At 42.0% G+C, this 70,809-nt stretch overlaps 1 protein-coding gene, 9 long non-coding RNA genes and 1 other non-coding gene across 15 annotated transcripts in view; 3 read left to right on the plus strand and 8 right to left on the minus strand.

Annotated features, from left to right (window-relative positions):
- Positions 1-5,443: 5,443 nt before the first annotated feature.
- LOC131911911 (uncharacterized) lies at positions 5,444-7,994 on the minus strand. The gene is made up of 3 exons (XR_009379461.1): positions 7,530-7,994; positions 7,405-7,441; positions 5,444-5,559 (listed from the first exon to the last, which is right to left on the minus strand). It is a non-coding gene; the product is annotated as an uncharacterized LOC131911911 (long non-coding RNA).
- A 2,188-nt stretch (positions 7,995-10,182) lies between these two features.
- On the plus strand, positions 10,183-11,474 carry LOC131911920 (uncharacterized). Of its 2 annotated transcripts, XR_009379473.1 has the most exons (3): positions 10,183-10,498; positions 10,661-10,723; positions 10,964-11,474. It is a non-coding gene; the product is annotated as an uncharacterized LOC131911920 (long non-coding RNA). The 2 variants fall into 2 exon arrangements; XR_009379472.1 differs by having other exon boundaries at positions 10,183-10,723.
- On the minus strand, positions 10,453-12,246 carry LOC131911914 (transmembrane protein 184C-like). 2 transcript variants are annotated; one of them, XR_009379463.1, is made up of 2 exons: positions 11,921-12,246; positions 10,453-11,166 (listed from the first exon to the last, which is right to left on the minus strand). XR_009379463.1 is itself a non-coding variant. In XM_059264340.1 (2 exons), the coding sequence occupies exons 1-2, from the start codon at positions 12,076-12,078 to the stop codon at positions 10,796-10,798; spliced, it is 516 nt and encodes a 171-aa protein (XP_059120323.1). In that variant the 5' UTR covers positions 12,079-12,125; the 3' UTR covers positions 10,453-10,795. The 2 variants fall into 2 exon arrangements, 1 of the variants encoding a protein (XP_059120323.1); XM_059264340.1 differs by having other exon boundaries at positions 11,934-12,125.
- A 5,024-nt stretch (positions 12,247-17,270) lies between these two features.
- Positions 17,271-26,328, minus strand: LOC131911918 (uncharacterized). 2 transcript variants are annotated; one of them, XR_009379469.1, is made up of 3 exons: positions 26,137-26,328; positions 24,637-25,369; positions 17,271-17,641 (listed from the first exon to the last, which is right to left on the minus strand). It is a non-coding gene; the product is annotated as an uncharacterized LOC131911918 (long non-coding RNA). The 2 variants fall into 2 exon arrangements; XR_009379468.1 differs by having other exon boundaries at positions 26,124-26,328.
- On the minus strand, positions 19,638-23,057 carry LOC131911922 (uncharacterized). Its single transcript, XR_009379475.1, has 3 exons — positions 21,730-23,057; positions 21,605-21,641; positions 19,638-19,753 (listed from the first exon to the last, which is right to left on the minus strand). It is a non-coding gene; the product is annotated as an uncharacterized LOC131911922 (long non-coding RNA).
- Positions 24,384-25,677, plus strand: LOC131911917 (uncharacterized). The gene is made up of 2 exons (XR_009379466.1): positions 24,384-24,925; positions 25,167-25,677. It is a non-coding gene; the product is annotated as an uncharacterized LOC131911917 (long non-coding RNA).
- Positions 26,329-31,484: 5,156 nt separating the features above from the next.
- On the minus strand, positions 31,485-40,544 carry LOC131911919 (uncharacterized). 2 transcript variants are annotated; one of them, XR_009379471.1, is made up of 3 exons: positions 40,339-40,544; positions 38,851-39,584; positions 31,485-31,855 (listed from the first exon to the last, which is right to left on the minus strand). It is a non-coding gene; the product is annotated as an uncharacterized LOC131911919 (long non-coding RNA). The 2 variants fall into 2 exon arrangements; XR_009379470.1 differs by having other exon boundaries at positions 40,352-40,543.
- Positions 33,852-37,263, minus strand: LOC131911921 (uncharacterized). The gene is made up of 3 exons (XR_009379474.1): positions 35,944-37,263; positions 35,819-35,855; positions 33,852-33,967 (listed from the first exon to the last, which is right to left on the minus strand). It is a non-coding gene; the product is annotated as an uncharacterized LOC131911921 (long non-coding RNA).
- Positions 38,600-39,892, plus strand: LOC131911916 (uncharacterized). Its single transcript, XR_009379465.1, has 2 exons — positions 38,600-39,139; positions 39,382-39,892. It is a non-coding gene; the product is annotated as an uncharacterized LOC131911916 (long non-coding RNA).
- Positions 40,545-48,094: 7,550 nt separating the features above from the next.
- LOC131911915 (uncharacterized) overlaps positions 48,095-70,809 on the minus strand; it is a 23,886-nt gene continuing 1,171 nt past the window's right edge. The window contains exons 2-5 of the long non-coding RNA XR_009379464.1: positions 68,170-68,215; positions 50,166-50,296; positions 50,041-50,077; positions 48,095-48,182 (exon numbers count right to left, since the gene is read on the minus strand). This is a non-coding gene — a long non-coding RNA (uncharacterized LOC131911915). The remainder of the gene's footprint in view (positions 48,183-50,040; positions 50,078-50,165; positions 50,297-68,169; positions 68,216-70,809) is intronic.
- On the minus strand, positions 59,555-59,661 carry LOC131912190 (U6 spliceosomal RNA). The gene has a single exon (XR_009379586.1). It is a non-coding gene; the product is annotated as a U6 spliceosomal RNA (small nuclear RNA).

The raw sequence follows: 70,809 nt of genomic DNA on the forward strand, positions 1-70,809 counted from the left end.
GATATTGTTTTATTTATGACAGATTTTAGGTAATTTATTCATTTTGAGACAGGGTCTCACTATGTAGCTGACTGGCCTCAAACTTGCTATGTAGACCCTGCTAGCCTTGAACTCATAGAGAGTCACCTGCTTCTGCCTCCCCGGGGAGTGCTGGGATTAAAGGTACACACCACCACACCCAGCATCAAGATATTTAGGCTATCTCAAATTATCTTCATCTTTTAAATGTCACAGTGGCCATCTGACTACTTCTTTGATTGTTCAGATACAAGATAACACAATGTGGCACAATAGGCTGGTCTACAACTTGCTTTATAGAACAGGCTGTCCTCAAACTCAAAATGTGAGATTCTCTTGCCTCGCCCTGAATACTGGGATTACAGGTATGTACCACCACACATGACTAAGATTATTTGTTTTTTTATCTTTTTAAAACTATTTAATATTTATTTTAATGTGCATGCATTTTGCCTGCATGTATGTATATGATGCATGTGCAGTATCTGCAGATACTAGAAGAGGGCATTAGAACCACCTGGATCTGAAGTTACAGAAGGTTGTGAGCCACTAATCTTGTTAGTGTTGGGTCCTGAGCAAGAGCAGCAAAGCGCTCTTGTCTGCTGAGCCATCTCACCATCCCTGTTTTTGTAAATCTTACAATACCTGAAGGGATGGCTTTTTTAAAAAGACGTTCTTGTGTGTGTCTGACTGCAGGTATGTGCATATGCTCACAGAGGCCAGAAGAGGACTTCAGACCACTTGGAGCTAGAGTTACATGAGGTTGTGAGCCGCCAGACATGGGTGCTGGGGACCAAACTGCAGTCCTCTGGATATGCAGCACACTCTCTTAACTGCTGAGCCTCTCTCCAGCCCCAAAGGCATCTTCCTAGTTCAGGTTGGCCTTGAATGGTAGTCCTGCCTCAGTCTTCCAAGAGCTGGGATTACAGACAGGCACCACTGAGCCTGGCATTGTATTCACATTATTTAAAAAACTCCCTTAACCAACAGTTTTACTGGCATTTATAAAATGAGAATATTTAAGAGCAAGCAGTACTTACCAAAACAAGACAAAGGCTACCAGTTTGACACAAAGAAATTTGCCAACGGGTTTTATAGGGCTGAGCTCTTCCTTCAGCATGTTGTAAAACAGCAGGAGGCAGCACATGGCAATCTAGAAACAAAAGCAACATTCAACATTCTGCATACATGCATTTTGCCTGCATGTATGTATATGATACATGTGCAGTATCTGCAGATACTAGAAGAGGCCATTAGAACCACTTGGATGTGAAGTTACAGAAGGTTGTGAGGAAGACAGTGACAGAACCTTTCCTTAAGGCCGAAATCAGAGTCTACTGACGTTTTAGTGCTTTTTTTTTTTTTTTTTTGGTTTTTCGAGACAGGCTTTCTCTGTGTAGCTTTGCGCCTTTCCTGGAACTCACTTGGTAGGCCAGCCTCGAACTCACAAAGATCTGCCTGGCTCTGCCTCCTGAGTGCTGGGATTAAAGGCGTGCACCACCACCACCACCACCACCACCACCACCACCACCACCACCACCACCACCGCCCGGCTAGTGCTTTTAATATGTTGCTGAAGATGCATATATGTGAGATTTCTCAAGAGAGGTATGTAACATTTTTCCTGAATATGTTTCTAAGTGTTCACATACTGGAACTCAAAGCAATAAACAAATAATATGAATGAAAGGTTTCCTTCAGTCAAAAAAAAAAAAGGCAACACAAATTACCACCACTTTTATAAAAACTTGATTATTATTATTAGCTAGTCTCTCGTGTAACATTTACACAACACACACAGTTTATAAGGCAACACGTTAAATAAGTAGAGTTTCAGCAAAACTGTGATCATGAAATCTGCATCACACAAACCAATTTCCTTGAGAGCAGTGTGTAAGTCCAACTGGCCTTACTTCTTAAAATAAGTGCCCACGTCTTTAGAGTCAGTTATAATAACCAACCAGCATTTCAACAGCAAGAAGCATTTCTGGAAGCTTACTTTCCCCATTAAGACCAGGAGATACTTTATGCTCATTTAAAATACTTCAGGATATGAGAGCAGTAAAGCAAGAACCAAGTTCAGACCCTTGCACTGGAGCAGGACCACCCAGGGTGCATGTCACACACTCCCGGGCCCTGGGTTCTAGCTCTAGTACCACTAAAAACAAACAGACTCTTAGCACTGAGCCGTTTCTCTGTACATAGGAACTGTGACCCTCATGCTGGGATCTGACCCAGGGCTGTGTGATAGGCAAACACTCCAGGCACATTCCACAGTCATAACCCAATTTTCTAATATCTGTCATGAACTAAAATGAAATTTTGTTCCCCAATATCTTTTTCAACTGAAAGTAGCTAACTTTTGTGTATGTTTCATAAGGTTTACTTTTAGTATCTGTCTAAATGCCAATGGGAAGACCAAACTATGTCCACCGGGTTTAGAGTGTTTCCAGTCCTTTCTTATAATGGGCATTACATCCCAGAAGGCAAAAACACTTCTACCATTTCTTTAGAGTACATTCCCAGAAAAAAGACTGCTGGTCATGGAGATGAACATGAGAGAAAGCTCTGGAGACAGACCTCATTTATTTCCGTTATAAACTTCCTTCCTTCCTTCCTTCCTTCCTTCCTTCCTTCCTTCCTTCCTTCCTTCCTTCCCTCTTTCCCTCTTTCTCTTTTTTCTTTCTCCTCTCTCTCTCTCTCTCTCTCTCTCTGTCTCTCCCTCCTTCCTCCCTTCCTTCCTCCCTTCCTTCCTCCCTCCCTCCCTGCCTCTCTCTCTCTCTCTCTCTCTCTCTCTCTCTCTCTCTCTCTCTCTCTCTCTTCTTTCTTTCTTTCTTTCTTTCTTTCTTTCTTGTTTTGAGACAAGGTTTCTCTGTATAGCCCTGGCTGTCCTGGACCTCACTTTGTAGACCAGGCTGGCCTCAAACTCAGAGATCTACCTGCCTCTGCCTCCCAAGTGCTGCGATTAAAGGTGTGCACCACCACTGCCTGGTGAACTCTTGTGTTTTTATTTAAACTCTATTCTCTCATGCCAATTAGACTTTTTCCTCTCACTGAATCGGCCGATTGCATTATGTTTTGTTTGTTTAGAAGGCACACCATGCTTATCCCCACAAGGCTGTGTGGTCACAAGAGCAAACAGCTCTGCATGTAAGTCACCAAATCATTCATGAACATATTACTGTACTTCTATATTGTATAAAGGTATACATTAAAGCTGTTTCAAGTTCCATGTACAAAGTAAAAGGTAATTTTTTTCTCAAGAAATAGTATCTGATAATATTTAGCAACAGAAACAAATTTAGTACAATTAAGAAGAATGAAGATTTACTTACTAGTTGTGACAAATAATTTCTTATAACCAAGTAAGTCCTTGCACTGGAGAAACCAAATTTCCCTTCATCGTAGACACCAACCGTCTCACATACCCTTCAAAATGGCAAAAATCAACTTTATGACTGACCAAGTAAACCCGTATCTTAATACGTACCCTTTAGAGACTTATTTTATGCATATGAATGTTTTACCTGCATGTATACTGTGCACAATGTGCATGCAATGCCCTTGGTGACCAGAAAAGGGCACTGGATACTCTGGAACTAGATTTCACTAAACCTCTGCTAGAGTACCAAGTGCTGTTAACACTGAGTGCTCCACTGAGTGTTCTCCAGCCCTGAACACATTCTTAAGGTGTAGTGGTAGCAACACTTAAAATTTAGAGTCTGCTTACTTTAGTAAAGTCTGTTTACTTCAGTAAGTCTGTTTACTTTAGTAAGCCTAATCTTGGTTTTCTGATGTGTTGTACAGTCTGCTCTCAAAGAATGTGAAAATCGTGGCAATCCTTTGCATTGTTCATTGTAATGGAATCCAGCTTTTATATACGTATTTACACTATTAATCAACATTGTTTTTCTATTTGTTTTTTCCATTTAAGAATAGAGATTAGTTTTTAAGATAGGGCCTAGTCTGGCATTAAACTCTCAATTCTTCTGCCTCTACCTTCAAGTGCTAGGATTATTTGCCATGAATCACTACACTTGTTTTCTGTCTTGTTGAGAATTAAACCCAGGGTTTTGTGCATACAAGGCAAACACTCTTATCAACTGAGCTATATTCCCAGTCATGTATCATGAAGATAAAAGAAAAAAAGCTAAGGTAAGGCCATACTTACAATGCTGTAAGAGTGGTAATTGGTCTGATCACAGTGTACTGCAGGACTCCCAGTTTGCATCAAAAGAGCAGCGTTCTGCAGAAGAAAGAGAACGTAACATCTCAACTATTCAGTGGCATCAGAACATGGCAAAGCCTCCAAATTAAAATCACGCTGACAGCTGACACTAATTATATTGAATCCTGCCAATTTCGTCCTCCTAAATGATAGTAGGGTAAGAATGTGGTGGCAACATGGAAATCTGAAGACCATTTTGAAAATATTTAATAACTTTATCTCCTAAAGCCTCCCTTCAGCTCCACTATAGCGTAACCCAGAACAGAAGGAACAGAAGAAGGTGCTGGGACCTTGGTCTTTTCCTGTTTCCCACTCTTGCCATGATACACTGCAAACCAACAGGACCAAATGAACTGAGTCTGTGAGTCAAATAAAACTGATTATCTCAGGAACTTTGCTGATAGAATTGATAGTGATGGCTCTAACTAACACAGGAGAAAAACAGAGGCACAAATGAACTGTGAGCTTGTGCACATGCATGTGTATAAAGCATTGACATTTAGGATGCAGCTTCCTGGTGAATATGTTCACAGAAAGATTTCCTGGGACAAGGCAAACCACCCTGAGGGTGGGTGGCCATCCACAGGCTGGGGCCCTGGACTGAACACGAGGCAGTGAGCTGAGTTCCGGCTTTCCTCTCTGCTTCCTGACAGCAGATGCAGTATGACGTCATGCACCTGCCACGTGCCTTTCCCACCATAAGGGACTGCACCCTCAACTGTGTTCCTAAGTTGCTTTTGTCAGTGACTTTGTCTCAGCAGGGAGACAAGTACAAGACAATTAGCTGCGTGATCACGTGCACCATCATTTAGACTCCAATTCCCAACTGTAAAAAAGATGCTGATTAAACATTTTCTAAGGTTTTCTCCCTCATTACATTGATGAACTTTTCTATTGGGGTAAGCAATGTAAAAATAAAAACAAAAACAAACAAAAAACAAAAAAAAACCTCTCAACATGTACATTGTAAAAATGTATTTTATTATCTTTCAAACTGTATTACGTGCTACATAGTGTAAGGGCTCTGCCTACTGTCCCCACCCCTTGCAGAGAGCTGACTGATATTTAAGACCCACACAGAGGCCCATCAAAACCAAACACACTTACTCTCCCATCGCCAATGGTGGACACCAGCAGAGTGGAATGGGAGGCTGTTGCTGATCTTTTGCTTCCAGGTGTAACATTATATTCGGGATCCGAATTTTGTTAAATTATTGGTAAGGAAGGTCATAAAGTTATAAATGGTAAGCTTCATAGCAGTCTCTACAGGTATCGGCATATATTCCAACTTTGGGGAATTTTAAGGCCAACCACTATGGAAAAGCACAGATGTTAAAGAGAAATGCTACTGATTCAGAAAATGCTACTGAAGGCATTTTTTTTCTTTTTTCTTTTCTTTTTTTTTTTTTTCCCCTGATAGGGTCTATGTAACCTGGGGGTTCTGCAACTCACTATGTAGACCAGGCTGGCCTCCAACTTAAGAGTTCCACCTGAGTGATGGGATTAAAGGGATGCAACACCACATCTGGCTAAAGCCATTTTCTTTAGTTGTGTCTACTGTGGAAAGTGTTTTTTCCTTTTATTTTCTTTTTTGGAGTGGAGTGGGGTACAAATAAAAGACTTAGTAACTAAAAAGCATGATAGTGAACAATCAGCATCCTTATGAGAGTCTGCATCTATGGGTTCAGCCAACCCTGGAGCAGAAATATTTGTAACAGCCCCTGACCCCAGGTCTGCACTATGGCCTCGAACTCATGGAGGTCCTCTTACCTACCTATGGCACTGATATTTTATCAGGTGTCATCAACCATCTAGAGCTGACCATAAGGACAGGGGACACACTATGCTGATGCTAACCATTTTATATAAGGGAACTGAGCATCAGCACATTTTGATGCCTGGGGTGGAAAGTATTCTCTTGTGGCTACGTATGGATGAGGGTAATTACAATATTTCATTCTTTAAAAGATTAAGAGCCTAATCTTAAATTTAAGCAAGCGAGCAAGGAAAACAGTTACATATTAAAAATATTTGTTTTGAAATATCTGCATTTTTCATTATAATATCTTCCTTACCAACACTAAAATAAGTGAACTTGGCCAGTTGCAGTGGTGCATGGCTTTAATCCCAGCACTTGGGAAACAGAGGCAGGGGGCTCTCTGTGAGTTTGGGGCCCAACCTGCTCTACATAGTGAGTTCCAGGACAGCCAGAACTACATAGTGAGACCCTGTCTCAAAAATATAAAAACAAATAATAAGTAAAAACAGAAAGAAAGAAAAATCTGGGTTGTGGTGGTGCATACCTTTGATCCCAGCACTCAGGTGGCAGAGGCAGGAGGATCTCTGAGTTTGAGTCCAGCCTGGTCTCCAGGGTTAGTTCCAGGACAGCCAGGGCTACACAGAGAAACCCTGTCTCAAAAAAAAAAAAAAAACAACTAAAACAAAAACAAAAACACAAAAAAAACATGAAAAATTTCACTATCAATCTCTTTTTAAAAGTCAATATTTTGTGTTTATTACTTTATTAAGCATTTTTTTTTTTGGTTTTTTGAGACAGGCTTTCTCTGTATAGTTTTGGTGCCTGTTCTGGATCTTGCTCTGTAGACCAGGCTGGCCTCGAACTCACAGAGATCTGCCTGGCTCTGCCTCCCGAGTGCTGGGATTAAAGGCATGTGCCACTGCTGCCTGGCTATTAAGCATTCTTTAGTAAGCATAGTTAAGTGTCAGAAGAGAAGCAAGGTGGTGGTGGCGCTCGCCTTTGATCCCAGCACTCACTGGGGAGACAGAGGCACGTGGGTCTCTGAGTATGAGGCCAGCCTGGTCTACAGTATGAGTTCCAGGACAGCCAGGGCTACATGGAAAAACCCTGTTTCAGAAAACCAGAAAAAAAGGTGTCATAAAAGATTTTTAAAAAATATTTACTTTATTATTTTATGTGCATGAGTGTTTTGCCTACATGTATGCATATGTGCTATGTTCATGCCTAGTGCCTACAGAGATCAGAAATTGGGTTCCCTGGGACTGGAATTATAGTTGTGAGCTGCCATGTGGGTGCTGGGAATTGAACCTGGGTCCTCTAGAAGAGCAAAGTACTCTTTACCAATGAGCCATCTCTCCAGCCCAAGAATTCTTAATGCAATACAATGAAACATACTTACACTATCTAAACTGTATATTGGGACCATCCAAAGAATCCTACAGAAAGTAAAACATAAAAAACACTTAATATGTTTATGATTTAAGTCAGTCAATAGTAGTAATAGCAAATACATTAAGATTTGACCTCATAATAGGTTTTTGAAGTTCAGGTTGTGTGAAATGCACCAAGTGTTGCAGAATCCCCCAGAAGGATACTTGTACCGTCACCAGCATGAACATACCAGCAATAAACCATACTTTAGTGTGTATTCCAACCTTGAAAAACAAAAGAACACATTGGTTTAGATTCTGACATTAAAACTATAAAGATCAATATTTTTGTCTTAAATTTTCATTAGATTACTAATACTGCTTTGTATTTCCCAAATAATTAGTAGCAATTAAAAAAAGATTTACTTTTTAGTAAATTCTATGTATGTGTCTGTGTGAATATGTGCATGTGTAAGTGTGGGTACCTGCTGAGGTCAGAAGAGGGTGTTACAGAGTGTGGTAGCACACACCTTTAGTCCCAGTAACTTGGGAGGCAGAAGGTCTCTGTGAGCTCCAGGACAGCCTGACAAAAGAACCCTCCTCCTCCTCTTCCTAAAAAAAAAAAATTTTACATAATATTTTGCCCATTCCTAGTGTGTTATTTGCTTTCTGAATCTGATTCTTGTTTGCTGTTTATGAGCTATCTTGAGGAAATGCTCCAGTTAAGCCTCTAACCTTGAACACAAAAACAAAACCTTCCTTTAAACTTCTCAGTCCCCTCCACCTATTGTGCTATCATTTCTCAGGCTCCTTCGGAGTCAAAATCTTCAAAACTCATATATTCTCCGGATTCTAAGTTTCCACCACACATTCGTACTTCAACAATTCTGTTCTGGGTTTGGTCCTTCCAGCTTCAGTGATCACTAAGCTCCCACTGACCTTTCTACTTGTGAAGAGTGACAGGCAGGTTGGCAAGAGTGGACAGTATTCAGAATGTCCCCTTGAAACCCTCCTCCTGGGCATTCACTTCATTGGTTCCTTGTGAATTCCTGGGAAATGCTGGTGCCAGGTCTTTGCTGTTCCTTCTCTCTGTCCTTGATCTCAAGCATTCTTTAACTGCAGACACTGTCTAAAGTCTGACCATTAGTACCTAGGTGTGTTCCCCTTTCAGAGGTCGGAACTTAACCCCTAATGCAAACAGCCATATTTGGAGATAAAGCTGATGGGGACTTAGATGAAATGAGGTCATAGTCTCATAGGGCTGGCGATCTCAAAATGAAATCGTTCAACCACCTGAGGATTCAGCAAGAGTATGGCCATCTGCAACCTGAGAGTACCCTCCCTAGACAGCAACCTTCTGGCCCCCATGACTCCAAAATCATTTTCAAGACTGTGACAAAACAAATTCCTCTTGAAGGCACTCAGTTCATGGTATACACATGTGCTTCTGTGTGTGTGAGTGCAGGTGTGCATGTGTGGAGGTTAGAGTCCGTTTACTTCAGCAAATCTATGGAAAATTACTTGACTTTGGTCACTAACAGAGAAACGTTTTTCTAGATATGTATGATATGATTATTCCTTTTTTTTTTTTTTTTTAAATGTATACCGTGTTCTGGCTGGATATATGCCTGCATTCCAGAAGAGGGCACCAGATCTCATTACAGATGGTTGTGAGCCACCATGTGGGTGCTGAGAATTGAACTAAGAACCTTTGGAAGAGCAGCCAGTGAGTGCTCTTAACCTCTGAGCCATCTCTCCAGCCCATGATTAGTCCTTTTAACTTAAAGAAATTATAAACTGAGAACCATTAAGCTAGAGAATAATCATCAAGTTAAAAAAAACAAGGCCTAATTTTGGAAAACTTGACTGATAATTATTCACTAAAGGTCATCTTTTCCTGTAAATTGCAGGTAGGTATCTGAAGACCCAGACACCCCCACTCCGCATGTAAATTTTACCATAAGTATTAAGTTGTATGCTAACCCAGTTTCTAAGCAGCAAGGAAATAAAGCATAATTTCATAAATAATGAATTTATAAATTCTAGCTCAAAGGCTAGTAAAAAGTTAAACTCTTTTTTTTTTTTAAACATGGCTTTCTTTCATAAATTGATTTATTTTGGATTTTTTAGGGGGCAGTTTCCCAGGTAGTTTATGTTTCATATTTTGACATCAAATGTTTTTTGTGTGTGTTTATTTGTTTTTTGTGTGTGTTTATTTTGAGTCTTGGTCTCTCTATGTAGACCAGGCTAGCCTCAAACTCACAGATATCTGCTTCCCTCTACCTCTTCAGTGCTGATTTTAAAGGTGGCACCAGTTAAAGACAGGGTTCCTAATAAACTCTTAACAAGGTAGAAAATAAATCTGTGTGGTTAACTCAACTGAAGGAGTTTTTTGTTTTTCTGATATCTTGTACAGTCTGCTCTCAAAAGGATGTGAATCTCGTGGCAATCCTGTAGGGAAAAGGGGCTGGCTAAAGAAACCCACCCTGACCCTGGAGCTCAGAACCAGGGAAAGAAACACAGCCTGGGTCTGGGAACTGAACCAGAGAAATGAACACTTTATCCCCAAACCCAGAAACAAGGAAATATGCCCTGACTCTGAAACCAGTACCAAAGAAACACTCTTGGTCCCTAGAATCAGAGTCAGTGAAAGAAATGTGCCCTGGCCTTAGAATTAGTGTTTGAAAAAAAAGGCCAGTGAAAGAAACACAGTTTGGCTCTGAAATCTGGGCCATGTCTGATCCTAGCCCACAAAACTGACCAATCCCTGGGTGACGCCCCCCTCCCCCAAGAGACCCTATATAAACTGTCCTGCCTGGTCAGTTGGTGGCCGTTATCTCCACTCTGGCGGAGGCAGTCACTCTCCTGGACTCCTCCTTCCCAAATCTCTTTCTCAAAAGAGCTTTGGGTGTGAAGATCTATTTTTCTCCACCCGGTCCCACCTCCACTTGTAGCGGCAAAGTGTTCAGAGATGAAATGTTTTTCTGACCCCCAAGCATTAAAGGCTAAGGGACTCTGTCAAACAGACTAAGAAAGGGTAGAGGTGCTGGACTCTCTTACCTTTTTCTTTTGGTCAAACTTCCAAACACACAAGGTAACAAAGATCAGCAAGCTACTACATAAGTAAGTATGACCAGGGGTCGGATCCATCGCCTCCAGTTGCTCAGATTACACACGCTGGGCATTTTCATAAACAAATTAGCTTACGAAAGCCAAGAAAACAAACCAAACCGAGATTTTGGCACTTTCTCTTCTTTGATTGTTTTCTCTTCTGGCTCTCTACAGAGAAAAATGACCAGCTGCTGGCGCTGCGTCCTCGGGTCGCGCTGTGGTTGAGGCTCCTCGCAGGTATGGGCTGCATCCTAGTCCTGGGGCAAGTGAGGATGGCTTTGAACCTGCAGATACTACATCTTGTGATGATCAGGAAAGCCAACTTGTGTGTTCAGAATGTTCCGAGTCTTCAGGAAAACTTTTTTTTTTTTTTTTTTCTGGATAACATTTCATTGTTCTCCCTTTAAGATAATATATAAATTTATTAGGGGGCTCCTTCTGCTCTTCTGGGATATTAATCATTACATCTTCACACAGCTTGGCCTCAGAAAGTGCATCCTGTGAAGTATCTGTGTCTTCTAAGTCTTGATGTTGGCCTGTATCAGGAGGTTCCTGTTCTTCTGGGATATCAGTGACAATGTCTTCACATGACTTGGATGCAGCGGCTGCATTCTGTAAAGTAATCGAGTGTCCAAAGGCCTGATGCCCCGGCCAGCGGGGTGTCAACGGGGGCGACCCACCTGCGGGAGAGAATGAGAGGGACGGGTGAGACACGAAAGGACGACAGCAAGACAGTGTGTTCTGATCAAGCTGCAAATTTTATTCTCCTCAGCAAGGGTTATATAGCAGGAGAGGGGGCAGGAAGGAGGGAAGGGGTGCATGACGTGCCATACGCGCAGGTGAAGGGGGACGTGCAGGTGAAGGGCTACGTGCAAGAAGTCGTGAGGCTGCAGGTGGTAAGGTCACTGGTCAGGGCTCATTTTTTTGTTGCTATGCCCTCTCATTGTTTTCCCTTTAAGACAATATAAATTTATTAGCCAAAAGTTAATTTTACCATTTAAAAATAGTTCTGCTCTTTGTCCTCCCCAAATTTGAAGAGCCTGTATCATGGTACTGCTTTAAGTATGTTCTTATTTCTTAAATTACTAGAGTAAATCTTATGTATTTAGGTTGGGGTGATACCTCAATCTGCAAAGTGCTTGCCACACAAAATTGAGGACCTGAGTTCAGTCCTCAGCAGAGGTCCAAAGCTGGGCATGCTTGCAGTCCCTGTGCTAGCTAGACAGAGTTGGATCCCTGGGGCCCTCTGGACAGAGATCCTAGCTCAATCTGTGAGCCTCAAGACAGTGAGAGACCCTGTTCCAAAACCCAAACTGAACAGCTCCTGAGGGGCCACACCCGAGGTTCACCTCTGACCTTTTCTGCACATGCAGACGCTCCCCCTCCCCCAATATACACACTCACACTAACAGAAGTTAAACAGCTGTTACTTACCCAGGCATCTTACTTGTTGAGAAATAATCATCTCTGACATCTGACACATGCCACATGGCCAGGAAACAGCCAAAGCAAGAGCCTTCCTCTGCCTCTTGCACGTAGGGTTTGTAGGAGAATACATGGCAATGTACATGGGCAATGGCCACAAGGAACATTTCGATGCAGATGATGAAATCCTACAACAGCCACAAAAATATTTATCATCTTTGGCTTTAAATCTAGTTTTTCAAAATGCTAACATTTTCAAAGTTATATAGGGTGTCAACTTTTAAAATATAATCCAGATTATATTCATATTTCAACATTTTTTCCACTTCAAAACATGACAAACCAAGGTTTACTGCTGTGGGATGTTCTGTATGGCAAATGTGTTGCTAATTAATCAATAAATAAAACACTGATTGGCCATTGGCTAGGCAGGAAGTGTAGGTGGGACAAGGAGGAGAATAAAGCTGGGAAGTGGAAGGCTGAGTCAGAGAGACACTGCCAGCCGCCACCATGACAAACAGCATGTGAAGATGCTAGTAAGCCACAAGCCACATGGCAAGGTATAGATTTATAAAAATGGATTAATTTAAGCTGTAAGAACAGTTAGCAAGAAGCCTGCCACGGCCATACAGTTTGAAAGCAATATAAGTCTCTGTGTTTACTTGGTTGGGTCTGAACGGCTGTGGGACTGGCAGGTGAGAGAGATTTGTCCTGACTGTGGGCCAGGCATGAAAACTTAAGCTACAAATGGCGTCCAACGTGGTGGCAAGAGTTTCCACCTAAAAACTGAGAAAAAAGATTCTAAAACGGAGCTAAAAACAGCTTCCTAATTGTCTCTCTCAAATGAGCGGCAGCTGCTGGTTTCAGCTACTGGTGGGTTCCTGGCGTGCGTGCTCAACCTGCAGTATGGCGGGAATCAGGCCTCTGCAAGTGGCACATTAAGCTGCATGGTGGATTTAGACTTGGACAGTACAAAACAAAAAAAGAGGTTTCTGGACTACATGCTGCTTGGATAAAAGCATAGACCCACGATAGCTCCCAGAGCTGGCGGTAAACGTAGCCATGTTGGGAAGCTGGGGTGGGCGGACCCAGCAGCCACAGCTGCTGCAGTTTAAGGCAAGAGATTCACAATAAGACAGATTCAGATGTAATAGTTTACAATGTGTGTAAAAGATACGTAGGCTTGAAAGAGACAAAAAAGGTGATATATAGAGTTATAGAAACAAATACATAGTTTTAAAAAATAAAGTCATTAAAGAGACAGTAAAGGTAGAATAAAAAATAAGCCATGTAAAAATGGATATTACACAGAGAATCTGGATTGTGTTGTCTTTGGGATTTTTAACTGCAGAAAAACATTTGATTGTAAAAGCTGTTGAGTTATGCCAAAATGTATATTTTAAAGGTACCTTGACTTCAAAATTTGGATAAAAGGATATGTTACTTTGGAAAGGAGTCTCTCTCTGCTTTTGTTCCCACAGAAAGCCAAAGGCTATGGATTTGTTCCAGATTAAGATACGTCAGGTTTGACCAGCCAAGACCCCCTGAAAGGTCTCCGATGACACCATGGCCCAGATGATCCAACATCCAGAACAGTTTGAAGGCATCTGGCTCAGACGATACAGCCTCACGGACTATTCCATAATTCTAAAATTTTCTTTGTATCCCCATAAGATACAGCGCCCCCCCTCCAGCAGGAAGTAGTAAGAGATGCTACGCCCAAATTCCCAAATTATATGTAATTTTACTTTGTTAAGGTTAAAACCTTCCTTTTTGAAAAAAAAAAAAAGGGGAAGTGCTGTGGGATGTTCTGTATGGCAAATGTGTTGCTAATTAGTCAATAAATAAAACACTGATTGGCCATTGGCTAGGCAGGAAGTGTAGGCGGGACAAGGAGGAGAATAAAGCTGGGAAGTGGAAGGCTGAGTCAGAGAGACACTGCCAGCCCCCACAATGAGAAACAGCATGTGAAGATGCCGGTAAGCCACGAGCCACGTGGCAAGGTATAGATGAATGGAAATGGATTAATTTAAGCTATAAGAACAATTAGCAAGAAGCCTGCCACGGCCATACAGTTTGAAAGCAATATAAGTCTCTGTGTTTACTTGGTTGGGTCTGAGGCTGTGGGACTGGCAGGTGAGAGAGATTTGTCCTGACTGTGGGCCAGGCATGAAAACTTAAGCTACAGATGGATCTCCAGCCCTACCTTGTGTTTTAAAGGACACTCACTGATAAACATTCCCTGTCATTAAATATTTTCTCCCCAATTGATATTGTTTTATTTATGACAGATTTTAGGTAATTTATTCATTTTGAGACAGGGTCTCACTATGTAGCTGACTGGCCTCAAACTTGCTATGTAGACCCTGCTAGCCTTGAACTCATAGAGAGTCACCTGCTTCTGCCTCCCCGGGGAGTGCTGGGATTAAAGGTACACACCACCACACCCAGCATCAAGATATTTAGGCTATCTCAAATTATCTTCATCTTTTAAATGTCACAGTGGCCATCTGACTACTTCTTTGATTGTTCAGATACAAGATAACACAATGTGGCACAATAGGCTGGTCTACAACTTGCTTTATAGAACAGGCTGTCCTCAAACTCAAAATGTGAGATTCTCTTGCCTCGCCCTGAATACTGGGATTACAGGTATGTACCACCACACATGACTAAGATTATTTGTTTTTTTATCTTTTTAAAACTATTTAATATTTATTTTAATGTGCATGCATTTTGCCTGCATGTATGTATATGATGCATGTGCAGTATCTGCAGATACTAGAAGAGGGCATTAGAACCACCTGGATCTGAAGTTACAGAAGGTTGTGAGCCACTAATCTTGTTAGTGTTGGGTCCTGAGCAAGAGCAGCAAAGCGCTCTTGTCTGCTGAGCCATCTCACCATCCCTGTTTTTGTAAATCTTACAATACCTGAAGGGATGGCTTTTTTAAAAAGACGTTCTTGTGTGTGTCTGACTGCAGGTATGTGCATATGCTCACAGAGGCCAGAAGAGGACTTCAGACCACTTGGAGCTAGAGTTACATGAGGTTGTGAGCCGCCAGACATGGGTGCTGGGGACCAAACTGCAGTCCTCTGGATATGCAGCACACTCTCTTAACTGCTGAGCCTCTCTCCAGCCCCAAAGGCATCTTCCTAGTTCAGGTTGGCCTTGAATGGTAGTCCTGCCTCAGTCTTCCAAGAGCTGGGATTACAGACAGGCACCACTGAGCCTGGCATTGTATTCACATTATTTAAAAAACTCCCTTAACCAACAGTTTTACTGGCATTTACAAAATGAGAATATTTAAGAGCAAGCAGTACTTACCAAAACAAGACAAAGGCTACCAGTTTGACACAAAGAAATTTGCCAACGGGTTTTATAGGGCTGAGCTCTTCCTTCAGCATGTTGTAAAACAGCAGGAGGCAGCACATGGCAATCTAGAAACAAAAGCAACATTCAACATTCTGCATACATGCATTTTGCCTGCATGTATGTATATGATACATGTGCAGTATCTGCAGATACTAGAAGAGGCCATTAGAACCACTTGGATGTGAAGTTACAGAAGGTTGTGAGGAAGACAGTGACAGAACCTTTCCTTAAGGCCGAAATCAGAGTCTACTGACGTTTTAGTGCTTTTTTTTTTTTTTTTTTGGTTTTTCGAGACAGGCTTTCTCTGTGTAGCTTTGCGCCTTTCCTGGAACTCACTTGGTAGGCCAGCCTCGAACTCACAAAGATCTGCCTGGCTCTGCCTCCTGAGTGCTGGGATTAAAGGCGTGCACCACCACCACCACCACCACCACCACCACCACCACCACCACCACCACCACCGCCCGGCTAGTGCTTTTAATATGTTGCTGAAGATGCATATATGTGAGATTTCTCAAGAGAGGTATGTAACATTTTTCCTGAATATGTTTCTAAGTGTTCACATACTGGAACTCAAAGCAATAAACAAATAATATGAATGAAAGGTTTCCTTCAGTCAAAAAAAAAAAAGGCAACACAAATTACCACCACTTTTATAAAAACTTGATTATTATTATTAGCTAGTCTCTCGTGTAACATTTACACAACACACACAGTTTATAAGGCAACACGTTAAATAAGTAGAGTTTCAGCAAAACTGTGATCATGAAATCTGCATCACACAAACCAATTTCCTTGAGAGCAGTGTGTAAGTCCAACTGGCCTTACTTCTTAAAATAAGTGCCCACGTCTTTAGAGTCAGTTATAATAACCAACCAGCATTTCAACAGCAAGAAGCATTTCTGGAAGCTTACTTTCCCCATTAAGACCAGGAGATACTTTATGCTCATTTAAAATACTTCAGGATATGAGAGCAGTAAAGCAAGAACCAAGTTCAGACCCTTGCACTGGAGCAGGACCACCCAGGGTGCATGTCACACACTCCCGGGCCCTGGGTTCTAGCTCTAGTACCACTAAAAACAAACAGACTCTTAGCACTGAGCCGTTTCTCTGTACATAGGAACTGTGACCCTCATGCTGGGATCTGACCCAGGGCTGTGTGATAGGCAAACACTCCAGGCACATTCCACAGTCATAACCCAATTTTCTAATATCTGTCATGAACTAAAATGAAATTTTGTTCCCCAATATCTTTTTCAACTGAAAGTAGCTAACTTTTGTGTATGTTTCATAAGGTTTACTTTTAGTATCTGTCTAAATGCCAATGGGAAGACCAAACTATGTCCACCGGGTTTAGAGTGTTTCCAGTCCTTTCTTATAATGGGCATTACATCCCAGAAGGCAAAAACACTTCTACCATTTCTTTAGAGTACATTCCCAGAAAAAAGACTGCTGGTCATGGAGATGAACATGAGAGAAAGCTCTGGAGACAGACCTCATTTATTTCCGTTATAAACTTCCTTCCTTCCTTCCTTCCTTCCTTCCTTCCTTCCTTCCTTCCTTCCTTCCTTCCCTCTTTCCCTCTTTCTCTTTTTTCTTTCTCCTCTCTCTCTCTCTCTCTCTCTCTCTCTCTCTCTCTCTCTCTCTCTCTCTCTCTCTCTGTCTCTCCCTCCTTCCTCCCTTCCTTCCTCCCTTCCTTCCTCCCTCCCTCCCTGCTCTCTCTCTCTCTCTCTCTCTCTCTCTCTCTCTCTCTTTCTTTCTTTCTTTCTTTCTTTCTTTCTTGTTTTGAGACAAGGTTTCTCTGTATAGCCCTGGCTGTCCTGGACCTCACTTTGTAGACCAGGCTGGCCTCAAACTCAGAGATCTACCTGCCTCTGCCTCCCAAGTGCTGCGATTAAAGGTGTGCACCACCACTGCCTGGTGAACTCTTGTGTTTTTATTTAAACTCTATTCTCTCATGCCAATTAGACTTTTTCCTCTCACTGAATCGGCCGATTGCATTATGTTTTGTTTGTTTAGAAGGCACACCATGCTTATCCCCACAAGGCTGTGTGGTCACAAGAGCAAACAGCTCTGCATGTAAGTCACCAAATCATTCATGAACATATTACTGTACTTCTATATTGTATAAAGGTATACATTAAAGCTGTTTCAAGTTCCATGTACAAAGTAAAAGGTAATTTTTTTCTCAAGAAATAGTATCTGATAATATTTAGCAACAGAAACAAATTTAGTACAATTAAGAAGAATGAAGATTTACTTACTAGTTGTGACAAATAATTTCTTATAACCAAGTAAGTCCTTGCACTGGAGAAACCAAATTTCCCTTCATCGTAGACACCAACCGTCTCACATACCCTTCAAAATGGCAAAAATCAACTTTATGACTGACCAAGTAAACCCGTATCTTAATACGTACCCTTTAGAGACTTATTTTATGCATATGAATGTTTTACCTGCATGTATACTGTGCACAATGTGCATGCAATGCCCTTGGTGACCAGAAAAGGGCACTGGATACTCTGGAACTAGATTTCACTAAACCTCTGCTAGAGTACCAAGTGCTGTTAACACTGAGTGCTCCACTGAGTGTTCTCCAGCCCTGAACACATTCTTAAGGTGTAGTGGTAGCAACACTTAAAATTTAGAGTCTGTTTACTTTAGTAAAGTCTGTTTACTTCAGTAAGTCTGTTTACTTTAGTAAGCCTAATCTTGGTTTTCTGATGTGTTGTACAGTCTGCTCTCAAAGAATGTGAAAATCGTGGCAATCCTTTGCATTGTTCATTGTAATGGAATCCAGCTTTTATATACGTATTTACACTATTAATCAACATTGTTTTTCTATTTGTTTTTTCCATTTAAGAATAGAGATTAGTTTTTAAGATAGGGCCTAGTCTGGCATTAAACTCTCAATTCTTCTGCCTCTACCTTCAAGTGCTAGGATTATTTGCCATGAATCACTACACTTGTTTTCTGTCTTGTTGAGAATTAAACCCAGGGTTTTGTGCATACAAGGCAAACACTCTTATCAACTGAGCTATATTCCCAGTCATGTATCATGAAGATAAAAGAAAAAAAGCTAAGGTAAGGCCATACTTACAATGCTGTAAGAGTGGTAATTGGTCTGATCACAGTGTACTGCAGGACTCCCAGTTTGCATCAAAAGAGCAGCGTTCTGCAGAAGAAAGAGAACATAACATCTCAACTATTCAGTGGCATCAGAACATGGCAAAGCCTCCAAATTAAAATCACGCTGACAGCTGACACTAATTATATTGAATCCTGCCAATTTCGTCCTCCTAAATGATAGTAGGGTAAGAATGTGGTGGCAACATGGAAATCTGAAGACCATTTTGAAAATATTTAATAACTTTATCTCCTAAAGCCTCCCTTCAGCTCCACTATAGCGTAACCCAGAACAGAAGGAACAGAAGAAGGTGCTGGGACCTTGGTCTTTTCCTGTTTCCCACTCTTGCCATGATACACTGCAAACCAACAGGACCAAATGAACTGAGTCTGTGAGTCAAATAAAACTGATTATCTCAGGAACTTTGCTGATAGAATTGATAGTGATGGCTCTAACTAACACAGGAGAAAAACAGAGGCACAAATGAACTGTGAGCTTGTGCACATGCATGTGTATAAAGCATTGACATTTAGGATGCAGCTTCCTGGTGAATATGTTCACAGAAAGATTTCCTGGGACAAGGCAAACCACCCTGAGGGTGGGTGGCCATCCACAGGCTGGGGCCCTGGACTGAACACGAGGCAGTGAGCTGAGTTCCGGCTTTCCTCTCTGCTTCCTGACAGCAGATGCAGTATGACGTCATGCACCTGCCACGTGCCTTTCCCACCATAAGGGACTGCACCCTCAACTGTGTTCCTAAGTTGCTTTTGTCAGTGACTTTGTCTCAGCAGGGAGACAAGTACAAGACAATTAGCTGCGTGATCACGTGCACCATCATTTAGACTCCAATTCCCAACTGTAAAAAAGATGCTGATTAAACATTTTCTAAGGTTTTCTCCCTCATTACATTGATGAACTTTTCTATTGGGGTAAGCAATGTAAAAATAAAAACAAAAACAAACAAAAAACAAAAAAAAACCTCTCAACATGTACATTGTAAAAATGTATTTTATTATCTTTCAAACTGTATTACGTGCTACATAGTGTAAGGGCTCTGCCTACTGTCCCCACCCCTTGCAGAGAGCTGACTGATATTTAAGACCCACACAGAGGCCCATCAAAACCAAACACACTTACTCTCCCATCGCCAATGGTGGACACCAGCAGAGTGGAATGGGAGGCTGTTGCTGATCTTTTGCTTCCAGGTGTAACATTATATTCGGGATCCGAATTTTGTTAAATTATTGGTAAGGAAGGTCATAAAGTTATAAATGGTAAGCTTCATAGCAGTCTCTACAGGTATCGGCATATATTCCAACTTTGGGGAATTTTAAGGCCAACCACTATGGAAAAGCACAGATGTTAAAGAGAAATGCTACTGATTCAGAAAATGCTACTGAAGGCATTTTTTTTCTTTTTTCTTTTCTTTTTTTTTTTTTTCCCCTGATAGGGTCTATGTAACCTGGGGGTTCTGCAACTCACTATGTAGACCAGGCTGGCCTCCAACTTAAGAGTTCCACCTGAGTGATGGGATTAAAGGGATGCAACACCACATCTGGCTAAAGCCATTTTCTTTAGTTGTGTCTACTGTGGAAAGTGTTTTTTCCTTTTATTTTCTTTTTTGGAGTGGAGTGGGGTACAAATAAAAGACTTAGTAACTAAAAAGCATGATAGTGAACAATCAGCATCCTTATGAGAGTCTGCATCTATGGGTTCAGCCAACCCTGGAGCAGAAATATTTGTAACAGCCCCTGACCCCAGGTCTGCACTATGGCCTCGAACTCATGGAGGTCCTCTTACCTACCTATGGCACTGATATTTTATCAGGTGTCATCAACCATCTAGAGCTGACCATAAGGACAGGGGACACACTATGCTGATGCTAACCATTTTATATAAGGGAACTGAGCATCAGCACATTTTGATGCCTGGGGTGGAAAGTATTCTCTTGTGGCTACGTATGGATGAGGGTAATTACAATATTTCATTCTTTAAAAGATTAAGAGCCTAATCTTAAATTTAAGCAAGCGAGCAAGGAAAACAGTTACATATTAAAAATATTTGTTTTGAAATATCTGCATTTTTCATTATAATATCTTCCTTACCAACACTAAAATAAGTGAACTTGGCCAGTTGCAGTGGTGCATGGCTTTAATCCCAGCACTTGGGAAACAGAGGCAGGGGGCTCTCTGTGAGTTTGGGGCCCAACCTGCTCTACATAGTGAGTTCCAGGACAGCCAGAACTACATAGTGAGACCCTGTCTCAAAAATATAAAAACAAATAATAAGTAAAAACAGAAAGAAAGAAAAATCTGGGTTGTGGTGGTGCATACCTTTGATCCCAGCACTCAGGTGGCAGAGGCAGGAGGATCTCTGAGTTTGAGTCCAGCCTGGTCTCCAGGGTTAGTTCCAGGACAGCCAGGGCTACACAGAGAAACCCTGTCTCAAAAAAAAAAAAAAAAAAAAGAACAACTAAAACAAAAACAAAAACACAAAAAAAACATGAAAAATTTCACTATCAATCTCTTTTTAAAAGTCAATATTTTGTGTTTATTACTTTATTAAGCATTTTTTTTTTGGTTTTTTGAGACAGGCTTTCTCTGTATAGTTTTGGTGCCTGTTCTGGATCTTGCTCTGTAGACCAGGCTGGCCTCGAACTCACAGAGATCTGCCTGGCTCTGCCTCCCGAGTGCTGGGATTAAAGGCATGTGCCACTGCTGCCTGGCTATTAAGCATTCTTTAGTAAGCATAGTTAAGTGTCAGAAGAGAAGCAAGGTGGTGGTGGCGCTCGCCTTTGATCCCAGCACTCACTGGGGAGACAGAGGCACGTGGGTCTCTGAGTATGAGGCCAGCCTGGTCTACAGTATGAGTTCCAGGACAGCCAGGGCTACATGGAAAAACCCTGTTTCAGAAAACCAGAAAAAAAGGTGTCATAAAAGATTTTTTAAAAATATTTACTTTATTATTTTATGTGCATGAGTGTTTTGCCTACATGTATGCATATGTGCTATGTTCATGCCTAGTGCCTACAGAGATCAGAAATTGGGTTCCCTGGGACTGGAATTATAGTTGTGAGCTGCCATGTGGGTGCTGGGAATTGAACCTGGGTCCTCTAGAAGAGCAAAGTACTCTTTACCAATGAGCCATCTCTCCAGCCCAAGAATTCTTAATGCAATACAATGAAACATACTTACACTATCTAAACTGTATATTGGGACCATCCAAAGAATCCTACAGAAAGTAAAACATAAAAAACACTTAATATGTTTATGATTTAAGTCAGTCAATAGTAGTAATAGCAAATACATTAAGATTTGACCTCATAATAGGTTTTTGAAGTTCAGGTTGTGTGAAATGCACCAAGTGTTGCAGAATCCCCCAGAAGGATACTTGTACCGTCACCAGCATGAACATACCAGCAATAAACCATACTTTAGTGTGTATTCCAACCTTGAAAAACAAAAGAACACATTGGTTTAGATTCTGACATTAAAACTATAAAGATCAATATTTTTGTCTTAAATTTTCATTAGATTACTAATACTGCTTTGTATTTCCCAAATAATTAGTAGCAATTAAAAAAAGATTTACTTTTTAGTAAATTCTATGTATGTGTCTGTGTGAATATGTGCATGTGTAAGTGTGGGTACCTGCTGAGGTCAGAAGAGGGTGTTACAGAGTGTGGTAGCACACACCTTTAGTCCCAGTAACTTGGGAGGCAGAAGGTCTCTGTGAGCTCCAGGACAGCCTGACAAAAGAACCCTCCTCCTCCTCTTCCTAAAAAAAAAAAAATTTACATAATATTTTGCCCATTCCTAGTGTGTTATTTGCTTTCTGAATCTGATTCTTGTTTGCTGTTTATGAGCTATCTTGAGGAAATGCTCCAGTTAAGCCTCTAACCTTGAACACAAAAACAAAACCTTCCTTTAAACTTCTCAGTCCCCTCCACCTATTGTGCTATCATTTCTCAGGCTCCTTCGGAGTCAAAATCTTCAAAACTCATATATTCTCCGGATTCTAAGTTTCCACCACACATTCGTACTTCAACAATTCTGTTCTGGGTTTGGTCCTTCCAGCTTCAGTGATCACTAAGCTCCCACTGACCTTTCTACTTGTGAAGAGTGACAGGCAGGTTGGCAAGAGTGGACAGTATTCAGAATGTCCCCTTGAAACCCTCCTCCTGGGCATTCACTTCATTGGTTCCTTGTGAATTCCTGGGAAATGCTGGTGCCAGGTCTTTGCTGTTCCTTCTCTCTGTCCTTGATCTCAAGCATTCTTTAACTGCAGACACTGTCTAAAGTCTGACCATTAGTACCTAGGTGTGTTCCCCTTTCAGAGGTCGGAACTTAACCCCTAATGCAAACGGCCATATTTGGAGATAAAGCTGATGGGGACTTAGATGAAATGAGGTCATAGTCTCATAGGGCTGGCGATCTCAAAATGAAATCGTTCAACCACCTGAGGATTCAGCAAGAGTATGGCCATCTGCAACCTGAGAGTACCCTCCCTAGACAGCAACCTTCTGGCCCCCATGACTCCAAAATCATTTTCAAGACTGTGACAAAACAAATTCCTCTTGAAGGCACTCAGTTCATGGTATACACATGTGCTTCTGTGTGTGTGAGTGCAGGTGTGCATGTGTGGAGGTTAGAGTCCGTTTACTTCAGCAAATCTATGGAAAATTACTTGACTTTGGTCACTAACAGAGAAACGTTTTTCTAGATATGTATGATATGATTATTCCTTTTTTTTTTTTTTTTTTAAATGTATACCGTGTTCTGGCTGGATATATGCCTGCATTCCAGAAGAGGGCACCAGATCTCATTACAGATGGTTGTGAGCCACCATGTGGGTGCTGAGAATTGAACTAAGAACCTTTGGAAGAGCAGCCAGTGAGTGCTCTTAACCTCTGAGCCATCTCTCCAGCCCATGATTAGTCCTTTTAACTTAAAGAAATTATAAACTGAGAACCATTAAGCTAGAGAATAATCATCAAGTTAAAAAAAACAAGGCCTAATTTTGGAAAACTTGACTGATAATTATTCACTAAAGGTCATCTTTTCCTGTAAATTGCAGGTAGGTATCTGAAGACCCAGACACCCCCACTCCGCATGTAAATTTTACCATAAGTATTAAGTTGTATGCTAACCCAGTTTCTAAGCAGCAAGGAAATAAAGCATAATTTCATAAATAATGAATTTATAAATTCTAGCTCAAAGGCTAGTAAAAAGTTAAACTCTTTTTTTTTTTTAAACATGGCTTTCTTTCATAAATTGATTTATTTTGGATTTTTTAGGGGGCAGTTTCCCAGGTAGTTTATGTTTCATATTTTGACATCAAATGTTTTTTGTGTGTGTTTATTTGTTTTTTGTGTGTGTTTATTTTGAGTCTTGGTCTCTCTATGTAGACCAGGCTAGCCTCAAACTCACAGAGATCTGCTTCCCTCTACCTCTTCAGTGCTGATTTTAAAGGTGGCACCAGTTAAAGACAGGGTTCCTAATAAACTCTTAACAAGGTAGAAAATAAATCTGTGTGGTTAACTCAACTGAAGGAGTTTTTTGTTTTTCTGATATCTTGTACAGTCTGCTCTCAAAAGGATGTGAATCTCGTGGCAATCCTGTAGGGAAAAGGGGCTGGCTAAAGAAACCCACCCTGACCCTGGAGCTCAGAACCAGGGAAAGAAACACAGCCTGGGTCTGGGAACTGAACCAGAGAAATGAACACTTTATCCCCAAACCCAGAAACAAGGAAATATGCCCTGACTCTGAAACCAGTACCAAAGAAACACTCTTGGTCCCTAGAATCAGAGTCAGTGAAAGAAATGTGCCCTGGCCTTAGAATTAGTGTTTGAAAAAAAAGGCCAGTGAAAGAAACACAGTTTGGCTCTGAAATCTGGGCCATGTCTGATCCTAGCCCACAAAACTGACCAATCCCTGGGTGACGCCCCCCTCCCCCAAGAGACCCTATATAAACTGTCCTGCCTGGTCAGTTGGTGGCCGTTATCTCCACTCTGGCGGAGGCAGTCACTCTCCTGGACTCCTCCTTCCCAAATCTCTTTCTCAAAAGAGCTTTGGGTGTGAAGATCTATTTTTCTCCACCCGGTCCCACCTCCACTTGTAGCGGCAAAGTGTTCAGAGATGAAATGTTTTTCTGACCCCCAAGCATTAAAGGCTAAGGGACTCTGTCAAACAGACTAAGAAAGGGTAGAGGTGCTGGACTCTCTTACCTTTTTCTTTTTGGTCAAACTTCCAAACACACAAGGTAACAAAGATCAGCAAGCTACTACATAAGTAAGTATGACCAGGGGTCGGATCCATCGCCTCCAGTTGCTCAGATTACACACGCTGGGCATTTTCATAAACAAATTAGCTTACGAAAGCCAAGAAAACAAACCAAACCGAGATTTTGGCACTTTCTCTTCTTTGATTGTTTTCTCTTCTGGCTCTCTACAGAGAAAAATGACCAGCTGCTGGCGCTGCGTCCTCGGGTCGCGCTGTGGTTGAGGCTCCTCGCAGGTATGGGCTGCATCCTAGTCCTGGGGCAAGTGAGGATGGCTTTGAACCTGCAGATACTACATCTTGTGATGATCAGGAAAGCCAACTTGTGTGTTCAGAATGTTCCGAGTCTTCAGGAAAACTTTTTTTTTTTTTTTTTTTCTGGATAACATTTCATTGTTCTCCCTTTAAGATAATATATAAATTTATTAGGGGGCTCCTTCTGCTCTTCTGGGATATTAATCATTACATCTTCACACAGCTTGGCCTCAGAAAGTGCATCCTGTGAAGTATCTGTGTCTTCTAAGTCTTGATGTTGGCCTGTATCAGGAGGTTCCTGTTCTTCTGGGATATCAGTGACAATGTCTTCACATGACTTGGATGCAGCGGCTGCATTCTGTAAAGTAATCGAGTGTCCAAAGGCCTGATGCCCCGGCCAGCGGGGTGTCAACGGGGGCGACCCACCTGCGGGAGAGAATGAGAGGGACGGGTGAGACACGAAAGGACGACAGCAAGACAGTGTGTTCTGATCAAGCTGCAAATTTTATTCTCCTCAGCAAGGGTTATATAGCAGGAGAGGGGGCAGGAAGGAGGGAAGGGGTGCATGACGTGCCATACGCGCAGGTGAAGGGGGACGTGCAGGTGAAGGGCTACGTGCAAGAAGTCGTGAGGCTGCAGGTGGTAAGGTCACTGGTCAGGGCTCATTTTTTTGTTGCTATGCCCTCTCATTGTTTTCCCTTTAAGACAATATAAATTTATTAGCCAAAAGTTAATTTTACCATTTAAAAATAGTTCTGCTCTTTGTCCTCCCCAAATTTGAAGAGCCTGTATCATGGTACTGCTTTAAGTATGTTCTTATTTCTTAAATTACTAGAGTAAATCTTATGTATTTAGGTTGGGGTGATACCTCAATCTGCAAAGTGCTTGCCACACAAAATTGAGGACCTGAGTTCAGTCCTCAGCAGAGGTCCAAAGCTGGGCATGCTTGCAGTCCCTGTGCTAGCTAGACAGAGTTGGATCCCTGGGGCCCTCTGGACAGAGATCCTAGCTCAATCTGTGAGCCTCAAGACAGTGAGAGACCCTGTTCCAAAACCCAAACTGAACAGCTCCTGAGGGGCCACACCCGAGGTTCACCTCTGACCTTTTCTGCACATGCAGACGCTCCCCCTCCCCCAATATACACACTCACACTAACAGAAGTTAAACAGCTGTTACTTACCCAGGCATCTTACTTGTTGAGAAATAATCATCTCTGACATCTGACACATGCCACATGGCCAGGAAACAGCCAAAGCAAGAGCCTTCCTCTGCCTCTTGCACGTAGGGTTTGTAGGAGAATACATGGCAATGTACATGGGCAATGGCCACAAGGAACATTTCGATGCAGATGATGAAATCCTACAACAGCCACAAAAATATTTATCATCTTTGGCTTTAAATCTAGTTTTTCAAAATGCTAACATTTTCAAAGTTATATAGGGTGTCAACTTTTAAAATATAATCCAGATTATATTCATATTTCAACATTTTTTCCACTTCAAAACATGACAAACCAAGGTTTACTGCTGTGGGATGATGGCAAATGTGTTGCTAATTAATCAATAAATAAAACACTGATTGGCCATTGGCTAGGCAGGAAGTGTAGGTGGGACAAGGAGGAGAATAAAGCTGGGAAGTGGAAGGCTGAGTCAGAGAGACACTGCCAGCCGCCACCATGACAAACAGCATGTGAAGATGCTAGTAAGCCACAAGCCACATGGCAAGGTATAGATTTATAAAAATGGATTAATTTAAGCTGTAAGAACAGTTAGCAAGAAGCCTGCCACGGCCATACAGTTTGAAAGCAATATAAGTCTCTGTGTTTACTTGGTTGGGTCTGAACGGCTGTGGGACTGGCAGGTGAGAGAGATTTGTCCTGACTGTGGGCCAGGCATGAAAACTTAAGCTACAAATGGCGTCCAACGTGGTGGCAAGAGTTTCCACCTAAAAACTGAGAAAAAAGATTCTAAAACGGAGCTAAAAACAGCTTCCTAATTGTCTCTCTCAAATGAGCGGCAGCTGCTGGTTTCAGCTACTGGTGGGTTCCTGGCGTGCGTGCTCAACCTGCAGTATGGCGGGAATCAGGCCTCTGCAAGTGGCACATTAAGCTGCATGGTGGATTTAGACTTGGACAGTACAAAACAAAAAAAGAGGTTTCTGGACTACATGCTGCTTGGATAAAAGCATAGACCCACGATAGCTCCCAGAGCTGGCGGTAAACGTAGCCATGTTGGGAAGCTGGGGTGGGCGGACCCAGCAGCCACAGCTGCTGCAGTTTAAGGCAAGAGATTCACAATAAGACAGATTCAGATGTAATAGTTTACAATGTGTGTAAAAGATACGTAGGCTTGAAAGAGACAAAAAAGGTGATATATAGAGTTATAGAAACAAATACATAGTTTTAAAAAATAAAGTCATTAAAGAGACAGTAAAGGTAGAATAAAAAATAAGCCATGTAAAAATGGATATTACACAGAGAATCTGGATTGTGTTGTCTTTGGGATTTTTAACTGCAGAAAAACATTTGATTGTAAAAGCTGTTGAGTTATGCCAAAATGTATATTTTAAAGGTACCTTGACTTCAAAATTTGGATAAAAGGATATGTTACTTTGGAAAGGAGTCTCTCTCTGCTTTTGTTCCCACAGAAAGCCAAAGGCTATGGATTTGTTCCAGATTAAGATACGTCAGGTTTGACCAGCCAAGACCCCCTGAAAGGTCTCCGATGACACCATGGCCCAGATGATCCAACATCCAGAACAGTTTGAAGGCATCTGGCTCAGACGATACAGCCTCACGGACTATTCCATAATTCTAAAATTTTCTTTGTATCCCCATAAGATACAGCGCCCCCCCTCCAGCAGGAAGTAGTAAGAGATGCTACGCCCAAATTCCCAAATTATATGTAATTTTACTTTGTTAAGGTTAAAACCTTCCTTTTTGAAAAAAAAAAAAAGGGGGAAGTGCTGTGGGATGTTCTGTATGGCAAATGTGTTGCTAATTAGTCAATAAATAAAACACTGATTGGCCATTGGCTAGGCAGGAAGTGTAGGCGGGACAAGGAGGAGAATAAAGCTGGGAAGTGGAAGGCTGAGTCAGAGAGACACTGCCAGCCCCCACAATGAGAAACAGCATGTGAAGATGCCGGTAAGCCACGAGCCACGTGGCAAGGTATAGATGAATGGAAATGGATTAATTTAAGCTATAAGAACAATTAGCAAGAAGCCTGCCACGGCCATACAGTTTGAAAGCAATATAAGTCTCTGTGTTTACTTGGTTGGGTCTGAGGCTGTGGGACTGGCAGGTGAGAGAGATTTGTCCTGACTGTGGGCCAGGCATGAAAACTTAAGCTACAGATGGATCTCCAGCCCTACCTTGTGTTTTAAAGGACACTCACTGATAAACATTCCCTGTCATTAAATATTTTCTCCCCAATTGATATTGTTTTATTTATGACAGATTTTAGGTAATTTATTCATTTTGAGACAGGGTCTCACTATGTAGCTGACTGGCCTCAAACTTGCTATGTAGACCCTGCTAGCCTTGAACTCATAGAGAGTCACCTGCTTCTGCCTCCCCGGGGAGTGCTGGGATTAAAGGTACACACCACCACACCCAGCATCAAGATATTTAGGCTATCTCAAATTATCTTCATCTTTTAAATGTCACAGTGGCCATCTGACTACTTCTTTGATTGTTCAGATACAAGATAACACAATGTGGCACAATAGGCTGGTCTACAACTTGCTTTATAGAACAGGCTGTCCTCAAACTCAAAATGTGAGATTCTCTTGCCTCGCCCTGAATACTGGGATTACAGGTATGTACCACCACACATGACTAAGATTATTTGTTTTTTTATCTTTTTAAAACTATTTAATATTTATTTTAATGTGCATGCATTTTGCCTGCATGTATGTATATGATGCATGTGCAGTATCTGCAGATACTAGAAGAGGGCATTAGAACCACCTGGATCTGAAGTTACAGAAGGTTGTGAGCCACTAATCTTGTTAGTGTTGGGTCCTGAGCAAGAGCAGCAAAGCGCTCTTGTCTGCTGAGCCATCTCACCATCCCTGTTTTTGTAAATCTTACAATACCTGAAGGGATGGCTTTTTTAAAAAGACGTTCTTGTGTGTGTCTGACTGCAGGTATGTGCATATGCTCACAGAGGCCAGAAGAGGACTTCAGACCACTTGGAGCTAGAGTTACATGAGGTTGTGAGCCGCCAGACATGGGTGCTGGGGACCAAACTGCAGTCCTCTGGATATGCAGCACACTCTCTTAACTGCTGAGCCTCTCTCCAGCCCCAAAGGCATCTTCCTAGTTCAGGTTGGCCTTGAATGGTAGTCCTGCCTCAGTCTTCCAAGAGCTGGGATTACAGACAGGCACCACTGAGCCTGGCATTGTATTCACATTATTTAAAAAACTCCCTTAACCAACAGTTTTACTGGCATTTATAAAATGAGAATATTTAAGAGCAAGCAGTACTTACCAAAACAAGACAAAGGCTACCAGTTTGACACAAAGAAATTTGCCAACGGGTTTTATAGGGCTGAGCTCTTCCTTCAGCATGTTGTAAAACAGCAGGAGGCAGCACATGGCAATCTAGAAACAAAAGCAACATTCAACATTCTGCATACATGCATTTTGCCTGCATGTATGTATATGATACATGTGCAGTATCTGCAGATACTAGAAGAGGCCATTAGAACCACTTGGATGTGAAGTTACAGAAGGTTGTGAGGAAGACAGTGACAGAACCTTTCCTTAAGGCCGAAATCAGAGTCTACTGACGTTTTAGTGCTTTTTTTTTTTTTTTTTTGGTTTTTCGAGACAGGCTTTCTCTGTGTAGCTTTGCGCCTTTCCTGGAACTCACTTGGTAGGCCAGCCTCGAACTCACAAAGATCTGCCTGGCTCTGCCTCCTGAGTGCTGGGATTAAAGGCGTGCACCACCACCACCACCACCACCACCACCACCACCACCACCACCACCACCACCACCACCACCGCCCGGCTAGTGCTTTTAATATGTTGCTGAAGATGCATATATGTGAGATTTCTCAAGAGAGGTATGTAACATTTTTCCTGAATATGTTTCTAAGTGTTCACATACTGGAACTCAAAGCAATAAACAAATAATATGAATGAAAGGTTTCCTTCAGTCAAAAAAAAAAAAGGCAACACAAATTACCACCACTTTTATAAAAACTTGATTATTATTATTAGCTAGTCTCTCGTGTAACATTTACACAACACACACAGTTTATAAGGCAACACGTTAAATAAGTAGAGTTTCAGCAAAACTGTGATCATGAAATCTGCATCACACAAACCAATTTCCTTGAGAGCAGTGTGTAAGTCCAACTGGCCTTACTTCTTAAAATAAGTGCCCACGTCTTTAGAGTCAGTTATAATAACCAACCAGCATTTCAACAGCAAGAAGCATTTCTGGAAGCTTACTTTCCCCATTAAGACCAGGAGATACTTTATGCTCATTTAAAATACTTCAGGATATGAGAGCAGTAAAGCAAGAACCAAGTTCAGACCCTTGCACTGGAGCAGGACCACCCAGGGTGCATGTCACACACTCCCGGGCCCTGGGTTCTAGCTCTAGTACCACTAAAAACAAACAGACTCTTAGCACTGAGCCGTTTCTCTGTACATAGGAACTGTGACCCTCATGCTGGGATCTGACCCAGGGCTGTGTGATAGGCAAACACTCCAGGCACATTCCACAGTCATAACCCAATTTTCTAATATCTGTCATGAACTAAAATGAAATTTTGTTCCCCAATATCTTTTTCAACTGAAAGTAGCTAACTTTTGTGTATGTTTCATAAGGTTTACTTTTAGTATCTGTCTAAATGCCAATGGGAAGACCAAACTATGTCCACCGGGTTTAGAGTGTTTCCAGTCCTTTCTTATAATGGGCATTACATCCCAGAAGGCAAAAACACTTCTACCATTTCTTTAGAGTACATTCCCAGAAAAAAGACTGCTGGTCATGGAGATGAACATGAGAGAAAGCTCTGGAGACAGACCTCATTTATTTCCGTTATAAACTTCCTTCCTTCCTTCCTTCCTTCCTTCCTTCCTTCCTTCCTTCCTTCCTTCCTTCCTTCCCTCTTTCCCTCTTTCTCTTTTTTCTTTCTCCTCTCTCTCTCTCTCTCTCTCTCTCTCTCTCTCTCTCTCTCTCTCTCTCTCTCTCTCTGTCTCTCCCTCCTTCCTCCCTTCCTTCCTCCCTTCCTTCCTCCCTCCCTCCCTGCCTCTCTCTCTCTCTCTCTCTCTCTCTCTCTCTCTCTCTCTCTCTTTCTTTCTTTCTTTCTTTCTTTCTTGTTTTGAGACAAGGTTTCTCTGTATAGCCCTGGCTGTCCTGGACCTCACTTTGTAGACCAGGCTGGCCTCAAACTCAGAGATCTACCTGCCTCTGCCTCCCAAGTGCTGCGATTAAAGGTGTGCACCACCACTGCCTGGTGAACTCTTGTGTTTTTATTTAAACTCTATTCTCTCATGCCAATTAGACTTTTTCCTCTCACTGAATCGGCCGATTGCATTATGTTTTGTTTGTTTAGAAGGCACACCATGCTTATCCCCACAAGGCTGTGTGGTCACAAGAGCAAACAGCTCTGCATGTAAGTCACCAAATCATTCATGAACATATTACTGTACTTCTATATTGTATAAAGGTATACATTAAAGCTGTTTCAAGTTCCATGTACAAAGTAAAAGGTAATTTTTTTCTCAAGAAATAGTATCTGATAATATTTAGCAACAGAAACAAATTTAGTACAATTAAGAAGAATGAAGATTTACTTACTAGTTGTGACAAATAATTTCTTATAACCAAGTAAGTCCTTGCACTGGAGAAACCAAATTTCCCTTCATCGTAGACACCAACCGTCTCACATACCCTTCAAAATGGCAAAAATCAACTTTATGACTGACCAAGTAAACCCGTATCTTAATACGTACCCTTTAGAGACTTATTTTATGCATATGAATGTTTTACCTGCATGTATACTGTGCACAATGTGCATGCAATGCCCTTGGTGACCAGAAAAGGGCACTGGATACTCTGGAACTAGATTTCACTAAACCTCTGCTAGAGTACCAAGTGCTGTTAACACTGAGTGCTCCACTGAGTGTTCTCCAGCCCTGAACACATTCTTAAGGTGTAGTGGTAGCAACACTTAAAATTTAGAGTCTGTTTACTTTAGTAAAGTCTGTTTACTTCAGTAAGTCTGTTTACTTTAGTAAGCCTAATCTTGGTTTTCTGATGTGTTGTACAGTCTGCTCTCAAAGAATGTGAAAATCGTGGCAATCCTTTGCATTGTTCATTGTAATGGAATCCAGCTTTTATATACGTATTTACACTATTAATCAACATTGTTTTTCTATTTGTTTTTTCCATTTAAGAATAGAGATTAGTTTTTAAGATAGGGCCTAGTCTGGCATTAAACTCTCAATTCTTCTGCCTCTACCTTCAAGTGCTAGGATTATTTGCCATGAATCACTACACTTGTTTTCTGTCTTGTTGAGAATTAAACCCAGGGTTTTGTGCATACAAGGCAAACACTCTTATCAACTGAGCTATATTCCCAGTCATGTATCATGAAGATAAAAGAAAAAAAGCTAAGGTAAGGCCATACTTACAATGCTGTAAGAGTGGTAATTGGTCTGATCACAGTGTACTGCAGGACTCCCAGTTTGCATCAAAAGAGCAGCGTTCTGCAGAAGAAAGAGAACATAACATCTCAACTATTCAGTGGCATCAGAACATGGCAAAGCCTCCAAATTAAAATCACGCTGACAGCTGACACTAATTATATTGAATCCTGCCAATTTCGTCCTCCTAAATGATAGTAGGGTAAGAATGTGGTGGCAACATGGAAATCTGAAGACCATTTTGAAAATATTTAATAACTTTATCTCCTAAAGCCTCCCTTCAGCTCCACTATAGCGTAACCCAGAACAGAAGGAACAGAAGAAGGTGCTGGGACCTTGGTCTTTTCCTGTTTCCCACTCTTGCCATGATACACTGCAAACCAACAGGACCAAATGAACTGAGTCTGTGAGTCAAATAAAACTGATTATCTCAGGAACTTTGCTGATAGAATTGATAGTGATGGCTCTAACTAACACAGGAGAAAAACAGAGGCACAAATGAACTGTGAGCTTGTGCACATGCATGTGTATAAAGCATTGACATTTAGGATGCAGCTTCCTGGTGAATATGTTCACAGAAAGATTTCCTGGGACAAGGCAAACCACCCTGAGGGTGGGTGGCCATCCACAGGCTGGGGCCCTGGACTGAACACGAGGCAGTGAGCTGAGTTCCGGCTTTCCTCTCTGCTTCCTGACAGCAGATGCAGTATGACGTCATGCACCTGCCACGTGCCTTTCCCACCATAAGGGACTGCACCCTCAACTGTGTTCCTAAGTTGCTTTTGTCAGTGACTTTGTCTCAGCAGGGAGACAAGTACAAGACAATTAGCTGCGTGATCACGTGCACCATCATTTAGACTCCAATTCCCAACTGTAAAAAAGATGCTGATTAAACATTTTCTAAGGTTTTCTCCCTCATTACATTGATGAACTTTTCTATTGGGGTAAGCAATGTAAAAATAAAAACAAAAACAAACAAAAAACAAAAAAAAACCTCTCAACATGTACATTGTAAAAATGTATTTTATTATCTTTCAAACTGTATTACGTGCTACATAGTGTAAGGGCTCTGCCTACTGTCCCCACCCCTTGCAGAGAGCTGACTGATATTTAAGACCCACACAGAGGCCCATCAAAACCAAACACACTTACTCTCCCATCGCCAATGGTGGACACCAGCAGAGTGGAATGGGAGGCTGTTGCTGATCTTTTGCTTCCAGGTGTAACATTATATTCGGGATCCGAATTTTGTTAAATTATTGGTAAGGAAGGTCATAAAGTTATAAATGGTAAGCTTCATAGCAGTCTCTACAGGTATCGGCATATATTCCAACTTTGGGGAATTTTAAGGCCAACCACTATGGAAAAGCACAGATGTTAAAGAGAAATGCTACTGATTCAGAAAATGCTACTGAAGGCATTTTTTTTCTTTTTTCTTTTCTTTTTTTTTTTTTTCCCCTGATAGGGTCTATGTAACCTGGGGGTTCTGCAACTCACTATGTAGACCAGGCTGGCCTCCAACTTAAGAGTTCCACCTGAGTGATGGGATTAAAGGGATGCAACACCACATCTGGCTAAAGCCATTTTCTTTAGTTGTGTCTACTGTGGAAAGTGTTTTTTCCTTTTATTTTCTTTTTTGGAGTGGAGTGGGGTACAAATAAAAGACTTAGTAACTAAAAAGCATGATAGTGAACAATCAGCATCCTTATGAGAGTCTGCATCTATGGGTTCAGCCAACCCTGGAGCAGAAATATTTGTAACAGCCCCTGACCCCAGGTCTGCACTATGGCCTCGAACTCATGGAGGTCCTCTTACCTACCTATGGCACTGATATTTTATCAGGTGTCATCAACCATCTAGAGCTGACCATAAGGACAGGGGACACACTATGCTGATGCTAACCATTTTATATAAGGGAACTGAGCATCAGCACATTTTGATGCCTGGGGTGGAAAGTATTCTCTTGTGGCTACGTATGGATGAGGGTAATTACAATATTTCATTCTTTAAAAGATTAAGAGCCTAATCTTAAATTTAAGCAAGCGAGCAAGGAAAACAGTTACATATTAAAAATATTTGTTTTGAAATATCTGCATTTTTCATTATAATATCTTCCTTACCAACACTAAAATAAGTGAACTTGGCCAGTTGCAGTGGTGCATGGCTTTAATCCCAGCACTTGGGAAACAGAGGCAGGGGGCTCTCTGTGAGTTTGGGGCCCAACCTGCTCTACATAGTGAGTTCCAGGACAGCCAGAACTACATAGTGAGACCCTGTCTCAAAAATATAAAAACAAATAATAAGTAAAAACAGAAAGAAAGAAAAATCTGGGTTGTGGTGGTGCATACCTTTGATCCCAGCACTCAGGTGGCAGAGGCAGGAGGATCTCTGAGTTTGAGTCCAGCCTGGTCTCCAGGGTTAGTTCCAGGACAGCCAGGGCTACACAGAGAAACCCTGTCTCAAAAAAAAAAAAAAAAAAAAGAACAACTAAAACAAAAACAAAAACACAAAAAAAACATGAAAAATTTCACTATCAATCTCTTTTTAAAAGTCAATATTTTGTGTTTATTACTTTATTAAGCATTTTTTTTTTGGTTTTTTGAGACAGGCTTTCTCTGTATAGTTTTGGTGCCTGTTCTGGATCTTGCTCTGTAGACCAGGCTGGCCTCGAACTCACAGAGATCTGCCTGGCTCTGCCTCCCGAGTGCTGGGATTAAAGGCATGTGCCACTGCTGCCTGGCTATTAAGCATTCTTTAGTAAGCATAGTTAAGTGTCAGAAGAGAAGCAAGGTGGTGGTGGCGCTCGCCTTTGATCCCAGCACTCACTGGGGAGACAGAGGCACGTGGGTCTCTGAGTATGAGGCCAGCCTGGTCTACAGTATGAGTTCCAGGACAGCCAGGGCTACATGGAAAAACCCTGTTTCAGAAAACCAGAAAAAAAGGTGTCATAAAAGATTTTTTAAAAATATTTACTTTATTATTTTATGTGCATGAGTGTTTTGCCTACATGTATGCATATGTGCTATGTTCATGCCTAGTGCCTACAGAGATCAGAAATTGGGTTCCCTGGGACTGGAATTATAGTTGTGAGCTGCCATGTGGGTGCTGGGAATTGAACCTGGGTCCTCTAGAAGAGCAAAGTACTCTTTACCAATGAGCCATCTCTCCAGCCCAAGAATTCTTAATGCAATACAATGAAACATACTTACACTATCTAAACTGTATATTGGGACCATCCAAAGAATCCTACAGAAAGTAAAACATAAAAAACACTTAATATGTTTATGATTTAAGTCAGTCAATAGTAGTAATAGCAAATACATTAAGATTTGACCTCATAATAGGTTTTTGAAGTTCAGGTTGTGTGAAATGCACCAAGTGTTGCAGAATCCCCCAGAAGGATACTTGTACCGTCACCAGCATGAACATACCAGCAATAAACCATACTTTAGTGTGTATTCCAACCTTGAAAAACAAAAGAACACATTGGTTTAGATTCTGACATTAAAACTATAAAGATCAATATTTTTGTCTTAAATTTTCATTAGATTACTAATACTGCTTTGTATTTCCCAAATAATTAGTAGCAATTAAAAAAAGATTTACTTTTTAGTAAATTCTATGTATGTGTCTGTGTGAATATGTGCATGTGTAAGTGTGGGTACCTGCTGAGGTCAGAAGAGGGTGTTACAGAGTGTGGTAGCACACACCTTTAGTCCCAGTAACTTGGGAGGCAGAAGGTCTCTGTGAGCTCCAGGACAGCCTGACAAAAGAACCCTCCTCCTCCTCTTCCTAAAAAAAAAAAAATTTACATAATATTTTGCCCATTCCTAGTGTGTTATTTGCTTTCTGAATCTGATTCTTGTTTGCTGTTTATGAGCTATCTTGAGGAAATGCTCCAGTTAAGCCTCTAACCTTGAACACAAAAACAAAACCTTCCTTTAAACTTCTCAGTCCCCTCCACCTATTGTGCTATCATTTCTCAGGCTCCTTCGGAGTCAAAATCTTCAAAACTCATATATTCTCCGGATTCTAAGTTTCCACCACACATTCGTACTTCAACAATTCTGTTCTGGGTTTGGTCCTTCCAGCTTCAGTGATCACTAAGCTCCCACTGACCTTTCTACTTGTGAAGAGTGACAGGCAGGTTGGCAAGAGTGGACAGTATTCAGAATGTCCCCTTGAAACCCTCCTCCTGGGCATTCACTTCATTGGTTCCTTGTGAATTCCTGGGAAATGCTGGTGCCAGGTCTTTGCTGTTCCTTCTCTCTGTCCTTGATCTCAAGCATTCTTTAACTGCAGACACTGTCTAAAGTCTGACCATTAGTACCTAGGTGTGTTCCCCTTTCAGAGGTCGGAACTTAACCCCTAATGCAAACGGCCATATTTGGAGATAAAGCTGATGGGGACTTAGATGAAATGAGGTCATAGTCTCATAGGGCTGGCGATCTCAAAATGAAATCGTTCAACCACCTGAGGATTCAGCAAGAGTATGGCCATCTGCAACCTGAGAGTACCCTCCCTAGACAGCAACCTTCTGGCCCCCATGACTCCAAAATCATTTTCAAGACTGTGACAAAACAAATTCCTCTTGAAGGCACTCAGTTCATGGTATACACATGTGCTTCTGTGTGTGTGAGTGCAGGTGTGCATGTGTGGAGGTTAGAGTCCGTTTACTTCAGCAAATCTATGGAAAATTACTTGACTTTGGTCACTAACAGAGAAACGTTTTTCTAGATATGTATGATATGATTATTCCTTTTTTTTTTTTTTTTTTAAATGTATACCGTGTTCTGGCTGGATATATGCCTGCATTCCAGAAGAGGGCACCAGATCTCATTACAGATGGTTGTGAGCCACCATGTGGGTGCTGAGAATTGAACTAAGAACCTTTGGAAGAGCAGCCAGTGAGTGCTCTTAACCTCTGAGCCATCTCTCCAGCCCATGATTAGTCCTTTTAACTTAAAGAAATTATAAACTGAGAACCATTAAGCTAGAGAATAATCATCAAGTTAAAAAAAACAAGGCCTAATTTTGGAAAACTTGACTGATAATTATTCACTAAAGGTCATCTTTTCCTGTAAATTGCAGGTAGGTATCTGAAGACCCAGACACCCCCACTCCGCATGTAAATTTTACCATAAGTATTAAGTTGTATGCTAACCCAGTTTCTAAGCAGCAAGGAAATAAAGCATAATTTCATAAATAATGAATTTATAAATTCTAGCTCAAAGGCTAGTAAAAAGTTAAACTCTTTTTTTTTTTTAAACATGGCTTTCTTTCATAAATTGATTTATTTTGGATTTTTTAGGGGGCAGTTTCCCAGGTAGTTTATGTTTCATATTTTGACATCAAATGTTTTTTGTGTGTGTTTATTTGTTTTTTGTGTGTGTTTATTTTGAGTCTTGGTCTCTCTATGTAGACCAGGCTAGCCTCAAACTCACAGAGATCTGCTTCCCTCTACCTCTTCAGTGCTGATTTTAAAGGTGGCACCAGTTAAAGACAGGGTTCCTAATAAACTCTTAACAAGGTAGAAAATAAATCTGTGTGGTTAACTCAACTGAAGGAGTTTTTTGTTTTTCTGATATCTTGTACAGTCTGCTCTCAAAAGGATGTGAATCTCGTGGCAATCCTGTAGGGAAAAGGGGCTGGCTAAAGAAACCCACCCTGACCCTGGAGCTCAGAACCAGGGAAAGAAACACAGCCTGGGTCTGGGAACTGAACCAGAGAAATGAACACTTTATCCCCAAACCCAGAAACAAGGAAATATGCCCTGACTCTGAAACCAGTACCAAAGAAACACTCTTGGTCCCTAGAATCAGAGTCAGTGAAAGAAATGTGCCCTGGCCTTAGAATTAGTGTTTGAAAAAAAAGGCCAGTGAAAGAAACACAGTTTGGCTCTGAAATCTGGGCCATGTCTGATCCTAGCCCACAAAACTGACCAATCCCTGGGTGACGCCCCCCTCCCCCAAGAGACCCTATATAAACTGTCCTGCCTGGTCAGTTGGTGGCCGTTATCTCCACTCTGGCGGAGGCAGTCACTCTCCTGGACTCCTCCTTCCCAAATCTCTTTCTCAAAAGAGCTTTGGGTGTGAAGATCTATTTTTCTCCACCCGGTCCCACCTCCACTTGTAGCGGCAAAGTGTTCAGAGATGAAATGTTTTTCTGACCCCCAAGCATTAAAGGCTAAGGGACTCTGTCAAACAGACTAAGAAAGGGTAGAGGTGCTGGACTCTCTTACCTTTTTCTTTTTGGTCAAACTTCCAAACACACAAGGTAACAAAGATCAGCAAGCTACTACATAAGTAAGTATGACCAGGGGTCGGATCCATCGCCTCCAGTTGCTCAGATTACACACGCTGGGCATTTTCATAAACAAATTAGCTTACGAAAGCCAAGAAAACAAACCAAACCGAGATTTTGGCACTTTCTCTTCTTTGATTGTTTTCTCTTCTGGCTCTCTACAGAGAAAAATGACCAGCTGCTGGCGCTGCGTCCTCGGGTCGCGCTGTGGTTGAGGCTCCTCGCAGGTATGGGCTGCATCCTAGTCCTGGGGCAAGTGAGGATGGCTTTGAACCTGCAGATACTACATCTTGTGATGATCAGGAAAGCCAACTTGTGTGTTCAGAATGTTCCGAGTCTTCAGGAAAACTTTTTTTTTTTTTTTTTTTTCTGGATAACATTTCATTGTTCTCCCTTTAAGATAATATATAAATTTATTAGGGGGCTCCTTCTGCTCTTCTGGGATATTAATCATTACATCTTCACACAGCTTGGCCTCAGAAAGTGCATCCTGTGAAGTATCTGTGTCTTCTAAGTCTTGATGTTGGCCTGTATCAGGAGGTTCCTGTTCTTCTGGGATATCAGTGACAATGTCTTCACATGACTTGGATGCAGCGGCTGCATTCTGTAAAGTAATCGAGTGTCCAAAGGCCTGATGCCCCGGCCAGCGGGGTGTCAACGGGGGCGACCCACCTGCGGGAGAGAATGAGAGGGACGGGTGAGACACGAAAGGACGACAGCAAGACAGTGTGTTCTGATCAAGCTGCAAATTTTATTCTCCTCAGCAAGGGTTATATAGCAGGAGAGGGGGCAGGAAGGAGGGAAGGGGTGCATGACGTGCCATACGCGCAGGTGAAGGGGGACGTGCAGGTGAAGGGCTACGTGCAAGAAGTCGTGAGGCTGCAGGTGGTAAGGTCACTGGTCAGGGCTCATTTTTTTGTTGCTATGCCCTCTCATTGTTTTCCCTTTAAGACAATATAAATTTATTAGCCAAAAGTTAATTTTACCATTTAAAAATAGTTCTGCTCTTTGTCCTCCCCAAATTTGAAGAGCCTGTATCATGGTACTGCTTTAAGTATGTTCTTATTTCTTAAATTACTAGAGTAAATCTTATGTATTTAGGTTGGGGTGATACCTCAATCTGCAAAGTGCTTGCCACACAAAATTGAGGACCTGAGTTCAGTCCTCAGCAGAGGTCCAAAGCTGGGCATGCTTGCAGTCCCTGTGCTAGCTAGACAGAGTTGGATCCCTGGGGCCCTCTGGACAGAGATCCTAGCTCAATCTGTGAGCCTCAAGACAGTGAGAGACCCTGTTCCAAAACCCAAACTGAACAGCTCCTGAGGGGCCACACCCGAGGTTCACCTCTGACCTTTTCTGCACATGCAGACGCTCCCCCTCCCCCAATATACACACTCACACTAACAGAAGTTAAACAGCTGTTACTTACCCAGGCATCTTACTTGTTGAGAAATAATCATCTCTGACATCTGACACATGCCACATGGCCAGGAAACAGCCAAAGCAAGAGCCTTCCTCTGCCTCTTGCACGTAGGGTTTGTAGGAGAATACATGGCAATGTACATGGGCAATGGCCACAAGGAACATTTCGATGCAGATGATGAAATCCTACAACAGCCACAAAAATATTTATCATCTTTGGCTTTAAATCTAGTTTTTCAAAATGCTAACATTTTCAAAGTTATATAGGGTGTCAACTTTTAAAATATAATCCAGATTATATTCATATTTCAACATTTTTTCCACTTCAAAACATGACAAACCAAGGTTTACTGCTGTGGGATGTTCTGTATGGCAAATGTGTTGCTAATTAATCAATAAATAAAACACTGATTGGCCATTGGCTAGGCAGGAAGTGTAGGTGGGACAAGGAGGAGAATAAAGCTGGGAAGTGGAAGGCTGAGTCAGAGAGACACTGCCAGCCGCCACCATGACAAACAGCATGTGAAGATGCTAGTAAGCCACAAGCCACATGGCAAGGTATAGATTTATAAAAATGGATTAATTTAAGCTGTAAGAACAGTTAGCAAGAAGCCTGCCACGGCCATACAGTTTGAAAGCAATATAAGTCTCTGTGTTTACTTGGTTGGGTCTGAACGGCTGTGGGACTGGCAGGTGAGAGAGATTTGTCCTGACTGTGGGCCAGGCATGAAAACTTAAGCTACAAATGGCGTCCAACGTGGTGGCAAGAGTTTCCACCTAAAAACTGAGAAAAAAGATTCTAAAACGGAGCTAAAAACAGCTTCCTAATTGTCTCTCTCAAATGAGCGGCAGCTGCTGGTTTCAGCTACTGGTGGGTTCCTGGCGTGCGTGCTCAACCTGCAGTATGGCGGGAATCAGGCCTCTGCAAGTGGCACATTAAGCTGCATGGTGGATTTAGACTTGGACAGTACAAAACAAAAAAAGAGGTTTCTGGACTACATGCTGCTTGGATAAAAGCATAGACCCACGATAGCTCCCAGAGCTGGCGGTAAACGTAGCCATGTTGGGAAGCTGGGGTGGGCGGACCCAGCAGCCACAGCTGCTGCAGTTTAAGGCAAGAGATTCACAATAAGACAGATTCAGATGTAATAGTTTACAATGTGTGTAAAAGATACGTAGGCTTGAAAGAGACAAAAAAGGTGATATATAGAGTTATAGAAACAAATACATAGTTTTAAAAAATAAAGTCATTAAAGAGACAGTAAAGGTAGAATAAAAAATAAGCCATGTAAAAATGGATATTACACAGAGAATCTGGATTGTGTTGTCTTTGGGATTTTTAACTGCAGAAAAACATTTGATTGTAAAAGCTGTTGAGTTATGCCAAAATGTATATTTTAAAGGTACCTTGACTTCAAAATTTGGATAAAAGGATATGTTACTTTGGAAAGGAGTCTCTCTCTGCTTTTGTTCCCACAGAAAGCCAAAGGCTATGGATTTGTTCCAGATTAAGATACGTCAGGTTTGACCAGCCAAGACCCCCTGAAAGGTCTCCGATGACACCATGGCCCAGATGATCCAACATCCAGAACAGTTTGAAGGCATCTGGCTCAGACGATACAGCCTCACGGACTATTCCATAATTCTAAAATTTTCTTTGTATCCCCATAAGATACAGCGCCCCCCCTCCAGCAGGAAGTAGTAAGAGATGCTACGCCCAAATTCCCAAATTATATGTAATTTTACTTTGTTAAGGTTAAAACCTTCCTTTTTGAAAAAAAAAAAAAGGGGGAAGTGCTGTGGGATGTTCTGTATGGCAAATGTGTTGCTAATTAGTCAATAAATAAAACACTGATTGGCCATTGGCTAGGCAGGAAGTGTAGGCGGGACAAGGAGGAGAATAAAGCTGGGAAGTGGAAGGCTGAGTCAGAGAGACACTGCCAGCCCCCACAATGAGAAACAGCATGTGAAGATGCCGGTAAGCCACGAGCCACGTGGCAAGGTATAGATGAATGGAAATGGATTAATTTAAGCTATAAGAACAATTAGCAAGAAGCCTGCCACGGCCATACAGTTTGAAAGCAATATAAGTCTCTGTGTTTACTTGGTTGGGTCTGAGGCTGTGGGACTGGCAGGTGAGAGAGATTTGTCCTGACTGTGGGCCAGGCATGAAAACTTAAGCTACAGATGGATCTCCAGCCCTACCTTGTGTTTTAAAGGACACTCACTGATAAACATTCCCTGTCATTAAATATTTTCTCCCCAATTGATATTGTTTTATTTATGACAGATTTTAGGTAATTTATTCATTTTGAGACAGGGTCTCACTATGTAGCTGACTGGCCTCAAACTTGCTATGTAGACCCTGCTAGCCTTGAACTCATAGAGAGTCACCTGCTTCTGCCTCCCCGGGGAGTGCTGGGATTAAAGGTACACACCACCACACCCAGCATCAAGATATTTAGGCTATCTCAAATTATCTTCATCTTTTAAATGTCACAGTGGCCATCTGACTACTTCTTTGATTGTTCAGATACAAGATAACACAATGTGGCACAATAGGCTGGTCTACAACTTGCTTTATAGAACAGGCTGTCCTCAAACTCAAAATGTGAGATTCTCTTGCCTCGCCCTGAATACTGGGATTACAGGTATGTACCACCACACATGACTAAGATTATTTGTTTTTTTATCTTTTTAAAACTATTTAATATTTATTTTAATGTGCATGCATTTTGCCTGCATGTATGTATATGATGCATGTGCAGTATCTGCAGATACTAGAAGAGGGCATTAGAACCACCTGGATCTGAAGTTACAGAAGGTTGTGAGCCACTAATCTTGTTAGTGTTGGGTCCTGAGCAAGAGCAGCAAAGCGCTCTTGTCTGCTGAGCCATCTCACCATCCCTGTTTTTGTAAATCTTACAATACCTGAAGGGATGGCTTTTTTAAAAAGACGTTCTTGTGTGTGTCTGACTGCAGGTATGTGCATATGCTCACAGAGGCCAGAAGAGGACTTCAGACCACTTGGAGCTAGAGTTACATGAGGTTGTGAGCCGCCAGACATGGGTGCTGGGGACCAAACTGCAGTCCTCTGGATATGCAGCACACTCTCTTAACTGCTGAGCCTCTCTCCAGCCCCAAAGGCATCTTCCTAGTTCAGGTTGGCCTTGAATGGTAGTCCTGCCTCAGTCTTCCAAGAGCTGGGATTACAGACAGGCACCACTGAGCCTGGCATTGTATTCACATTATTTAAAAAACTCCCTTAACCAACAGTTTTACTGGCATTTATAAAATGAGAATATTTAAGAGCAAGCAGTACTTACCAAAACAAGACAAAGGCTACCAGTTTGACACAAAGAAATTTGCCAACGGGTTTTATAGGGCTGAGCTCTTCCTTCAGCATGTTGTAAAACAGCAGGAGGCAGCACATGGCAATCTAGAAACAAAAGCAACATTCAACATTCTGCATACATGCATTTTGCCTGCATGTATGTATATGATACATGTGCAGTATCTGCAGATACTAGAAGAGGCCATTAGAACCACTTGGATGTGAAGTTACAGAAGGTTGTGAGGAAGACAGTGACAGAACCTTTCCTTAAGGCCGAAATCAGAGTCTACTGACGTTTTAGTGCTTTTTTTTTTTTTTTTTTGGTTTTTCGAGACAGGCTTTCTCTGTGTAGCTTTGCGCCTTTCCTGGAACTCACTTGGTAGGCCAGCCTCGAACTCACAAAGATCTGCCTGGCTCTGCCTCCTGAGTGCTGGGATTAAAGGCGTGCACCACCACCACCACCACCACCACCACCACCACCACCACCACCACCACCACCGCCCGGCTAGTGCTTTTAATATGTTGCTGAAGATGCATATATGTGAGATTTCTCAAGAGAGGTATGTAACATTTTTCCTGAATATGTTTCTAAGTGTTCACATACTGGAACTCAAAGCAATAAACAAATAATATGAATGAAAGGTTTCCTTCAGTCAAAAAAAAAAAAGGCAACACAAATTACCACCACTTTTATAAAAACTTGATTATTATTATTAGCTAGTCTCTCGTGTAACATTTACACAACACACACAGTTTATAAGGCAACACGTTAAATAAGTAGAGTTTCAGCAAAACTGTGATCATGAAATCTGCATCACACAAACCAATTTCCTTGAGAGCAGTGTGTAAGTCCAACTGGCCTTACTTCTTAAAATAAGTGCCCACGTCTTTAGAGTCAGTTATAATAACCAACCAGCATTTCAACAGCAAGAAGCATTTCTGGAAGCTTACTTTCCCCATTAAGACCAGGAGATACTTTATGCTCATTTAAAATACTTCAGGATATGAGAGCAGTAAAGCAAGAACCAAGTTCAGACCCTTGCACTGGAGCAGGACCACCCAGGGTGCATGTCACACACTCCCGGGCCCTGGGTTCTAGCTCTAGTACCACTAAAAACAAACAGACTCTTAGCACTGAGCCGTTTCTCTGTACATAGGAACTGTGACCCTCATGCTGGGATCTGACCCAGGGCTGTGTGATAGGCAAACACTCCAGGCACATTCCACAGTCATAACCCAATTTTCTAATATCTGTCATGAACTAAAATGAAATTTTGTTCCCCAATATCTTTTTCAACTGAAAGTAGCTAACTTTTGTGTATGTTTCATAAGGTTTACTTTTAGTATCTGTCTAAATGCCAATGGGAAGACCAAACTATGTCCACCGGGTTTAGAGTGTTTCCAGTCCTTTCTTATAATGGGCATTACATCCCAGAAGGCAAAAACACTTCTACCATTTCTTTAGAGTACATTCCCAGAAAAAAGACTGCTGGTCATGGAGATGAACATGAGAGAAAGCTCTGGAGACAGACCTCATTTATTTCCGTTATAAACTTCCTTCCTTCCTTCCTTCCTTCCTTCCTTCCTTCCTTCCTTCCTTCCTTCCTTCCTTCCCTCTTTCCCTCTTTCTCTTTTTTCTTTCTCTCTCTCTCTCTCTCTCTCTCTCTCTCTCTCTCTCTCTCTCTCTCTCTCTCTCTCTCTCTCTGTCTCTCCCTCCTTCCTCCCTTCCTTCCTCCCTTCCTTCCTCCCTCCCTCCCTGCCTCTCTCTCTCTCTCTCTCTCTCTCTCTCTCTCTCTCTCTCTCTTTCTTTCTTTCTTTCTTTCTTTCTTGTTTTGAGACAAGGTTTCTCTGTATAGCCCTGGCTGTCCTGGACCTCACTTTGTAGACCAGGCTGGCCTCAAACTCAGAGATCTACCTGCCTCTGCCTCCCAAGTGCTGCGATTAAAGGTGTGCACCACCACTGCCTGGTGAACTCTTGTGTTTTTATTTAAACTCTATTCTCTCATGCCAATTAGACTTTTTCCTCTCACTGAATCGGCCGATTGCATTATGTTTTGTTTGTTTAGAAGGCACACCATGCTTATCCCCACAAGGCTGTGTGGTCACAAGAGCAAACAGCTCTGCATGTAAGTCACCAAATCATTCATGAACATATTACTGTACTTCTATATTGTATAAAGGTATACATTAAAGCTGTTTCAAGTTCCATGTACAAAGTAAAAGGTAATTTTTTTCTCAAGAAATAGTATCTGATAATATTTAGCAACAGAAACAAATTTAGTACAATTAAGAAGAATGAAGATTTACTTACTAGTTGTGACAAATAATTTCTTATAACCAAGTAAGTCCTTGCACTGGAGAAACCAAATTTCCCTTCATCGTAGACACCAACCGTCTCACATACCCTTCAAAATGGCAAAAATCAACTTTATGACTGACCAAGTAAACCCGTATCTTAATACGTACCCTTTAGAGACTTATTTTATGCATATGAATGTTTTACCTGCATGTATACTGTGCACAATGTGCATGCAATGCCCTTGGTGACCAGAAAAGGGCACTGGATACTCTGGAACTAGATTTCACTAAACCTCTGCTAGAGTACCAAGTGCTGTTAACACTGAGTGCTCCACTGAGTGTTCTCCAGCCCTGAACACATTCTTAAGGTGTAGTGGTAGCAACACTTAAAATTTAGAGTCTGTTTACTTTAGTAAAGTCTGTTTACTTCAGTAAGTCTGTTTACTTTAGTAAGCCTAATCTTGGTTTTCTGATGTGTTGTACAGTCTGCTCTCAAAGAATGTGAAAATCGTGGCAATCCTTTGCATTGTTCATTGTAATGGAATCCAGCTTTTATATACGTATTTACACTATTAATCAACATTGTTTTTCTATTTGTTTTTTCCATTTAAGAATAGAGATTAGTTTTTAAGATAGGGCCTAGTCTGGCATTAAACTCTCAATTCTTCTGCCTCTACCTTCAAGTGCTAGGATTATTTGCCATGAATCACTACACTTGTTTTCTGTCTTGTTGAGAATTAAACCCAGGGTTTTGTGCATACAAGGCAAACACTCTTATCAACTGAGCTATATTCCCAGTCATGTATCATGAAGATAAAAGAAAAAAAGCTAAGGGAAGGCCATACTTACAATGCTGTAAGAGTGGTAATTGGTCTGATCACAGTGTACTGCAGGACTCCCAGTTTGCATCAAAAGAGCAGCGTTCTGCAGAAGAAAGAGAACATAACATCTCAACTATTCAGTGGCATCAGAACATGGCAAAGCCTCCAAATTAAAATCACGCTGACAGCTGACACTAATTATATTGAATCCTGCCAATTTCGTCCTCCTAAATGATAGTAGGGTAAGAATGTGGTGGCAACATGGAAATCTGAAGACCATTTTGAAAATATTTAATAACTTTATCTCCTAAAGCCTCCCTTCAGCTCCACTATAGCGTAACCCAGAACAGAAGGAACAGAAGAAGGTGCTGGGACCTTGGTCTTTTCCTGTTTCCCACTCTTGCCATGATACACTGCAAACCAACAGGACCAAATGAACTGAGTCTGTGAGTCAAATAAAACTGATTATCTCAGGAACTTTGCTGATAGAATTGATAGTGATGGCTCTAACTAACACAGGAGAAAAACAGAGGCACAAATGAACTGTGAGCTTGTGCACATGCATGTGTATAAAGCATTGACATTTAGGATGCAGCTTCCTGGTGAATATGTTCACAGAAAGATTTCCTGGGACAAGGCAAACCACCCTGAGGGTGGGTGGCCATCCACAGGCTGGGGCCCTGGACTGAACACGAGGCAGTGAGCTGAGTTCCGGCTTTCCTCTCTGCTTCCTGACAGCAGATGCAGTATGACGTCATGCACCTGCCACGTGCCTTTCCCACCATAAGGGACTGCACCCTCAACTGTGTTCCTAAGTTGCTTTTGTCAGTGACTTTGTCTCAGCAGGGAGACAAGTACAAGACAATTAGCTGCGTGATCACGTGCACCATCATTTAGACTCCAATTCCCAACTGTAAAAAAGATGCTGATTAAACATTTTCTAAGGTTTTCTCCCTCATTACATTGATGAACTTTTCTATTGGGGTAAGCAATGTAAAAATAAAAACAAAAACAAACAAAAAACAAAAAAAAACCTCTCAACATGTACATTGTAAAAATGTATTTTATTATCTTTCAAACTGTATTACGTGCTACATAGTGTAAGGGCTCTGCCTACTGTCCCCACCCCTTGCAGAGAGCTGACTGATATTTAAGACCCACACAGAGGCCCATCAAAACCAAACACACTTACTCTCCCATCGCCAATGGTGGACACCAGCAGAGTGGAATGGGAGGCTGTTGCTGATCTTTTGCTTCCAGGTGTAACATTATATTCGGGATCCGAATTTTGTTAAATTATTGGTAAGGAAGGTCATAAAGTTATAAATGGTAAGCTTCATAGCAGTCTCTACAGGTATCGGCATATATTCCAACTTTGGGGAATTTTAAGGCCAACCACTATGGAAAAGCACAGATGTTAAAGAGAAATGCTACTGATTCAGAAAATGCTACTGAAGGCATTTTTTTTCTTTTTTCTTTTCTTTTTTTTTTTTTTCCCCTGATAGGGTCTATGTAACCTGGGGGTTCTGCAACTCACTATGTAGACCAGGCTGGCCTCCAACTTAAGAGTTCCACCTGAGTGATGGGATTAAAGGGATGCAACACCACATCTGGCTAAAGCCATTTTCTTTAGTTGTGTCTACTGTGGAAAGTGTTTTTTCCTTTTATTTTCTTTTTTGGAGTGGAGTGGGGTACAAATAAAAGACTTAGTAACTAAAAAGCATGATAGTGAACAATCAGCATCCTTATGAGAGTCTGCATCTATGGGTTCAGCCAACCCTGGAGCAGAAATATTTGTAACAGCCCCTGACCCCAGGTCTGCACTATGGCCTCGAACTCATGGAGGTCCTCTTACCTACCTATGGCACTGATATTTTATCAGGTGTCATCAACCATCTAGAGCTGACCATAAGGACAGGGGACACACTATGCTGATGCTAACCATTTTATATAAGGGAACTGAGCATCAGCACATTTTGATGCCTGGGGTGGAAAGTATTCTCTTGTGGCTACGTATGGATGAGGGTAATTACAATATTTCATTCTTTAAAAGATTAAGAGCCTAATCTTAAATTTAAGCAAGCGAGCAAGGAAAACAGTTACATATTAAAAATATTTGTTTTGAAATATCTGCATTTTTCATTATAATATCTTCCTTACCAACACTAAAATAAGTGAACTTGGCCAGTTGCAGTGGTGCATGGCTTTAATCCCAGCACTTGGGAAACAGAGGCAGGGGGCTCTCTGTGAGTTTGGGGCCCAACCTGCTCTACATAGTGAGTTCCAGGACAGCCAGAACTACATAGTGAGACCCTGTCTCAAAAATATAAAAACAAATAATAAGTAAAAACAGAAAGAAAGAAAAATCTGGGTTGTGGTGGTGCATACCTTTGATCCCAGCACTCAGGTGGCAGAGGCAGGAGGATCTCTGAGTTTGAGTCCAGCCTGGTCTCCAGGGTTAGTTCCAGGACAGCCAGGGCTACACAGAGAAACCCTGTCTCAAAAAAAAAAAAAAAAAAAAAAAAAAAAAAAAAAACAACTAAAACAAAAACAAAAACACAAAAAAAACATGAAAAATTTCACTATCAATCTCTTTTTAAAAGTCAATATTTTGTGTTTATTACTTTATTAAGCATTTTTTTTTTGGTTTTTTGAGACAGGCTTTCTCTGTATAGTTTTGGTGCCTGTTCTGGATCTTGCTCTGTAGACCAGGCTGGCCTCGAACTCACAGAGATCTGCCTGGCTCTGCCTCCCGAGTGCTGGGATTAAAGGCATGTGCCACTGCTGCCTGGCTATTAAGCATTCTTTAGTAAGCATAGTTAAGTGTCAGAAGAGAAGCAAGGTGGTGGTGGCGCTCGCCTTTGATCCCAGCACTCACTGGGGAGACAGAGGCACGTGGGTCTCTGAGTATGAGGCCAGCCTGGTCTACAGTATGAGTTCCAGGACAGCCAGGGCTACATGGAAAAACCCTGTTTCAGAAAACCAGAAAAAAAGGTGTCATAAAAGATTTTTTAAAAATATTTATTATTTTATGTGCATGAGTGTTTTGCCTACATGTATGCATATGTGCTATGTTCATGCCTAGTGCCTACAGAGATCAGAAATTGGGTTCCCTGGGACTGGAATTATAGTTGTGAGCTGCCATGTGGGTGCTGGGAATTGAACCTGGGTCCTCTAGAAGAGCAAAGTACTCTTTACCAATGAGCCATCTCTCCAGCCCAAGAATTCTTAATGCAATACAATGAAACATACTTACACTATCTAAACTGTATATTGGGACCATCCAAAGAATCCTACAGAAAGTAAAACATAAAAAACACTTAATATGTTTATGATTTAAGTCAGTCAATAGTAGTAATAGCAAATACATTAAGATTTGACCTCATAATAGGTTTTTGAAGTTCAGGTTGTGTGAAATGCACCAAGTGTTGCAGAATCCCCCAGAAGGATACTTGTACCGTCACCAGCATGAACATACCAGCAATAAACCATACTTTAGTGTGTATTCCAACCTTGAAAAACAAAAGAACACATTGGTTTAGATTCTGACATTAAAACTATAAAGATCAATATTTTTGTCTTAAATTTTCATTAGATTACTAATACTGCTTTGTATTTCCCAAATAATTAGTAGCAATTAAAAAAAGATTTACTTTTTAGTAAATTCTATGTATGTGTCTGTGTGAATATGTGCATGTGTAAGTGTGGGTACCTGCTGAGGTCAGAAGAGGGTGTTACAGAGTGTGGTAGCACACACCTTTAGTCCCAGTAACTTGGGAGGCAGAAGGTCTCTGTGAGCTCCAGGACAGCCTGACAAAAGAACCCTCCTCCTCCTCTTCCTAAAAAAAAAAAATTTTACATAATATTTTGCCCATTCCTAGTGTGTTATTTGCTTTCTGAATCTGATTCTTGTTTGCTGTTTATGAGCTATCTTGAGGAAATGCTCCAGTTAAGCCTCTAACCTTGAACACAAAAACAAAACCTTCCTTTAAACTTCTCAGTCCCCTCCACCTATTGTGCTATCATTTCTCAGGCTCCTTCGGAGTCAAAATCTTCAAAACTCATATATTCTCCGGATTCTAAGTTTCCACCACACATTCGTACTTCAACAATTCTGTTCTGGGTTTGGTCCTTCCAGCTTCAGTGATCACTAAGCTCCCACTGACCTTTCTACTTGTGAAGAGTGACAGGCAGGTTGGCAAGAGTGGACAGTATTCAGAATGTCCCCTTGAAACCCTCCTCCTGGGCATTCACTTCATTGGTTCCTTGTGAATTCCTGGGAAATGCTGGTGCCAGGTCTTTGCTGTTCCTTCTCTCTGTCCTTGATCTCAAGCATTCTTTAACTGCAGACACTGTCTAAAGTCTGACCATTAGTACCTAGGTGTGTTCCCCTTTCAGAGGTCGGAACTTAACCCCTAATGCAAACGGCCATATTTGGAGATAAAGCTGATGGAGACTTAGGTGAAATGAGGTCATAGTCTCATAGGGCTGGCGATCTCAAAATGAGATCGTTCAACCACCTGAGGATTCAGCAAGAGTATGGCCATCTGCAACCTGAGAGTACCCTCCCTAGACAGCAACCTTCTGGCCCCCATGATATCTGACTCCAAAATCATTTTCAAGACTGTGACAAAACAAATTCCTCTTGAAGGCACTCAGTTCATGGTATACACATGTGCTTCTGTGTGTGTGAGTGCAGGTGTGCATGTGTGGAGGTCAGAGGTCAGCTCTGGGAAGTCAGCTCTCCTTCCAACTTAGGAACCAGGGTCTCTTGTTTCTGCTGCTGTGCTGCACAGTGGAGGCTAGCTGGCTGGCAAGCTTCCAGGCAATTCTGTGTCCACCTCCCATCTTGCCATAGGTGCCATTCAGGTGGGTTACAGAGAGGGAACTCAGGTGGTCGGGTTTCCTGGTTATTGCTCCACCTGCTGAGCCATCTTCCACAGCCCAGTTTACGGCCTTTATTATGGCAGAGAGTAGATTAAACAAGACGTGTACCTGCAGTTGAAACTGTTCTGAGGTCCAGACTTGCATATCCAAGTGCATTATTTGACAGGCTCACCCGCACGTCCTCCATTAAACATCCCTGTCAGAACTTGAGGGACTCAACTTGGGGTGTTAGCAGTTTACACCGCAGATTAGAATTGGTCTTAAAGGTTCATGGCACTTTCAAACTACGCTTGAAGCTCACAGCTAAGAGAATACTAAGTGAATTAAGTACTCCAAGGAACACTAAATGAGGAAATTATATTTATATTATGATTGCTATACCTAAATTTAGGTGGACATATTTTAAATAACAAAAAACTGAACAAATGAGAAATACTTAATGTCATATCGTAAGAGTCTTAAATAACTATATGGACTATAATAAGAAAGCCAACAAAAGTTTAGTGAACAAAATAACCCTCCAGACACGTTTGGACACATTATTTAACTAAAATACTTTCCACACTCAAAAGCGGGGGGTCATGTGCATGGTATGTCATAACTTTTCTAAAATAATAAAGTACTTTCTGGTTATTATTAATAATTCTAAGTTCATTTTATACATATATTACGGATATGTTAGTTATTCTGCTTGTAATACTTTAGTAATGTCACAACATGATGTCATGTTGTGACATCAACAAGTAACAAAAGGCGGCCGGAGAGATGAGTCAGGTAAGGGGCTTGCCTCCAACACTGCACTGATCTCTTGAGCTCAGTCCTCACTCAGCACTCATGATGGAAGGAAAGAACAACTCCCCCAACTGGTCCGTCCTCTGACCTCCACAAGTGGGCCATCCCACGAATACACCAACAACAAATACATAAAAAAAAAAAAAACAAATACACGAGGAACTTTTGTAAAACTTTTGCTTTGACTGAGGAGTAACTTCAAGTCGCCAGCATAACTCAGTTGGTAGAATGCTTGCTTGCCTCAAATGAAGAAAGCCCTGGGTTCCATCCCCAGCGTTGAATAAACAGAAGCACTGAGAATGTGGATGTTGGAGGACCATCCGAGGCTACAAAGCAAGTCCCAAAACAGCCGGTCTACATGAGACTTTATCTCATTAAAGAAAGAAACAAACAAAAGACGGAACTTCAAACGTAAAAACAATTAGCAAAGTCCAACTAACGGGAATCCTTTCATTCCAGGAAGCAGGCTAAAAGCTTATAAAATCCAGAACGTAGCTTTCAAGGTAGTTTATCTGATCTGGTCAAGCCCAATATCTGCACAGCAGATATGATTTCAAGAATAGTTTTCTGGGAACTGATGGGTACTGGCGAAGCATTCTAAGCAGCAACATTAACTATTTTTCTCCACCCGGTTCCACCTCCACTTGTAGCGGCAAAGTGAGATCAGACGGGTCTGTTTAATGTTCAGAGATGAAATGTTTTTCTGACCCCCAAGCATTAAAGGCTGACAAAGGGACTCTGTCAAACAGACTAAGAAAGGGTAGAGGTGCTGGACTCTCTTACCTTTTCTGCTGTATGCAATTTCCAAATACACAACGTAACAAATATTAAAATTATAACTATATAAATAAGTGTGACCAGGGGTCGGATCCATCGCCTCCAGTTTTTCCTATTGCACGCACAGGCCATTTTCATCAGTGAAAAAGCACTGAACAGCCAAGAAAATGAACCAAATCAAGATTTTGGCACTTTCACTTCTTTAGCTGTTTTCTGTGAAGTCAGACCTCAGACCTTTATGATTGGGCAGCTACGGAGGAGGGCGTGACTGTAACCAAGGTTACCGAAGGGCGTGGTGGGAGGGATGCAGGGGAGGGTAGTGGAGGACTGTTGGCTTCGCTAACTTGGCTGGTCTTAGTGGATCCTGAGGAGGATTCCGGAAGCTGTAGGGACTGGGGACGTTTCAGAAACACGTGCTGTATTACTCAGACTTTGTTCCATCTAAAGGAAAGCCTTAGTGTGGGACAGAACGGAACTTGACACAGGCTTGTTTTCTGAGAAGGCTCCCTGGTTGTCTTTAGCGATGGAATTAGAAACTGGCTGGAAAAACACAGAATAGGAAACCTTTGCTTAGATTTCAGTCAGTTGCTAGAGTTTAGAGCCCTAAGGAGGGATTTCTCAGCACAATTTCTGAACCCAGTATAAGAATCATTCTAAAAAATAGCTTATTTGGAAGTAACTGCCAATATGAAATGTTCACATTTGGAACGTGTGTTAAAAAGTCCTACTCATTTAGAATTCAAAAAGTTGGAATTCTGACACCACATTCTGTGCACTCAAAGCTTTTAGCTGTATAGGTTTGCAGAGCAAACAAATGGCAAATGGGATCGTACGGTCTCTCTAAATCAAGGGAGCAAGCAAACATCTGTGTCTCAATTAGACATGTGAATATATATGGCCTATATCGTCATCAACACTATCCTACATTCTTTACCTACAAGTGTTAGTTTTATGTGGTGCTGTATTATTCATTAAGCGGCACTGTTTGCTGTGAGAGAAAAGCCAGGAGGTATGACAAAACCCACTGTAGGAGTTTATTAGAAGGAACAGAGGGGAATGTGCTTTAGGCCTATGGAAGGTTATGCATGGAGAGAGAGGAAGAAGGAGAAGAGGAGGGGAGGAGTCTGTGACCTGCTTTTTATAGATGCCCCCGCACATGAACATTTGGCCTTAGGAGCTCTGCCATGCGTGCACATAGACTGCGTGATCACACTGTGTAAATTACACCACCATGCAGCTCAGGGATTATATAGGACATAAGGGATGACTAAGCCTCTTGCTTGGTTACTGAACACGTGTGGTCATGTAGCAACAATATGAGTTGATCTGCACAAAAGTACTGAGAGACAGGCAGTTTTCTGTTTCACAGATGAGAAGTTTCAAGTGATTGATTTGCCCAAACATTAGCTGTTTTCTCTGACCTTGGAGTCTGCTTGATGTTTAAATATTTGGTTTGTCATCATCTGCAACCAGGGAAATTCTGCCTTTTGGCCACGTGGGCAAAATGCTGTGGTCCCGAGTCTCCCAGAGATACAGATGGAATAGTGTATTCTTGTCACACGGTGACCCAGAGCCTGGAGACTGACTTCCACAGTCTTTTTCCCTATTCCTCCATGATCTCTATTTTGCAACTTTTCCTTAAAGGGGCACTACAACTTTTGTGTGGTCGAAACTAAAACAGCTGGTTAGGAGGAATTCCTAATCTTTAGTGAATACCTTGTGTATTGTTAAAGTTCAGAAAATAAGAGAAACTCTTGCTCTGTAACCAAATGTCATTACTATTTACTTCTTGGAAATGACAGTCTAGCAGGGGCTGTTTCTGTATGTTCAGCCACACACACTCATTGCTGCCTGCAGTCATCTTCCCCGTTCTTTCTCATGGAAGACCATTTTTAACGTAATTTCTGAAAGCTGTCTCAAATGCTCTAGCACCATCCTTCATGTTTTGTTACCGCCATTAAATGTTTGTCTGTTTTTCTTAGACTGTGAGTTTCTCAGAAAAAGCTAAAATTCTTGAATTATTAAGAGCCATTATTAAAAACCAAGGCAATGAAGAGACAAAGGTGTCAGATGCAGACGTGACTCTGCATGTGTTTTTGAGCTGGAATTCATTTTTGATGAAACATCTAGACAGCAACAGAGAAATCAGAAATAGTGAGTTTTTCATTTAAATATGTTCACTCATAAAGGCTCTGCTTTATTTTGAAGATGTCCTTCCTTCCTTCCTTCCTTCCTTCCTTCCTTCCTTCCTTCCTTCCTTCCTCTCTTCCTTCCTTCCTTTTCTTTATTTTTCCCTTTCATTCTTGACAGTCTCTCTGTGTAGTCCAGACTGTCCTGGAACTCACAGACACCCACCTGTTTCTGCTTCCTCAGGGCTAGGATTAAAAGTGTGTGCCACCACAGCTGATAGTCACTGATTTTAAAGCAAGATCTGCTGACTTTACAGGGCTCTGTGATGAATTCAGAGAGAGAGAACAAGGGCCTGTAAAGCCAGGGCTGAGAATAAAGGCCTCAGCTGTGTCACTTGGTACATAGAGGCTGGAGGCCCTGGTCCCTTGCTTTTGTTCTACTCTGGTTTCCCATGAAATCTTCTAATTCTCACCTGAGTAGCTGCATCTTTGCCCTTGCCTAGCATGTTTCTAATGTAGAAGTTCTGATCCCCCCATATCCTCAGCAAAGAAATATTATATATATATATATTATATATATATATGTAAAATTACATATATATATAATATAATATTATACTAGAGAGAGAGAGAAATAGACACACACACACACAGGAGTTCAAACCCCATCTGAATCTGGAATTCCCCTACCCCCACAATCCTTTACTCTTTAAAAACCCTGCCATAACTGAGCTCAGGGCTCTCCCTGATCCAACTGCTGTGTCAGAACAGACAGAGAGCCCAAGCTCAAGCTTGCAATAAAGGCTCTTTGCTTTTGTATATGAACTCAGACTCCTGGTGGTCTCTGAGGGGCTCATGATGTGGGCAGAACACTTGCTATTGATCTGTCTCCTCCAACTTTAAAGCCAGCAACAGGAGATACTTATTCCTCCATCTTACACTTTTGTTTTTATTTTTGAGACAGGTTCTCATTATGTGGGTCCTAGATATACTGGAACTCACCACATAGACCAGACTGCCCTTGAGCTCATGGAGATCTGCCTGCCTCCGCCTCCCGAGTGCTGAGATTAAAAGTGTGTGCCACCACGTCTGGCATTTTATTTATTTATTTGTTTGTTTTATTTGTATGTATTATGTCCATGTACCACAGTGCATTGGTGGAAGCCAGAGGACAACTTGGGGGGGGATTGGGTCTCTCCTTCTGTTATGTGGGTCCCAAGGATCAGACTGAAGCTTGGTGGCAAGTGTCTTTATCCTGGGAACCATGTCCTGGCTTCATATCTTGAGGTTCCTAATCAACCTGCAAAATCCTTTTTGTCCTGAAAGATAACATAGTCACATGTGCAGAAATCTTTGGAGATTCATTGTTCAGTCTAACACACCTAGTGACATTCAAAATGATGTCACTTGGAAACAGTCTTCAACTTCCACCCCTCTGTCAGCACTCAGCTGTATATGTAATGCATCATTATCCAGGCTTTGTGCCTTGTGCATTCACTGGGAAGTGTCTGGGGCTGGAGAGATGGCTCAGCCATTAAAGGCTAGGCTCACAGCCAAGAAGAGAAGTGTCTAAAGACAACTCTTTTATAGCATACAGGATAAGAGGAGGGACACAGTTAAAGGGAAGGGGATGAGTAGAGTTTTCTTTCTTCTCCCTAGATGGAAGAATATAGCAACTCATGTGGTACAGAGAAAGAATGGTAACATCTCATTGGCTATGAAGTACAATCAATGGCTGGCCCAATGAGTATCCACCTTTCATAAGAGAAGGAATAGCTTGAGATCTGCCTTGTAGTAGCTAAGAACTAAGCACATGTACAGACAGGTGAAGGCCAGATATACTGCTGAGGAGCCCTGCACACATACACATGTGCACACACTTCAGACACACATGTATGTATACACATGTGTGTATACATAAATGTACCTGCAGCTAACCAGTAGTATATCAGTCTGATTTCCTGCTTGTGGAGAGAGGGTTATTATGAAAGGAATAACCATGTCCTGTGGCCTTTAAAACTCATTCCAGAGGGCTAGAGAGATGGCTCAGAGGTTAAGAGCACTGGGTGCTCTTCCAGAGGTCCTGAATTCAATCCCAGAACCCTCATGATGGCTTACAACCATCTATAATGAGATATGATGCCCTCTACTGGTGTGCAGGCATACATGCAGGCCGATTACTGTGTACATAATAAATAAATCTTAAAAAAAAAAAAAACAGGGTTGGGGATTTAGCTCAGTGGTAGAGCCCTTGCCTAGCAAGCTCAAGGCCCTGGGTTCGGTCTTCAGCTCCGAGGTGGGGGGAACCCTCCTTCCACATGACATATTATGCTAGTAAATCATAAGCAACATAACCCATAAGAGGCTGTGGGGAAGGGCTCCTTCCCTCTGTTTGGTGGTGGCTATGAGGTAAGCCAACATGGGTACAAACAAGAAAATCCAGGAACTATGGAGAAGGAAGCAGTCTGATGAGATGTGCTTTCTTCTTAGAGTCCTCTGCTGATGCCTCTCTGTACTCTTCAGGGCTCTCACTCCACCCAGGCAGATAAAGTGTGAGACTGGAAAAGATGGCCACACCAAGACAAGTCCCATAAGGAAGTGCACCATGTGACTGTAAACTGCTAATCCTAAAGGTGGGCATACAGCAAGCCTGAGTGGCTGGAATTCTCGCTGGGTTGAAGATTCCTGGTAGAGACTCAGAGCTTCTCCTCATTGATAGAGACCATAAAGGTAGAACTCTTGATCCCAATTGCACCAGCAGCCTAGACCACCAGCACAGGAAGATGCACGGGTTTGACATCGGCCAGCCCAAAGGCCACAAAACCCACCATGCATCCTTGCTGAGAGTAGCTTGGGGAAGGAGTAGAATGCCCACTTTCACTGTTACTGCTAATATAAGCAGTGCCTATGAATCACACCTTGAGCAGTTTAGTTTGGACAGCAAACAGGTAGGGTAGTAATGTCTGTATCTGCTTGGAACATCCTGTTTGGCCAGTAAAAGACTGACGGGCCTGGCAGATGACTCAATGGCTAAGAGTGAATGCTGGAGAGATGGCTCAGTGGTTAAAAGCACTGACCGTTCTTCCAGAGGTCCCAGGTTCAATTCCCAGCACCCACATGGCAGCTCACACAACTGTCTGTAGCTCCAGTTCCAGGGGACCCGACACCCTCACACAGACATACATGCAGACAAGACACCAGTGCACATAAATTTAAAAAAAAAAAGAGTGCATACTTTTGCAGAGGATGAATTTCAGCTTTCAGCACTGATGTCAGGTAGCTCACAACTGCCTGTAATTCCAGCTATGGAGAATCCAACTCTCACTTCTGGACTCTGTGAGCAACTGCCCTCGTTTGCACACACAAACAAAATTAGAATAATAATAATAAAATTAAAAAGGATAGGAAATAAATCCTATGAAAGTTCAGAGCCCTACCTCTTTGATGTTTCAAGGAGTCCAGGGGCCTGAGGCACAGTCAGAAATCCTTTCTTTTCTTTTTTTTTTTTTTTTTTTAAGATTTTTTTTTTTTATTTATTATGTACACAGAGGAGGGCGCCAGATCTCATTACAGATGGCTGTGAGCCACCATGTGGTTGCTAGGAATTGAACTCAGGACCTCTGGAAGAGCAGTTGGTGCTCTTAACCTCTGAGCCATCTCTCTAGCCCTGGAAATCCTTTCTATGGAGAGCAGGTAGTAGCATCTCCCACAATACTCCACAGAGAAATACAGCATGTGACAAGCCTCCTTGGGTTCTGATGAGAACATAGACCACATTTGGGCACATTTCACCAAGCTATGACAACCCATAATATTCCTGCTTGAAGTGAACCCCTGGATGAGGACAAACCGCGTGTCTGGGCCAGCCCGTCCAACATCACTGGATGTGCATAAGCAGCAAAGGTGTCGCTTGGAGACCGCCAAACTGCAGAGAAAGCACTGTTGGCTGTGGAAGAAGCCCACACTGTCGCTATTCCTCATTTGAAAAGCTGCTCTTAGCTCACTGCTGGGTCCTGATAGAAGTGAAACGTCACACCTGGGGACAGTAAGTGACCAGGCAGCCTGAACCACCAAAACCCAGCTATTGTCACTAAACGGTAAAACTGGGCACACTCACCAACATTCCATTATAAAACAAGCAGCAATTAGACAATCCCGGCAGGACCAGGAAGCATTCTTTTTTATTTTAATATGGAACGCTTCATGAACTTGTGTGTTATCCTTGTGCAGGGGCCATGCTAATTTTCTCTGTATCATTCCAGTTGTAGTATATGTGTTGCTAAAGCGTACACCAGAACGTGCTCTTAAAAACACAAGCAAGAAGAGTTAGTGAAAACAAGCTCTTAATCAAGAGCTTGGAACAGGGACACCTTTAATCCCAACACCTGAGGAAGGAGCCGGCTTTGTGGGACGAGACCAGAACGAGACCAGAACAGATCTGAACACTGTCTGAGGCCAACCCAGGGCCCAGCTGCTGATCCTGCAAAACCCAACAACTTGGAGGTGTTGGTGAGACTACCCTGCTCAGCTGAAATCCATCTGGGAGAGGATTCAGAATCCTACAGTTTGAAGTCTGAGGAAACAAGATCAGCTGGGGAGTTGATGAATGAGCACACAAAAGAAGGCCCCGCCCAGCCACCCAACCAGATCACCGGAATCGTATGTATGCACTTCACCAACTGAGAACAGGTAAGCTCCCATCTCCAGACCTACAGATCAGGTCTCTAGCCCCTAGGCCCTACCCATCGGAGTCCCAGCGACCAGACAGTTACCTTTCCCTGCTCTCCCACCAACTCCCCCCCCTCAAAAAAAAAAAGTAACACCTCCAAACCTAACAACCACTGAAACCATAAGAACACCCTACACCAACTGGGAACAAGTGCTCCCAGAAACAGAACCCACTAACACTGCTAAGCTGCTCCTGAAGAAACAGCCCAACAGCACCAATTTAACCAAGAACTCCTAGTGAACCAAGACTAACAATTAGAACAAGAGAGGCACCTTCAGACACAGACACTGCCTGAGAGATGAGTAGACACCAGTGCAAAACTACAGGCAACAACATAAAGACCTATATGACACCATCAGAACCTAGTGATTCTACACCTGCAAGACCTGAACATACCAAGGCAGAAGAAACAGAAGAAATCTCTCCTAAAAATGACTTTAAGATGATAGAGGCCCTTAAAGAAGAAATAAAAAATTCCCTTAAAGAGGAAATGAAAAACTCCCTTAAAGAGGAAATGAAAAACTCCCTTAAAGAGGAAATAAAAATTCCCTTAAAGAAATGGAAGAAAAAACAAACAAAAAATTGGAAGAAATCAAAGAGAGCCAAGAAAAAGTAATTAAACAGATGAAGGAAACAATCCAAGATTTGAAAAATGAAATTGAGACAATAAAGAAAACACAAACTGAGGGAATGCTGGAAATAGAAATCCTGACTAAATGAACAGGAACTACAGAAACAAGCATAACCAACTGAATGCAAGAGATGGAACAGAGAATCTCTGACACTGAAGACACAATAGAGAAAACAGATGTGTCAGTCAAAGAAAACACTAAAACCAAAAAAGTCGTAACACAAAACGTCCAAGAAATTTGGGACACCATGAAAAGACCAAACCTAAGAATAATAGGGATAGAAGAAGTAGAAGAATACCAACTCAAAGGCACAGAAAATATATTCAACAAAATCATAGAAGAAAATTTTCCTAACCTAAAGAAAGAAATACCTATGAAGATACAAGAAGCTTACAGAACACCAAATAGGTTAGATGCAAAAAAAATTCCCCTCACCACATAATAATCAAAACACTAAACATACAGAACAAAGAAAAAATATTAAGAGCAGCAAAGGAAAAAGACCAAGTAACATATAAAGGCAAACCCATCAGAATAACACCAGACTTCTCAATAGAGACTATGAAAGCTAGAAGGTCCTGGACAAGTGTTATGCAGACAGTAAGAGACCACGCATGCCAACCCAGACTATTATACCCAGCAAAACTCTCAATCACCATAGACGGAGTAAACAAAATATTCCATGATAAAACCAGATTTAATAAATACCTGTCCACAAATCCAGCCCTACAGAAAGCAATAGAAGGATAAATCCAACCGAAAGAAGCTAAACACTCCCATAAAAACTCAGGCAATAGATAATCCCACACCAACAAACACCAAAGAAGGACAACACAACATGACCACAAAAAAACAAACAAACCAGGAATTAACAATCACTGGTCATTAATATCCATCAATATCAATGGTCTCAACTCACCTATAAAAAGACACAGACTAGCAGAATGGGTAAGAAAACAGGATCCATCCATCTGCTGCATACAAGAAACACACCTTAACTTCAAAGACAGACACTACCTCAGAGTAAAGGGCTGGGAAAAGGCTTTCCAAGCAAATGGACCTAAGAAACAAGCTGGTATAGCTATCCTAATATCTAATAAAATAGACTTCAAACTAAAATCAATCAAAAGAATTCAGGAAGGACATTACATATTTATCACAGGGCAAATCTGCCAAGATGAAGTCTCAATTCTGAACATTTATGCCCCAAATACAAGGCACCCACATTTATAAAAGAAACATTACTAAAGCTTAAAATGCACATCAAACCCCACACATTAGTAGTGGGAGATTTCAACACACCACTCTCATCAAAAGACAGATCTACCAGACTGAAATTTAACAAAGAAATAAAAGACCTATGATGCAAATGGACTTAATAGATATCTACAGAACATTTCATCCTAACACAAAAGATGAACCTTCTTTTCAGCACCCCAGAGAACCTTCTCAAAAATTGACCACATGCTTGGTCACAAAACAAATCTCAACAGATACAAAAAACATTGGAATAACCTCCTGTATCTTATAGGACCACCATGCCTTAAAGTTAGACTTCAACAACAAAAATTATAGAAAGCCTACAATCTCATGGAAACTGAATAATGCCCACCTGAAACATCAATGGGTCAAGGAAGAAATAAAGAAAGAAATTAAAGATTTCCTAGAATTCAATGAAAATGAAAGTACAACATACCCAAACTTATGGGACACTATGAAAGCAGTGCTAAGAGGAAAATACATGGCTCTAAATGCACATATAAAGAAGATGGAGAAATCTCGTACGAATGGATTAACAGCACACCTGAATGCTCTAGAACAAAAAGAAACAAACTCACCCAGGAGGAATAGACACCAGGAAATAATAAAACTGAGGGCTGAAATCAATAAAATAGAAACCAAGAGAACAATACAAAAATAATCAATGAAACAAAGAGTTGGTTTTTTGAAAAAATCAACAAGATAGACAAACCCCTACCCAAATTAAACAAAAGGCAAAGAGAGAGAGAGAGCATCCAAATTAACAAAATCAGAAAAGAAAAGGGAGACATAACAACAGACAGCAAGGAAATCCAGAGAATCATACTTCAAAAACCTGTGCTCTACAAAAATGGAAAATCTAAAAGAAATGGATAATTTTCTGGACAGATACTACATCCCAAAATTAAATCAAGACCAGATAAACCATTTAAATAGAACAATAACCTTTAAAGAAATAGAAACAGTCATCAAAAGTCTCCCAACCAAAAAAAAAAAGCCCAGGACCAGATGGTTTCAGTGAAGAATTCTATCAGACTTTCAAAGAAGAACTAATAACAATACTCTTCAAATTGTTCCACACAGCCGGGTGGTGGTGGTGCACACCTGCAATCCTAGCACTCAGGAGGCAGAGGCAGGCAGATTTCTGTGAGTTCGAGGCCAGCCTGGTCTACAGAGCTAGTCCAGGACAGGCTCCAAAGCTACAGAGAAACCCTGTCTCGAAAAACCAAAAAAAATTGTTCGACACAATAGAAACAGAAGGAACACTACCAAACTCTTTTTATGAGGCTACAATTACCCTGATACCCAAACTACACAAAGATGCAACAAAGAAAGAGAATTACAGACCAATCTCCCTCATGAACATTGATGCAAAAATACTCAACAAAATATTGGCAAACAGAATACATCAAAAAAAAATTATCCATCATGACCAAGTAAGTTTCATCCCAGGGATGAAAGGATGGTTCAACATACGAAAATCTATCAATATAATACATCATATAAACAAATTGAAAGAAAAAACCCACATGATCATTTCATTAGATGCTGAAAAAGCCTTTGACAAAATCCAACACCCCTTCATGATAAAGGTCTTAGAGAGATCAGGAATACAAGCAACATTCCTAAACATAATAAAGGCAATTTACAGCAAGCCAACAGCCAATATCAAATTAAACGGAGAGAAACTCAAAGCGATACCACTAAAATCAGGAACAAGACAAGGCTCTCCACTCTCCCCATATTTATTCAATATAGTACTAGAAGTTCTAGCTAGAGCAATAAGACAACAAAAGGAGATCAAGGGGATACAAATTGGAAAGGAAGAAGTCAAACTTTCACTATTTGTAGATGATGTGATAGTACACATTAGTGACCCCAAAAATTCTACCAGGGAACTCCTACAGCTGATAAACTCCTTCAGTAATGTGGCAGGATACAAGATCAACTCAAAAAAATCAATAGCCCTCCTATACACAAATGATAAAAGGGCTGAGAAAGAAGTCAGAGAAACATCACCCTTTACAATAGCCACAAAAAATATAAAATACTTTGGGATAACACTAACTAAACAAGTGAAGGACCTTTTTGATAAGAACTTTAAATCTCTAAAGAAAGAAATTGAAGAAGATATCAGAAAATGGAAGGATCTCCCATGCTCATGGATAGGTAGGATTAACATAGTAAAAATGACAATCTTATCAAAAACAATCTACAGATTCAATGCAATCCCCATCAAAATCCTAACACAATTCTTCACAAACTTGGAAAGAAAAATACTCAACTTCATATGGAAAAACAAAAGACCCAGGATAGCTAAAAGAATCCTGTATGATAAAGCAACCTCTGGAGGAATCACCATCCCTGACTCAAGCTCTACTATAGAGCTATAGTAATAAAAACAGCTTGGTACTGGCATAAAAACTGACATACAGACCAATGGAATCCAATTGAAGACCCTGACATTAATCCACGCACATACAAACACCTGATTTTTGACAGAGAAGCCAAAACTATACAATGGAAAAAAGAAAGTATCTTCAACAAATGGTGCTGGCATAACTGGATGTCAATATGTAAAAGATTACAAATAGATCCATAACTGTCACCATGCACAAAACTCAAGTACCATTTGCTTTTGGGATACCATCTTCCAAGGAGTCCAATTTGCAGTAAGGCTCGTTAAGGAAGGGAATGGTTCAGTTGCCTTTAGCCTACTGACTATGGGTGGGTTAGGACTTCTGTTGGTCTTTTCTGTGTTGAACACACAGATTGCAAGCCCAGTGCCACTTTGAGATCTTTGGCAGCAGTTAACTCTGCAGCTCACCCACGATTGAGCCTGTATGATAATGAGTATTCAGAGATGGGTAATACCGGAGGGGGGGGGCGCTCACCAACCTAAGACAGAGCACCTGTATAGCCTGGGCAGGCATCTCCATGATGGGTAAGGTGACCTGCTGACATCCCACGCAACCTAAGTCAGAAGCTCATTTATTAGTAAAGGGGAGGACCTGTAGGACCCTGGCCCCCCGTTTTGGGTAACTTGCCTTGCTTGCTGACCTTGACCTTGATATCCTCCCTATGGTAATTCCCTGCTGGGTTCCACCCTCCTGAATGCTTAAGGGAAGTTCCTTGTCTGCATAATGGGCGTTAACACCTTAGATGCAAGATTGTAAAACATAGGTATCGAGCTTCTGCCCTCCGGGGTTCTCCCATGGTGCTGTAAGCCTGTATTTAAGACCTCCTCCCTCCTTCAATAAATGGCATTGGGCATTAAAAAAGAAAGAAAGAAAGAAAGAAAGCCGAGCAAGCCATAGGAACAAGACAAAAAAATCAAACAAACAAACAAACAAATGTAGCATGAATCTTAGAGAGTCTTATTAATAAAATCAAACCCGAGGCCAGTTATTGGGGTCAATGCTGGTAGATCAGAGAAACAGAACAAGCCACAGCTATCTCACCTTGCCAATTCCTCAGCTGGTCCTGTTTCCTCAGACTGGAAGCCTGAGTCTTCATCCAGAATGAATCTCAGCTGAACTGTGTTGCTCCAAAGCCTGAAAGTTTAACCAGCCAAATACTTCTAGTTCCTGGTCCTCACGCCTTATATATCTTTCTGCCTTCTACCACCACTCCCTGGGATTAAAGGCTCATTCCCTGGGATTACAGGTGTGAGTCACCATGCCTGGCTCTTTCCAATGTGGCCTTGAACTCACAGAGATCCCAGATGGATTTCTGCCTCTGGAATGCTAGGATAAAAGGTGTGTGCTACCACTGCCTAACTTCTATGTTTAATATTGTGGCTGCTTTGTCTCTGACCCCAGATAAGTTTATTAGCATGCACAATATTTGGGGGAATACAATACCACAAACAAACAAACAAACAAAAAACCCTGATGGATCCTCCCAGCATTCTCTTCCTGGACTCCAGGAAGCCATGCTAACAGAACAGGTGGTTCCACACTGAAAGTAGCCAAGCCCTGACATTTCCTTCACATAATATACAGGAAAGAATTTTTATTTTATTTTTTATATGTGTGGGTGCGTTGTCTGCAGGAATGTATGTGCCTGCTGCCCATGGAGGACAGAAGAGGGCATCAGATTCCCTGAAACTGGAGTTAGGAATGGATGTGAGCTGCCATGTGGTTACTGGGAGCAAACCCAGGTCCTCTGGAAAAACAGTCAGTGTTAACTACCATCTCCCCAGCCCTGGAGGAAAGAACTTAAAAACCAGGAAGAGAGGGGCACGGGAGTGGATTTTTCATGTGTTGCTAACCTAGGCGTCAAGTTCTGCCTTTATTTCTCCAAATGGGGCCCGAGAAAAGCATTGGTAAAAGAAGTGCTGTGGCCTTCACACTGCTTTAGAGGCCATTTCCTGTGATTGTGGCTGCTACTGGAGAGCAGTGTAATGAGTTTAGGCTCTCTAATCAATGAAGGCGGGAGGACAGAGACAGAAAAAACCAACGAGCGACACTTCATGGCCCAGAGTATCTCCAGGGAAAGTGGTTACAGTTGTAAAAGGCAGCAGGCCTGGTACAAAATGACCCAACTTCAGGATGGAAACTAATCAAAGGATGCCATTGGCTGGCAAGGGCTGTGAAGGGCATGAGATATGATTCTGTGTGTGTTGTGCCCAGATGGCAACCCCTAGAGAGACCACCAAGGACGAGCAGGCCGGAATGCAAAAGCAAGGTTTAATTTCGGGATATCCAAATGCAATACAAGCCTAGGCAGGGACTTTGTCCAACAGATCCAATGCAGTGGAGGCTGGAGGAAGTGCCCACCTATCTGAAAGCCCAGTTTTTAAAGGGAAAAACCACAAGGTTACATCATTTAGGGGTGCTAGTACGGGTCCAATTCTGATTGGCTTGTGTCTAGGAATTCCAGAAATCACAATTCAATTTTCCTTCTAAGGAGGTAGTTGCCCGCCACCATTTCTCATTGGCTGCCCCCAGATGGGGGCATCTGGTGATTACACAGTCACTCTGGAAACTAGGATTGGGACATTCTATGGTCAAGTAGTTGCCTAGGGGGCCAGGGAGAGGACATTCCATAGTCCAGCAACCATTACCTCCTGACTATCTTGTGACTCTGTACTTTTACACTTCCTGGTTTCTGGAATCTGAACTGACTGGTTTCAGTAACTTCTGGTCTGTTCCAGGGGCAAGCACACATCCTGACATACATCCAGCCTGTGAGCCTCCCGCCCACATGTGATCAAGCATATCCAGTGCAGATGGGTCAGATAAACTTGTTTAGGGGAGTGAAAACATGTGACTTGTTATCGCCCATAAACAATAGCCTCCAGCCTTTCAGGAACTATCTGTCCTTGACTAGGGGCTTGCATATCAGAGGCATTTTTGTTTCATGGATCTCTTAGGCATGGTAATTGTTACTGCACATGCACAGTTCAGGAGTTAAGCAAAGGGTCTTGCGTCTTACATCATCAGTGTACGCTGGTGACTACGTGCTTGCGGAGTGGTCACGCAGTGATCACGGAGTCAGCGCATGCGTGGTGTAGCTCTGTAGGCCCACTGTAGGTCCACTTGTGCCTTAAAGAGCCGTGACTCAGACCCCACCCTCTCTCTTTCTATTCTGTCTCTTCCCCCCACCATCTTTCCCTCTCTCTGCACGTGCTCCTTTCCCAGGCTTCCTCCTAATAAAGCTCTGCTACTAAATAGTCGTGGCCATTGCAACTAGGGGTTCACTGTCAGGTTGGGGCCACTCTTGTTATTTATTACTCACTATGGCCAAGGATTATTTTTTCAAAATATCTGAAGTAATTCTTCTCACATTTGCCTTAAGAATGTTCTCCTTTTCTCACGCTTACTGAACAGGCCCATAGTTTGCTACAGCGTGTAGGACCTTTGCAGCATCCAGCTATTCTCAACCAAACATCATTATGTTCTAGAGAATCCACTTCTCTCTATCTAGAATGACAAGTGACGGGATGAGGAAGCCTGAAAGTAGAGAGCCAAAGAGCGCCCCTTCCAAAGGCTCCTGGAAACATTCCCATCATCCTTCATGTCTGTAGACATAAACAGTGAAATGACTGTGGAGGAGAACTCACAGTAAAGCTCAGAGGGGGCAATGAGGGCTACCCTAGGAGTGTTAAAGAGGGTGCAGACGGAGCCCCAGGCACAGCTTTGGGTTGGTGATCAACAGGATAAATGGACACTTACCTCCTTCTGGTCTCGGGAGGATCGCTCTATTCAAAGTATGGAACAGCTGGTAAACGAAAGAGGGAGAAAACAGCACTTTCAGCAAATCAGTAAGAGTCAGTCAAGTAAGAACATGCAAACTCTCCATGTTATAAACAATATTAGATAATGTAGCACAGGGAATCTACATTTAGTCTTGCCCCTGCTTTACAGAACAGAGTTCCCACACACCTGGAACTTCCTAATAGAAATGTTTTGCTATTCAAGAGCCCTTTGGGACAGCTCTGAATTTATGCTCAACAAGCAGCTTAGCAAACAAAACCTATGTAGCATAAAGATGAAAAGAATTAGCACTGGCCTCATCCCCTGACCACCTGAGGAATGAGTTTCAACTCCGTAAGATCAACCAACAGGCTTTGATGAGCTTCCCCCAGAGGGCATCAAACACTGGGGTGGCGGCACTCCCACAGGCCCATGGGAGCTCTTCAACACTGACCCTCACTACACCCAGCCCTACGCCCTGCTTCAGCGCGCCTGCTCCATAAGACACCGCCAAGTGTACCTTCACTCCAAGCACTGTGAGCCCATTACTACACCCAAGGAAGGGGGGTGCGGCAATCCCCAATTCACACCACACTGCTACAAAGACCAGGACTTGTCACTGGCAGAACTGAAGCAGGGGCAGTTACCTAGATGCAAATGCCCAGCTTGTAAGATCTGCCACCAACACTCCAGACAACAGTGTCAGAGTTGAAATGAACTGTTAGGACGATCCAGCTGGTGTCAAAACTAGTCAGTGTGGGAAAACCCCCGTGTGGAGTCTGCAGGAGAAGGCAGGAGAGATGCGCTGTCCGTGGTTAATGATATGCTATTATATGTAAAAGTAAGTAAGGCAAACAGGACTTCTCTGGTCTACTTTTCTCTTACAGAGGCATGCCAAACTGGCAAAATGAGATGAAAGAGTGTGCAGTCTTTAAGGAACTTGTTACAAGTCTGTGTATACGGAATGCTCCACCTTACAGACAGGCTGACAAACTGCTGCAATCCAACCAATAATGTCTAGCTCCCTGTCCCCTGACTGTTCCTGATATTCATGACAGTAGGAGATGATCCTTGCCCATAGTTTGAGCCAGGACGACAATGATCCGGCTTCTCAAAATCCTAGCACTGACTCACTATTTGCAAGGCTCACAGTACCTGTAAGAAGTGTGCTACACCTTACAGTCCCCATCAAATGTATCACTGAACAGTCTTTCCACATTCTTGCTGTTGTCTGTTAATGGCCTGGTTCTATACAGGGGAAGACAAACTGATCATGAGTTCAAGACTAAACCAAACTGGAAACCCACTTTTCTCAAAGATTCAACTGTGTGGTATCTTTGCTATGGAAGTTCACTTTCTAAAGTACTACTTAAAGCTCTGAGAGATTATCACGGTTAAGGAAATGTCTTTACTAAAAAGGACTAAAGGATTAGCATAACTATATCTCCATACTATCAAAACTCTTTTATTGGTGGAGAGAGGATCTTTTTCGGTAACCCTGACTGTCCTGAAACTCTATATAAGCCAGGTTGGCCTTGAACTCACAGATCCGCCTGCCTCTGCCTCCCAAGTGCTGGGATTAAAAGGCGTGCACCACCACTGGCCAGCCTCAAAACTCTTTAGAAAATTTTCTAATTATGTATCTGTGTGTAGGGGTGTGTGTGTGTGTGTGTGTGTGTGTGTGTGTGTGTGTGTGTGTGTGTAGGTGTGTGTGTGAGAGTTTACGTGTCTGCAGAAGCCAGAGGCATTCGACCCTCTGGAGCTGGAGTTACAGGTGGTGAGCGGACCAACGTGGGTGCTGGGATCTGTGCTGGGATCTGTGTCGGGATCTGTGCTGGGATCTGTGTCGGCCTCTGCAAGGGCAGTGTGCACGCTTAACCCCTGGAGCGCCTCTCCAGGCCACTATCAAAACTCCCAGCTAACACTTCTAAGAACTAATGAAGCATGAACAGAATGAAAGCCATGTACATCCCAGTGAAAGAGGTCATGCTCACCACAGTGAGACCCTGGATTCCATCCTTACCACAAAAAGACAACAAACAAACAAAAAAAAAAACGGAAACAACAACAAAAAAGAGTCTGAATCCAGCTCAGATACGGTAAGACAACACACAAATTTAATTCTGGGTCATTCTTCCAGGGTGATACATTCTCTTAAACAGCATCAAGCTTTAGAACACAGTAGCTAGGCTTTCATTTTCAGACACGTCAGGACCACCACACCCACACCACCCGCCAGCCTCTCATTCCCTACACTTCTGACAACGCGTTTGCAGTTGGGCTCACCGTAGTCCAACTGGCCTAAAGTAGCACCGCGTTACTCCCTATAAAGCTGTATTCTGAGGACTCCGTCCCTACTGTATAGAACCCCTCTTCCAAAATCATCCTTTCTCCTAAATCTTCAAAATCGCTTGGTACGCCAGGTGGTGCCTGCTCCAGCAGCTTCCTAAGACTCCTACCTAACACTTTACATGGTGGCATACCGCATGTGCATCTGTGATTTTTTTTTCCTGAAGTTGTCTTTACTAAACCCCCAACTCAGTACATGATCTGCCTGATTCTGAGCCCCAAACTCCAGCAGCACACAGCAAAGAAAGCAGTGCTGGAACTGAGTGCCAC

This window comes from Peromyscus eremicus, chromosome 5 (assembly GCF_949786415.1).
Source record: "Peromyscus eremicus chromosome 5, PerEre_H2_v1, whole genome shotgun sequence".
In the NCBI taxonomy this organism is placed as follows: Eukaryota; Metazoa; Chordata; class Mammalia; order Rodentia; family Cricetidae; genus Peromyscus; species Peromyscus eremicus.

Bases quoted from the DNA above. Each gene is read 5' to 3' on its own strand.
- LOC131911914 (XM_059264340.1), bottom strand. From the start codon at position 12,078: ATGTTCCTTGTGGCCATTGCCCATGTACATTGCCATGTATTCTCCTAC. The intron at 11,167-11,933 runs GTAAGATGCCTG...TCTCTCCCGCAG, and splicing joins AGATGATTATTTCTCAACAA to GTGGGTCGCCCCCGTTGACA.